Genomic DNA, 72,089 nt, shown 5'->3' on the forward strand with positions numbered 1-72,089 from the left:
TATTCTCTACCCCTTGTCTCGAGGTTAAAGGCAGCACCAATTTTTCTCTCTAGCTTTTCTCACTTTTGCTTCCCCTATTTTTGCTTTATTTTATTATAAATTTCTACGTTGCAAACTGTTGAAAATAATCATTTGTCTTAGATGCGTTTCATTATGTGTTGAGTAAATCCATGGATGGGTGTCGGAAATTAATAATACCCTACTCATAATTATTTGGAAAAGCTTCACTTATAATCTCTAATTTTTCATCAATTTCGCATCAAACTTTAAAAAGTGTCAATACTATAGTGATTTATTGTACACATGAAATTAGAATGTGCGTATAACCACCCTTACTTATTTTATATAAACTTGCATAAAAAACACCAAGACCAAAGTAAACAAATTCCTAATCAGTACCTTTTTCTCTTACGTTGAGTTTCATGGTGATTTATTGCAGAAGTCATCGCAAGGGCAAGGGGGTGGGTGGGCTGCATACCAAGTCTGAGTGACACTTTTCTCATAAAAAAAAAAAAAAAAAAAAAAAAAAGGAGGTCTGACCGACACTTAGAAAAAGTGAAAATGCTATGGTGAACACCAAATTAATTATAGTCCAAGGGGAGAAGAAATAATTTTGAAATAATTTCGCCATCCATTTCCTCCAACTGTGTGCGTAGTAGTCCTGAATCTGGCACTTGCGATCCTTATATGCTTCGGCGTTAGGCACCAAGTCGGTGCCTATCTCATTGAAAAAGTCAGCCACTTCTTGGTCACTGCTAAGGAAGTTGTGGAGTACGCGTGCTTTCCTCAGCTCTTTGACGTCGGTGGCTTCATGGATGAGTGAATCTACGAAGACTATGTAAGAGGTGATGCCGAAGTCATTCTCGAAATCCAGACACATTTCATAAGCTATCAAGTTCATGAATATGGGGCCCATTGAGTCATCCATAATAATTGGAGGAAGGCAAAGGTATCCGGGGCAACAACATCGTCTAGTAAAACTTACGTTTCTCAAGTAACTATTGTTTCCACGTTTCAATTGGATTCCTGCTGCTTTAAGCTCCTTCACATTGCCATACGATTGCCAAGCCTGGTCCTGTCGACGTATCTTTAATTTCTACATGGCCATCTACATGCCTGTCCAAATGATCGCAACGGACCCAAAAGTCTTGTTCTCAGAAGGTCGAGAAGATGGGTCTAGTCTCTTTCTCCTTGTTTTTGTGGCTCTGTTTGCAGATAATAATTATCGTTGTGAAAGAAAATTTCAACCAATTTACACAACTCACCTTGCTTCCCACTCAACCTCATCAATAACTTGAGTAGAAGATAGGAGACTTGGTTCCCCAACAAGAATAAATCCTATTGAGTGAAGGTATATTCAACTCTTTAAACTTGTTATTTGCAGCACATAATATTATTGTAGTATTGCGCAGCCGTCCATGAACAACATCCAAACGAGAGCCTCATCATCGTACTTGTTCGTCACCTCCTCCTCGAAGCATTCCCTCAGATCCCTTAGATTCTTGATTTTCTTCTCAACCTCCTCGTATAAAAGATTTATACTCTTCTCGCAACCTTGGGCGAACTTTCTCGCCAATCTAAGCTTGTACTTCTCTCGAAGCTGGTACTTTGGGTTGTTAGAAATAATTAAATAACAATTATTTCTTTAACCTAACATGCGCAGCGGAAAACGAATAAGACAGGATTCAGGCATACCTCTAGCCATATTTGCTCAAGCGTCTCCACGATCCATCTGAAGAACAAGAAAGATTATTTGAGGGATCTTCTAACCTATGCCTATTACTTGATGGCTGTACTGATGGTGTACACAGGCACTCTATTTATAGGCTAGGTTAGGGACCCTCAAATGGTAAACACCGTATTGTTTCCTTCCATCAAGGAAACAATATCGTTAATTGATTTTTTTAAAAATCAATTAACCGATTCCATATTTACTGTAATCTAAATTAATAGAAATAACCATAATACCGATTCCATATTTACGGTAATCTAAATTAATAGAAATATCCATAATACCGTATATGTTTATTAAAAAATAATAAACATAGTAAACACCGTAAATGTGATATAAAGGCCACAACCAAAAAAGGAATATAATATATATTACATTCTCCCACTTGGACTTTATAATACATGACCATATGGTACTAGGTTCTTTAGTTTTGGCCAATCCTTTTATGGAATCCTCCCACTCAGATAAGAAATGTTTCACACGAATCATGGCGGTAAAACCATTATAAAATTAGGTCGTCCCTTCCATGTATCACGATGTAAAACACTTCTTACATGAGTACCTTATGGATAATCAAGCTTTATGAATAAACTTCCTATAAGTCATTTGGGTCCAACTTTATTTATCCTCATGGATAAAATAACAAATGTGCACAAAAAATCTTTATTATAATAACTTTATGTCTATAGACCAAAAAGAGACAAACCAAGCGAAAATGAATTAATGAGTCTCATATATTCCGCATGACTTTATTCTTTCTTTACCGGTAAACTTTAAATCATTGGATCCGCAATCATTAATTCAGTACTTATATGCTCAATAGACCATTTATGTCTCTTAATGTTATCTCTCGTACTGAGATACATGATGTCGATTTACTTCTGCTTCTACTCTTTATTCTTATAAAAGAAGATTATAGTAGAATTACCGCAGAGTATCTTTATGGTCTAACTGTAAAATCGACAAGATTGAGACTTTCAACAAATGTCTCAACCATCATGCTTGTGTACTAAATTCATAGCACGCTAGACTTTTAGCTTTCTTGGTAGACGTAGCAACTATAGTCTGCATACTGCATCTCTAGGATATATCCTTCAATAAAAAGATATATACCCTAAAGTAGACTTTCTACTATCTACACAATCAACAAAACTCAAATCTGAACAACTAACCACCTTCAAATGGAAAGTGTATCCTTAGGTTAAGTTGTACTTCTTGGTTCCTTGCATATACCGCAAGACTTTATTTGCAGCACTTTATTGACTCAATATACTTATTGTTAGTCATATGGTTATGTATAATGCAGACACTTAAAACTTTTCATCTGCCCTTATTCCAATACCTTTTGGGACATTAATCTGTATTTAATTAGTCCCTCTTAATTGCTACTGAAGGTGCAAATCCTTCATTCTAAATTTTCTCAAAACTTTTTCAATGTAGGCCTTCCGAGACAATGTTAATATTCTTTATGTCTCTGTGAATCTCTATGTCAAAAGACATAAGAGGTTTCACCCAAATCCTTCATTTCAAAGTTTTGTGAACTTTATGTAGCAAACCTAAATCACCACTTGCAAATATAGGACTAGAAAGATTACTGTACTCCCACTGACCTTAAGGTATATATACTAATTAACAATGTTTTCTATAAACAATAACCTTGTAAAAAGTATCTTACCATTGAGAGATCTATCACAGCCCATAAATAGAATTCTTTAATTTGCAAGCTTTCTGACTGTTATTTATAAAACCTTTTGATTGTTTCATGTAAACCTCGTCCTTAAGATCCCTATTCAGAAAAGTTGTTTTCGCATCCACTTGATGTAGCTCTGGATCAAAAATAAGCTACTAATGCTATGATCATCTTGATGAACCATCCTTAGACACTGGAGAGAATGTTTCACGATAATCAATGCCTTCCTTATGAGTAAAACCATTGGCTACGAGTCTAGCTCGACCTTTCAGCCATGGACTTAACTCTCACTTCATGGCACTGAATCTCAATGAGGAGTTTTCTCCATTCATAGCATGTGAAAACAAATTTGGATCATCTTTATGTCCAATGTCAACATCAGACTCTGGGAGATATACAACATGATCACTAAGAATTGTTGATCTACTTATTCTATAGGATTTTCTTAATTCTACTTCCTCTGCATTTTGCAATGGGAGAATAGATTTTGAACCTGTTCTGTATGAGTTGGTTGTTCTAGAAGTGATTGTGGCTCAGGATAATCAATCTGATTTTCCCTGACTACAATCAATCATCCTCTATGAGGAGGAGATTTGGCCAACTCTAGTGCTTCCTCAAATTCCAATTTATGTGAATGAGCACTCCCACTAGGTTCTGCATCCTCTAGAAATTTTACAATCAACAACTCTAGGATTATATGAAGGATAATAAAACATTAAAACCCTTTAAAGTTTACTAGATAGCTTATAAAAGATTCGTTGGTTGTCCTTGAATCTAATTTCCTTATGCGAGGATTATAAATCCTCTCTTTAGCAAGGCAACCCCATATGTGTAAATAATGTAAACTAAGCTTCCATCTATTTCATACTTTAAAAGGTGTCATAAGGACAACCTTAGATGAAATCCTGTTTAACATATACACAACGGTCTTCAAAGCTTTACTCTATAAGGGTAATAGCAGATTAGTATTACTAATCATTTCCCCTACCTTAATACTCTATGCCTATATTAGATCTTATGATCTTCATATTGTTTTTTCTTCTTCTTCCTTATAGATATTGAAAGCATTCAATACCCCAGCTTTAATATTTAGAAGATAGAGATACATAAACTTTATATGGTCATCACTAAAAGAGATAAAAAATATCTCTGACCATTTAGGCAATGAGTATGGAAAGGTTAACATATTTCAATGTACATGATCTCAAGAATTTTAAAAGGCTCTCTTTGACACCTCTAATGGTCTTGTTGGTATGCTTTCCCTTATGCAGTCCACACAAGAACCAAAGTCAGTAAATTACCGACTTTTATTTTCTGTATGGAGATGTATTTCAATCTCCAAAACCATAACAAGAGCATTTTTAAATTCTCAAAGACTCTACTTTACGTCAACATCAGTATGCAGAAATAAACAAATAATTTTGTTTCAAAATTGGGATGTAGGTCAATTTTAAATAGACTTTAAATAAACCCCAACCAATATTCCACCAAAAATAAGAAAAATTTCAAGTTTAAAATAAAATTGAAATTTTTAATAAGCCAAACTAGAAAATAGATTTCAAAAGGATTATGGAATATAAATCATTTTTTAGGTCAAAATTATAACTGAATTTTAAAATTAACCTATAGATCCCAACAAGCTCAAATTATAAACACGTGTTATCCATTTTAAAAAGATCTGCATTTGTGTTGACAATGTGGATTGTTAAACCATAATCAATCCACAACATATTTGAATGAGTCACTACAAGAGATTCACGACATACTGGATATATGAGATTATCTTTATTTTAAGTCATTTCTTTTACTTCATGCAATCTTTCTTTATATTCCCTTAATTTTCCTTATTGCATGAGAAATAGGTATCTTGATTGCCATAATACTTTATTGGCACTTTATTCTCATGCTTTAAGTGTTGGACATGATTGCATTTATTGGTCCTTCCCTTGACATGAGTAATCATGTGAACACTTTATGAATTCTCTCATATCCTTGAACACACATGGTTAGAAGTTTATTTACTAACCATTTATCTTTACGTGTGTTACAAGATAAAATTCTACATTTAGAAGAGAGAATTCAAAAATTGAAATAGACCAATAATGACTTAAAAATCTCAATCTTTAGGGACTTAAGCTAAGCTATAATATCCTTCATTCCCATAATGAGATTATAAACACTTTAGAAACTGTAAAAGGTTTGTCTTTAAAGCTTTTTCTATTAGGGTGCTGGCCAAGTTTTGTTTGAACTTACTACATGTTCCTAAACAACCTTTATAAAACTTTGGCTCTAAAACATTTAGGAATAAATCCCTGATGACTTTAGTGACATGAGATTTCATGAACATCTAACTTAAGTGATTAAATCACTCCCACCGTTCATGCTTAATAATCTCACGTGGCGTACTTAATTCCGCGGGAGTAGGTGGTTTGTCCACACGGAGCACCAAATTTTTAACACCCCAAATGAAAAAGCATATTAATATTTTTCAGTCAGAAAAAATATTACCTTAAAGTATTGGAATATAAAACTACCAAGGTAGAGTAATATGAATAGCTGCAATAACCCAAAAATAAAATAAATACTTTAATGCTATGAATTAACTTTATTTTAAATTAGCCAATGCCAATTTAAATAGTAAATTTCAACCTACCTGTGGGCAAAGGTTGCATCGCGCATGAAATTTACTCTTTATTAATAAGACTAAGGCAAATTTAAATATTAAAAAATAAAATTCTCCGTACCTGTGGGCAACCGAGAGAAATTTTACTTTCAATACCAAATTTGTTATCTTATTCTAATTAAGTCATAAAAATAAAAACTTCCCTGTGGGGATAAGTAATTAAATTTATGAATTAATTACAAGACGATGTTAATTTTTCTATATGAAGTTCACGTGTACGATCTTTATGCAATTATTATAAAAATCGAGATGCTGTGGCTCTCCCAAAATCATAATAATCACTCTGCAGTTTATGAACATCTAATAAAATTCTTTATGATGTTCTTATATGTAATCCTGATGTAATTATCATTAAAAATCGGGATGCTGTGGTTCCCCAAAATCATAATGATAATTACGTGTGTGTAATCTTGATGCAATTGTCATTCAAAATTGGGATGCTGTGGCTCTCCCAAAATTATCATGATAATTGCTACTTCATTAACATCTAACAATTTTATAGATGCCCCCTTAATAGCCCCAGGAATATAACAAACCAATACTTAAATGGGGTAAACAGCATTTTCTAAGGTGCAACCAGATGAGCTCCCAGGAAAGTGAGGGGGGTCACACCGGACACACTTAAATCCCAAGACTTTCCTTGCCAGAACTTTTCCCGACATTGTATTCTTAGATATTACTGTAAACACACCAGTATATATGGTATTGTTAATTATTATTAGGTCTAGGCATCAAGCAATTTATATTTAAACAATATAAATTCAACAATTAAAAATATATTCCTCAATTCATGTATTAAATAAACAATAATTTTAATACACAGTACTGTAAATAATAAAGGGAATAAAACCTTAATGTGAAAGCATAAAACTAGGCTTAGCTCAATGGTTTGAAGCTTGTCACTTTATGGACATGAAGGTCCCAAGTTCGAACCCCATATGAGCCAAATCTTTTATTTTATTTAAATGCTACTGTAATGGGCTACTATATTGGGTTGGGCTTCTGGGTCACAAGACTCCAAATGGGCTACTGTATTGGGCAATTAGGTCAACCCACTTAATCGGGTCAGGCCTCTAGGTCTATGTATAGTGCTGGCCCAAACTAGGTCAGCCCACTTAAATGGCCCAAAACTGTATGGGTTTTAAAAAACCCCACCCGAAAATATATCCAACCCAGAAACTTTAATGGGTCGAAACCCTACCCAGTCACCAACCAACCCGACCCGTAATGTTCCAGATGGGTTGAAAACCCTAAAAATGGAACCCTAGCCGCCACCCCTTTATAAAAATACCCATATCAAGATTACAACAACTCAAAATTAGGCAATATATCACAATACACAGAATAGTGATAAAAACAAGTTATATCAAATATATGGGTTTTTCACAAACAGTACGTGAACAACAAATATTCACAAAATAATCGCTAATGCGTTTCTATCATGTCACAAAAGACGAAATATTGCTCAAACAATATTGACAAACAGAAGTGAACAATACCAAATAGAATATACTTGATTCAATATTGATAACAAATAAAAAAATACTTGATTCAATATTGATAACGCATAGTAAAATTATATGCTAAGCAAAATAGCACAGAGGCTGGCTCTGATACCACATGTTAGAAATAATTAAATAACAATTATTTCTTTAACCTAACATGCGCAGCGGAAAACGAATAAGACAGGATTCAGGCATACCTCTAGCCATATTTGCTCAAGCGTCTCCACGATCCATCTGAAGAACAAGAAAGATTATTTGAGGGATCTTCTAACCTATGCCTATTGCTTGATGGCTGTACTGATGGTGTACACAAGCACTCTATTTATAGGCTAGGTTAGGGACCCTCAAATGGTAAACACCGTATTGTTTCCTTCCATCAAGGAAACAATATCGTTAATTGATTTTTTTTTAAAATCAATTAACCGATTCCATATTTACGGTAATCTAAATTAATAGAAATAACCATAATACCGATTCCATATTTACGGTAATCTAAATTAATAGAAATATCCATAATACCGTATATGTTTATTAAAAAATAATAAACACCGTAAACACCGTAAATGTGATATAAAGGCCACAACCAAAAAAGGAATATAATATATATTACATGGGTTGCCATGATTAGGAGTGAGTAATACCTACCCCAACTCGAAGAAACCGCCCCACCCCCCTAACAGCAAAACCACACCCTTAGTGCAGGCCACGGGCCTTTATTTGGGCCCCCAGCACAATGCGGTGCGGGCTGCGGGGGGGCTCTTGAAAACTTTCGGGTCCCCGCCCCGCCCTGCACCAGCACCGCATAATTAAAAAAAAAAAAAAACATAAAATTCTCTGGCTCAGCGTGCTAACCTAACCCTAGCAAACTTAAAACTAAGTCCTCTACTCCTCTCCACTCTCCGCACAACGCCGCACCACACATTCATCCATGCGCGTCTCTAATCACGTTTTAGGGACAAACATGAGACTGAAGGATCTTCATCTTAAGCTCAAGGTTTTTTTTTCCCCTCTTCTTTTAAGAACGAATAGCCTTTTATCTTGAAGTTCTTGGTCAATCGGATAATTTAAACTGAAGGGTTTATGAGTTCTTGTTGATTCCTCTTTATGTTTGATAGAAAAATTCACATGCCAAATGAAAGAAATATGGAGAAGGAAAATGTTAAGATCAGAATAATGGATATAACTATATATACAGGAGCAACAAAGACTGATTTTTCTTAATGTTTGTGATTCAAGAATGATAGAATTTTACATAAAGAAGTAATTTATGTCAAGAATTTGGTCTTTACAAGTAACTCATTTACTGGGTTGTGTAGGGATTAAGGCAAAAAAGCTTTCTGATAGGAAATGGCGGGAGCAAGAAAAGAAAGCATAAGATTTCAATGCCTCAATGGATTTAACCTCTATACTTGCGGATTCCCATCCCGTGCATCCCAGCCCCACATGGATGTAGGGAGATTTTAGGGGGGTGCTGATTCCCTTTGAGGAACCCACACCCCTACGGGGCGGGTCAAAAAAGAGGCATCCCCGCCGCCCCGGCTCATGCTCAGCCCTAGTCATGATGGATAGGACCGAGTGATGCCACTATTGGCTCAAAGTATTTAACGAAATGCTTGCGATCTCGCAACAAGAATATAACTTTTTGTATGTTTGTCTTTTCCACTACTCCCGTTTAGTCTACTTCCTCCATTAAAATTCTAAACCTTTCCTCCATGGTAATGGCAGGCCGGTCGTGGCTGCTTCTTCCTTCACTAGCATCTACTTTCTTTCTTTCTTTTTATTGATACACTAGCATCTACTCTTGCAACCTTCTTCGAGTCAAGCTTGCCAATGGAAACAATATGCTCCATTCTCGTCGTAGCAAGTTTGCACCCAACAAGGCAATTAAACTGGTGATATTGTTGCAAAAGTTATTGAATAGATCGAGGGAATCGCCATCGAAGGATAATTTACAAAAGAAAGGTATTTCTCTTGACCCTTTATGTTTGTTTTGCAAGAAAGAATTGGAAACGGCAAAGCACATTTTATGGGATTGTCCTTCGGCGGTTGATGTTTGGGGGGCAGGGGGAAGAATGATTCAAAAGAGCTATGTTGCTGGCTATTCTTTTGCAGAAGTTATGGAGTATCTCTTTGATAGGTTCAGTGGGGATGAGGTTGAAGTTCATGCAGAGATTGCTAGACGTATTTGGTTTAGGAGGAATTCGGTGGTTCATGATGGGGATTTTATCCACCCAAATGAAATAATAAAGATTTCAGCAACTTTTATTAACGAATATCGGGATTCTCTGAAAAGAAAGGGACATTCTGTATCGCTACTGAATACTCGGGCAGAAACATCTATAGTAAGATGGATCCCTCCTCCTTCCAGTTTTTTTAAAATTAACTGTGATGTGGCTTTAGACAACAAAAATGGCAGGATGGGTATTGGTTTGTTAATAAGAGATTCCAAGGGTATGGTTCATGCAGCTACTAGTCAGGTGGTGGATTTTATTTTTGATCCGGTTGTTGGGGAGTCCATAGCGGCTTTGAAAGCAGTTGAATTTTGTAAGGACAGAGGGCTGGACAGAATCATGTTGGAAGGAGATTCCCTTCAAGTGGTACATTCTATCAATAAACCAGGATTAAATTGGGGAAAGTATGGACACATTGTGGCTGATATTCACGAAGTACTCCGGTTTTTTCGGGATTGGAAGGTTTGTCATACGCCAAGAGTTGCGAACTCAGCGGCACATACGCTTGCAAAAGAGGGAATTCAGTTTGTCGCAGATCGAGTTTGGCTTGATTGTTACCCGAATAGTATTAGAGAAATTGTAATTTCAGAATTCCCTACTCTGATCCATTAAGAGTTTTATGCTCTTATTGTTTACCCGTTTTATGAATGAAATCAGTACGAATGTTTATCAAAAAAAAAGATCGAGGGAATCGTAGCTATCAAATTCGATGGACACTTGAAATAGCATATTTAATACCTTTCATAACCAACAAATTCAACTTAATTGACACCTTAAATAGCATATTAATCCATCCTAAAATTGAAAGATGTAAATCCTTCAATTAAATGTACATGCATTAAACTTTTAAATATAAAATATATTTCATAATTATTTGAAATACCCAAACGATGTAATTTTATTTATTTATTTTAGATAAATCTAACGGTCTCCCAATATTTCAAATAATTTTGAAAATTAGTAAAACAAAATCTTTTGTGCATTTTTGTGAAAACAACTCGCTTCAACAAATTTGTCTTTTAAACTTGAATTCACCTAGTGCAAATATATATATATATATATATATATATATATATATATATATATATATATATATATTAAAACTATGTCAAGGCGATCAATGAGCAAATCTTGAATGGACAAATCTAGCAATTAGACTAGTCATGCATATCACACACGTTTATTTATTGATTCTGCAAGTGTTTCACTTGGCCTGCATTTCTATGGCTAATGGCCCTGTACAGTGCAATATTCCAGCTTTATGAGAGCTCTAGAGTCTAGGCATGGTCAATACCATAAGAATTAAGCTGGCCACGCTTTCACTCTCACATAGGTAAGTTCATCTAAGGTGATCCTATTTCATCTCGACAATTTTATCGAAGAACTTTAATGATCTCTTCAAAGCTAAAGGAACGTACATGCCATAATTCATAAGAGTCGAACACTTTTTGGGAGGTTAACTTGTGCACGACGGTTCTTTATCATCAATCACATCATAAGTCTTGAAAACACAATTCTATCCTTCGAAAAAATTTCTAACTCAATCATGTGAAGGATCATTCATCTTTATGTCTCTTACATAGATCTAGAATGTGATATATAGGGGGGACCCACACTACAAAAAAACATGCAATTAACCACGTGGCTACAGTAACCGTCACTGTAGCCACGTGGCCAATTAGCCACGCGTATTAATTACACGTGGCTAATTGGCCAGGTGTAATTAATACGCGTAGCTAAAATATTTATATATTTTTTTTTATAATTTTTTATATTTATATTCGTAATTGGCCACGTGTATTAATTACACGTGGCCAATTAGCCACGTGTATTAATATGCGTGGCCAAGTAGCCATGTGTAATTAATACACGTGGCTAATTGGCCACGTGTAATAAATACACGTGGCTAAAATATTTATATTTTTTTTTATAATTTTTTATATTTATATTTGTAATTGGCCACGTGTATTTAATACACGTGGCCAACTGTTTTTTAAAATTTGTACTATATATAAATATATTTAAATTATAAATCAAAATTGGTGCAGGTAGGCGCGCGGGACAACTCCCGCGCACCCACTTGCCGTCACTTTGAGTATATAAATTAGGCTCTCTCTCTCCCTCAGTGTTCTCTCTCTCTCTCCCTCTCGATCACTCTTTCTCGCTCTCGCTCTCTCGCTCGCTCTCTCTCTCACCTTTCTCTCTCTCTCTCTCAGTGTTCTCTCTCTCTCTCCCTCCCTCGCTCTCTCTCTCTCTCTCTCAGTGTTCGTTCTCTGTTCTCTCTCTCTCTCAGTGTTCTCTCTGTTCTCTCTCTCTCTCTCTCTTAGTGTTCTCTCTCTCTCCCTCTTGCTCGCTCGCTCTCAGTGTTCTCTCTCTCTCTCTCCCTCTTGCTCGCTCTCTCTCTTCGTCAGACGCGCACCACCGGCCAGCTCTCTGTCAGGCGCGCACCACCGGCCAGCTCCCTGACCACCGCGTGGCCGGCCTTCCCGACGTCGACGTCTCTCTCTCTCTCCGTCAGTACCCTCTCACTCTCTTTCTCTAATACCTCACTCTCTGTCTGTCTCTCTCACTCTCTGTATCTCCGTCCAACTCTTGTCTCTCACTCTCAGTGACGAGATAAAACATTTTATCTATACGTTAACGTATACGTACACTCCAATATATTAGGAAGGAAAAAAACAAAAACAAAAAAAAAAAAAAAAAAAAAAGAAGAAGAAGAAAAGATAATATAATTGTTGGCAACGTGCATTAATTAAGTATACGTGTCCAAAAAAAATTATATTTAAAAAAAAATAAAAAATAAAAAAAAATACATTTAGCCACATGTATTTTAATACACGTGGCCAAATACACGCGGCCAACTGTGTAATTAGTGTCACCCGGATTCACCGCGTGTATTTACGTGGCCACTTGCACGTGGCCAACAGTTCGCCACGTGTACAGTGACCGTACACGTGGCGAATTGCAAGTGGCAAAAAACAAGTTTTTTTGTGGTGTGGCCAATATATAACTTTGCTTTACTTTCCTTTTTTTTTTAATCAGAATTTTGGTTGGGATTGTATTAATTGAAATCAAATTTTGTAACAAAATTGAACTTCACTCTGATTCACCTTTCTAGAATAAACTCAAATATAATTAACTTTAGGTTCATGACATGAAGACATATATCAACGCTCAAAGAGAAAACAAGCTAGGGGTAACCCCATTTAATTAATGTGTCCCATGACTTTCTCTTACGTATGACATCACAAGGCGTAATATTAACTATTAAGCTTGACGTATGACAATTAATGTTTATAATGATTGTAATTTGAACAAGTACCGGCTCATTTTTTTTTTGGCATGGAAAGTAATACAAAAATATCAGTAAAGTAGTCAGTTGGCGGAGTGGTATATGGTATAGGGTATTTTAGAATTTTTCATTTTTGTCTCTACATTAGGGTTTTGCTATAAATATGTTATGCTGTAACCCTAAATCATATTATTGAATATAGCCGCACTCCTGTGGATGTAGACAAATTGCCGAACCACGTAAATTTTGTCTTATTTTTTCTCTTTTCGATTCTTTATTTTTCATGATCCTTGTGCACGGTAACAGCAATGATTTTATAGTTAATTGACTTGTCCCTACATATTTTACAAGATGCATGGAGTTGCTTGAGAGATTAGTGTTGGTATATATTGCAGTTCAAAGATGCCTGTGGGGCTGCATGTTTTGATAATGACCTGACCTCTAACCTCTTCTCTTCACCTTTTTGCTTTTAATTGCTTGCATATTAATTAATGGCTCTTCTTTTTCTTGGAATCCATTTTTCACTTTGCTGCACTTTTTATTGGCTGTAACTTCACCCGCCAGGAACAGAACTGATCATCTCTAACTGTTTTGAATCGATTAGTTATAATTAACCATTTTAGATATGTTCAAGAAAAGTAACAAACTTGGTTTACTTTTACCATTTTACTTATGTTCGTCTCCAATCTAGTTCGTGTTTCCCCTCTTGGCCGGGATGTCTATAGAGTGAAGCTGCAACGGGAGCACCTTAATTATACGGTCCGAGACCGATACAATATTGTAACCTCCTCTCCTGTCCGAATTTTAGTGAAATTCAAGCAGTTTAATTTTAGAGAATTCCAATCGAAACTTAATTAAGTTATTCCCTAAATTATTTGATCAAACTTCAATCCATGTTGTAAAATCTGTAGAGAGAATATACGTAACTTCATGGAAAATAAATAATAATAATAATAAGAATAAGGGAATTGATACCAAACTTGCTTTAATTTCTAAGTAAAGGTACTTGTGCATTAAATGTAAAATTCGTAAGCTCACAATATTAATTAATTGCTTTAATAAAGGGTGAAAGAATCTCTTCGCCTGGTCAAACTCCCTATGTATAAAAAAAAATTACTCAAGAAAAAAACATTTAATATTCTAATCAAAGTGTAGATTTGATTTCAAGCTTGTACATTTCATTTTCACATCAACTTAAGTTATTAGTGACGTGTCAATAACGTGACGAATCCACACACACGAGTCTTTTGTTTTTCGGGACCTTGGTCAAAAACTATTAAAATAATGTTTTACTTATAATTTATTTTATTCTATTCTAACTTATTTTGTTATAGTTTCCATAAACCTTTAATAAATAATTAAAGCAGGTTTAATCCCGTTGTTTCACTCACAAATTAAGTGCTTTACTTTTTCTTTCTAGAATGTCAAAAATATTTTTATGGGAACTTGGGTACGTAAGGAATGATCCATTTGAACCTTCTCCTAATCCCTCCTAACTAGGCTAACCATTTAAGCTCTTAAGTCTAAACTAATATACTACACTTGGCCAACCTGACCCAAAGACAGAAGACAAGCTAGGATCTTCACCAAGGCTCAGCTCAAGAAAGAAGTTAATCGATGAGGGTCAATCTGGTTGAATGGTGTCAACTTTTCAACACCCTATTCTGATAGCCAATCTAACCCTTGTCAAACACATATTTCTGTTATCGACTAATAGCGTGACCAATCGTTGCTTAATTCAAAAGTCTAAATTTGAAAAAAAATAAAAAATAAAAAATAAAAAAAATTAATTAATTAATAATTTAATTTATATTGTATTTGGCAGAAAACAGACCAGTTGCTTCTGTTTTAGGGCTCATAGCACAGTGTGTACTCGTTCAACATACTTTTCTTTTCCTTGTCTGATAAAAGATGCGGCCGACTACGTATACTGCCAGATTAGGATAAAGATACGTATAAAAAGCAAAGACTTCCATGAAATTACGTTGTATTTGATACCAACCTTGCTCGATGGATAAAGACATAAATTAATTATCAATAGTTTATTCAGAATAGTGTACGTATTGTGTTTGATGAAAGCCATTAAAAGCAAGTTCATTTCTCTACACTTTTCCACATATCTAGTAGATTGGATTCCAAGCTTGCTATTTTATAGTCATAAGATATAGTTGTTTCATTGAAGTGTCAATATTTAATTCCCAGCTTAATTTCTCAAGCTAAAGTTTCCAATCTGGTGGCAGCAATATCACCATTTAATTGCTTTGTTGGGTGCAAACTTACTACAACCGGAATGGAGAAGCTGCAGTCGAAGAAGGTTGTCGGAAGAGAAGCGGGTGAAGGAAGCAGCAGCCAAAGGATTAACATGTTTATGGAGGCAGGAGCCCAAATGAAGGCGGTGGAAGCCCTTGGAATTGACCGTCCACCAGCAAAAATACAGAAGGTTATATTCTTGCTGCGAGAAGATGAGAAGTGTTTTGTTAAGTATTTTGAGCCAAGAGTGGCATCACTCGGTCCTATCCATCATGGCAACCCAAAGTACCAGCTTGGAGAGAAGTACAAGGTTAGATTGGCTTATGAGTTCGTCGATTGCAACAAGAATAAAAGTAATAATTTAAATGAGGGCATAAATTATTTATACGAGAAGGTTAAGGAGGAAATCAAGGAACTGAGGCAATGCTTCGAGGAGGAGGTGACGAAGAAGTATGATGATGAAGAGCTCGCCTGGATATTGTTCGTTGACGGCTGTGCAATACTACAGTACATATTTTGTGATGCAAATAGCAAGTTCAAAGAGTTTAATATAAAAACCGACAGCGTAGCCTTCGCTCAACAGGATTTGTTCTTGCTGGAGAACCAAGTTCCCTATCGTCTCCTCAAGTTGTTGATGAGCTTGAGCGAGAAGAAAGAAGAGTTGAGTAGATCGATTGAAAGTTTCATTCAAAAAGATATTCATCAGCAAACAGAGCGGCAACCAAAAAAAGAAGTAGGGTGTCTTTTGCAGCCGAAGTCAAAAGAGAGTCATGAACTATCAATTGAAGGAGAGCCAACCCATCTTCTCGACCTTCTGAGGACAAGACTCTTGGGTGATCGCCTCACATTCTCTGAAAAGACATGTAGATGGCCGTGTAGAAAGATACGTGTAGAGGGCCCAGATTTGCAATCGTATCGCAACGTGCAGGAGCTTAAAGCAGCAGGAATCCAATTGAAACGCGGCAAAAATAGTTACTTGAGAAACATAAGTTTTACCAGAAAATTCGGTTTCTTCCCCGGATACCTTTGGCTTCCTCCAATTACAGTGGACGACTCAACGGGCCCCAAGTTCATGAACTTGATAGCTTACGAAATGTGCCTGGATTTCGAGAATGACTTCGGCATCACCTCTTATATATCCTTCCTAGATTCGCTCATCGATGAACCCAACGACGTCAAAGAGCGAAGGAAAGCACGCGTACTCTACAACCTCCTCGGCAGCGACCAAGAAGTGGCTGACCTCTTCAACAGGATAGGCACGGACTTGGTGCCGAACGATGAAGCATATAAGGAAGTCAAGTTGCAGATTCAGGGCTACTACGATAACAATTGGATGACATGGATGGCTCAATTATTTCACAATCATTTCAGCAGCCCCTGGGCTATCATTGCTTTGTTTGGCATATTATTCGGACTTGGTCTAAGTACCATTCAGACTTGGTACGCAGTCAACTCTCCCCCTGGCCCCTGCGACGACTTCTGCAAGAAATTACCGTGCAACTCAACATGAGGGAGAAGGTAATAAGAATTTGTTTGCTGTTCATTCCAAGTGCATCTACCATCTGGTTTGCTTAAGAATTCCTGCAAATAGTCCTTATTTGTTTGGTTTCGATTTGGTGTTTTTATGCAAGTTTGGGTGATTCTACGTGCTAATTTCGTGTAATGCGTTTGAAATGAAAATAATTATGAGTCGGGTTTTGTGTGAGATGAGTGATAGTGTTAACGATGGCTATTTTATGATTTGATTCTCTCTGTTCCTCCCTTTGTCTTTGATTGTTTTTTATGAATCATAATTCATAAGCGGAGTGTGTAGACTTGTTTCTGTCAGCTACTCATATCTCCTTATCTCTTGCTCTGCTTTCTTCTTGATCTCGCACTATTTTGTTCTGTATTTTTCTCTCATATTTCATCTCAGCCATACATGTGGCCTTTTACAACACCCATTCAATTCATTGAATCTACCAAACACAAAACTAAACGCAACTAACACATCTAAACTAGTTTATATTATTCGTGTTACCAAACAAAGCAATACAACTGATTGTTTCAAACAGTCTGCAACATTATTACATCCCAATTAACAGACTGAATAATTATTTCTTGATTCAACTTACCATGCTAGAAGTATTGAAAGCAAGAAAGCCAAGAAACAGAGAGTGAAGGTGGGCTTCCAAGAGAAAAGGAAAAAAAACAAATGAAGACAATGAAGAAGACGAGATGTATCTTCAATGATGGTAAAAGCATTGTCTGATTATTCCAATTTTGTGACTAAATTAATCCAGCAGGTAGCGAAATGGATAACTGGATTTTTATCGTATCAAACAAAATGAGTAGCCAAAAAACAAATGAATACGTGAACACAAACATAAACAACGCTAGCTTGCATGTATCGGTACACCAGAAAGTAACCAGACAACTCAGATAATTGAGCTCCCTTCCCACAAGGAATCACCGCTCTAAGAATTGCAGGTATAATAAGTGTAAGCATAGCAACTAATTCGTAATGATTTATCATAGAGAAAATTATTAGCAATGGTAAATAAACATTAAGGAGCAGCTATATCAAAACAATTGGCATACAACACATTGATATCCAATTCCCATTCAGCTTAACTTCTGTCCTGTATCAAGTTGTTGATCATCCTTACCAAAGGAACAGTTCCCTTTCCCATAATCTCTATTCTAGATGTATTAGAAGCATGAGAGAACAGTGAAAGCCCAAAAAATATAAGCTCAGGAAGAAACAGTCGAGATGACAAGAATCCATGCCAATAGCGTGGTTCTAGATCAAAAAATGCATCAAAGAACCTCCTTGTACCTGGTAAATCAAGCTTCAGAAGAATATCCATACCAAAACAGAAGAACTCCCTTTGTCTCCTCCTCTCTATGGGCCACAAATCTTTCCAAACTTCTGAAGATAATTCATTTCCCGAAAGGCCTCTATCAGAAGAACCAAGGTATCGGACAATGGAATTTGCAACAACTGGAGCTGCTGCTAGAGTCCTTGCTACCATATAACCAGTTGACGGGTGCACCATCCCAGCAGTACCACCAATTCCAACTACTCTTTGGGGGAGCACTGGAAGGGGCCCACCCATTGGAATGACACAATGCTCGTCCTCTTCAATGCTTTTCACTTTTATACCCAGGTGCCTTAATCTAGCCACCATTCTTTCTTGGATATCTTCCATACGTAGTCCAGGCCGAGCTACTAGGGATGTTTCTTCAAGAAATATCCTGTTGGTGGAAAAGGGCATTGCATATAGGAAAGTGGGGATCTTACTGTTTCTCTCTTTCAGCTTTATATCATTGTTCAGATGTGAATCTCTCCAGTCCATAAAAACCATTTTATCTACATCAAATGGATGCTCTTCAACCTCGGCCAAAATCCCATAAGCCACTTGGTACCCAGGATTATAGGGCTTATCATACTGGACAAGGCATCTCGAAAAGCCAGTGGCATCAAGAACCACCGCAGCCTGAACTGTGACACCATCATTGCATATCAACAAAGACTTAGACTCCTCATGGATAACCTTAATAACTTTAGCTTGATGAAACTTGACACCATTTGATATGCATTTTTGCAGCATTTTCGACTTCAGCTGCTTCCTATTAACCCTCCCATAAGGTCTATCGAGGTTCTTCTTTGATTGATCATCAGTGAAGACAACAGCACCAGACCAAGTAGTGTCAAGACAATCAAGCAAGTCCATGGCCTCAAATTCATCCACCCAAACACCATAATTATTTGGCCAAATCAGTTTCGGAGACGGGTCAATTGCACAAACTGAAAGCCCTGCCTCCGAGACTTGCTGCGCAACAGCTAGCCCTGCAGGACCGCCTCCCACAACTGCTAGGTCCACCACAAGGCCCTTCGATGAGTCATACATAGGAAGCTCAAAGTCAAGACTCTCCTTCTTAGTTTCCGGAACAAGCTCCAAAAGAGCACTACTACTAGCCTTTACAAAACCATTCCTACCCCATTTCAGATGAGACTTCTTGGTACCAAATCTAAAGTCCTGGTTTTGAAGTTTTGAAGAGCTTGAATTACTAACCTTTTCAGAAAACCCATTAAGTGGATGCAAAAATCCAAGCTTGTTATGTGTTTTGAGTAAAGTATCCATGAAATTCCAATATGGGTTTCAGATATCCCTCCAAAATATTAACTTTGTCACCACAAAATCCTGGAAAGACAATCTGTTTCCAGGGAGTATCTCAAATTCGAATTCTCAACTCCCAAACCAGGGTTTTGAAATTACAGATATGAACGAGCCTATAGTAAGAACCAATACCAGCAAATAACTGCAAGAACTCAAGCAATAAAGAACAGAAAACAACCAGAAGCTGAAATGGGTCTTAAAAACTTCACAAGATTTTATGGATTGCTATACAAAGCACAAGAAGTTTTCGGAAGAATTGCAAGAATTGAAGCTATTCACTGAAGTAATAGTGAGTCCAGAGTGATGGCTTACCTCGAAGTAGAGAGAGAGAGAGAGAGAAGCATTTTGAAAGCCCAACTTTCAGAATGAGCAAGAGATTTGGTAATGCTAAAGCATGTGTGGCCTGTCCTCCACGACAAACTTTGGTGGGTCTACTCGTATAACAGGCCGACCCGTCTCTAATAAAAATTGGGGATTTTTAAACCTACCACGTGTTACGGTTCTCCTTAACCTATTTATAATAGTGATATTTTAGAAACAATTATATAATTATAACTCTCAATTTATTCCCTCGGTTTTAAATGGGAGCTTTGAAATAAAAAACTTAAAGAGTTAAAAGTTAAATTTAAAAATTGAGGAAATAAATTGAAATAGCACAATTATTGAAAGAGTATTTTTGTATTTTATCTTAATGTTATGAAGGAATTTTTTTTAATAAAAAGTACTTAATTTTGGGTGAATTCAAGATAAATCAGGCCTCCTCATTTTAAATTGGTTTTTAACTGGTTTGATAAAAGCCTAGCCTTACCCTGAATTGAGACTCGGTGCAAACCTTTTATCAAATCGTTCATTTAAATAATAATAATAAAAGATAGCTTTGCGATTGAAAGTGTGATTGTTAGGATGATCGAATCATCCCCTTGGTTTAAGGAAGTAGTTTGAAAACCCACAAACTTCCTATTGGGTGGCCAAATCATCTCGTGATCAATGAGTTAGTTAAGTGGCATCTAAATCACTTTTTGAGAGTTCGGTCACCTCCAAATTATCCCAACAGTCATATATTGCATTGCAAGTCATCATTTTTTTTTTTAAACATTTATTTGTTGTCACCATTTCAATTGTCTATTTAAAATAAATTGTTCAAATCTAATAGATTTTGTTTAGGTGCCATAAAATAACCATAATAGATTTGAAAAAGTGGCTATTAGTAACGACTATAGAGAAAAAAAGGTTTTGCCCTCTCTCTTCTTAAGACAACCCAACTTTTTCCCTTATTGCCTCCCTTCTCCTTTCTCCTTCTCCCTTACTCCCCTCCTCCTCCTTCTCCCTTCCCTTTTCGCCTCTTTTGAAGCTTCACCAATTTCTTTGGAGGTCTTATCCATCGCCCATGGTGAATTATCATGGATCAACACCTTCTTTGGCTTTTCCCCACTGTGGAAGGTCCGATTTTAGCCTCCACATGATGCTCTCAACCCCGAATCTGCCACTTTCTTGAAGTTTTTGGATTTGATTTTTTCAAATCAAATTTGTCTACTTTAGGAAGCTTCACCACCACATGTGTCTCGCTACCGTGATCTGGGCTTCCTCCGAACATCAATCGCAAGCACTTGGTCTTCATGCGCAGCGACCGTTGATCCGCCAGATGTCAGTGTGTCGTTCTTTTATTTTTGTGCTTTTGCTGTTTTTATGTTGTTTTATGTTGTGGTTTGAGTTACTGTTTCCCAGCTCTTTTGAAATCTTTAGATCTTATATCATAACTGGACACTTCACTGTTGATTTTAGATCAGAACTGCACTCTCTTAGTTCCTTTCCTGTAGTTAATGTGAAGAGAGACAATTTCTGTTGTCCATATTTTATCAAAAGTAGTTGTATTTCTAGTTAGGGAATCAACATAATTAGAGGAAACTCTACTTCCTGCCTTTGACACTGTTTCTAGGGAGTCTTTATACTCCAAATTTTTTGACCTATGGGTCTCATATTTATATGAATGGTTTTTTTGTTAAAAAAGAAAAAGAAATATATATATATATATATATATATATATATATATATATATATATATATATATATATATATATTAAATTAAGTTTTTCATTAAAAAATAATAATAATTTACTCCTAAAATTTAAGAATATATGCTCATGCGTGCGATCAAAGTGCCACTACGCACCATGACACTGCCTTAACAACTTCCACCGTAGATATATCCCTATCTATTAATCAACCAATCAAACGTGTCCACTCGCTCTGACCTCAACACAATCCAACGCACCGCCCCCTATCCCGACGCTCACATCCTAAACCTCCACTCCTTCAGAAACGAAACCGCGAGAAAGTGGAAGAAAAGAGAGAGATGTCAGCCTCATCGGAAGATTTCTCGGTGCTGGTGCTGGCTTCGGATCTGGGCATAGATGCCCGGCCCTTCTTGTCTCACCGAGAAGGAGACAAAGACGAAGAAGAGGAGCAAGAGAACTGGCACGACTGCTCTCAGTACCTCTCTCCCGACGAAGACTTCTCCGATCTCGATTTCCTCCAATTCTTTCGCCTCCAAGGCTCCGACAAGCAAGGCAACCGCGTTTTCCGTATTGTGGGAAAGTACTTTCCCGGTAAACAAACTGACCAGGATCTCTCTCGTTTGTTGGGTCGTCTTTTCGTTACAAGGGTTTAGTTTAATTTGTCGCTTAAATTTTGTTCTATATGTTGATTAATGTGATTTTTTTTTTTTGTTCAGTAGTTGGAATTCATGTCTATTATTCTGAGCAATTTGAGTTATTTTGGCATCTGGGTATAGTTGGCTTTGAAATGATATATGTAATTACTTCCCACTTCTCATTGACGTTTGAGGTGTAATTGGAGTTTGACTGATATTCTGCAATTTAAGCTATTTCATTTCCTTTTGTGGTGTAATTTGACTTGAAGTGAAGTGATATTTTGAGCAATTGGCGTCTGGGTTTTGTTTTCATGTTGTTTAATGGAAGATATTTATGTTTGGTTAAGTTCTGATTAATTAGTCTTTTATTTGAATTATTGGTATGTGAAATGGGGTTTTTGTGGCTTTTGTGGAAGCTGAGTGATTTTGTTTTGAAAACCCTTTTCTTTTGTTTCATTTGTGATTTTTATTCTCTGCTCCCTATTCCCAATATTGAATGGATAGGTTCAATGTTGAACTTTTCTAAAGGTATGGTCGTAGCATATGATATGGAGATGGATGAACATTATGAGCTTAAGGGAAAATATTAACAGCAGAGGACATGAGAGAGCACCTAATTTTCTCTTGATAACATTGAGAACTTTCTTGACATGGTTTGATCTGTAAACGGCATAAGCTGGTACCTGAAGTTGTAGTTGTCTTTACGGGGTTTACCCAAGCTCCATTTAGTTTTACTCGTTCATGTAAAGGATTATCTTTCTTTTTTCTTTCTTTGATTCTTTCTTTGTTTCTTTTTTTTTTTTTAAACAATATTAAGAATACAATTTAAGTCAACTAATAAATTCCAAACAACTTGGAGCTGCTGCACGGATTATTTTCATTCTAAAAAACTATCTAGAGCCTTGTTTGATGTTTCCTAGATAAATCATAAGCCATGAAATCTTTCTTCAAGGCCTCTTGCATTTTTCTTTTCTTTTATTTTTCTTCCTTTTTTGTTTTTTTGGTCCCTCTGCTTCCATGTAATTTCTTGTAGCTTCTTCAACTTGAGCCCAATTCCCCCTCCTCACTGTTGCAGTCTATGTTTTATGACCTTTTTTTGGTCCCACTTCTCATGGATGCATTTATTCTTATTCAATAATTTCTTTTGCCCATTCTTATTTGTCTCACTGTTCTCATTTCATCAGTGCTTATCTGAATTTTGCATGTCGTGTTTTGAACACTCAACATTCTATGGCATGGTTGGCCTTATGGTCATAGTATGCTGATATTTCTATAATTTGGTCAATTATCCATTATCATAAAACAGTGTGGCTGCAAGTTTCCTCTTTATGTATTCCTGTCTAATCATATGAGCTCCAAGCTCTTCAAAATTTTTATTGTGTTTGATACATTCAAGTTGGGAAAAGTCACACTTCTGGATATCTTTTGGTTGTCACTGATTTCAGTTATCTCATGTCTACTAACTTATTTCTACGTAGCTCCAGTTTTTACACCTTTAATTTTAGCACTTTGTTAATAAAGACCAACACTATGGGACAGTATATTATATGTTTCTGCTGTTGTGCACATCGGTTTATTGAAAAGAAAATAGAATAATTCGTTGTGCTTAAAATCAATTGTATTTTGAATGATGTATGTGAGAATCTCCTGTTTCTATAAGAATTTTATGAACTCAAAAATCTCTCATTTGGATAGTTTTGTTTCCTTCTACTCTAAGGTAACCTTATTTTAAATGAATTTTTAAAATTATTTTTACACCCTTATTAGATACCTCTTTATTTATGATATGCAGCTCCAGTTGTGAGTGGGGAGCGGCTGAAGAGGTATATTTTCCACAAAATATGCAGTGAATTGCCAGGAGGGCCATTCTGCATTGCTTACATGCATAGTACTGTGCAAAAGGAGGACAATTCGCCAGGAATTACTATCTTGAGGTGGATTTATGAAGAACTTCCCTCGGATATCAAGGAAAGGCTTAAAATTTTGTACTTTATTCATCCTGGACTCCGCTCAAGGCTTGCCTTTGCCACTCTCGGCCGACTTTTCCTAAGTGGAGGGTGAGTGCTTTTGTTTTATCTAGGGATAACAAAATTACTTACAAAAAGCAATAGCATAAAATTAGAAAATGCAATTTTGGAATACAACCTTTTTTTTTTTTTTTTTTTTCATGAATTAAATGCAACTTTGTTTTACAAGTTGCAAGAAGCAACCTTTGCCACTCTCGGCTGACTTTTCCAAAGTGGAGGGTGAGTGCTTTTGTTTTATCTAGGGATAACAAAATTACTTATAAAAAGCAATAGCATAAAATTAGAAAATGCAATTTTGGAATACAACCTTTTTTCTTTTTCTTTTTTCATGAATTAAATACAACTTTGTTTTACAAGTTGCAAGAAGCAATTTGACCTAATTATTCAAAGAGTCCTGCGTTATAGTTAAATTTTTACTGGGGCATGTTTTAAATGATTACAAATATGGACTTCTGATGGTCATTGGAGTTAAGCATGCAATATGCTTGTTGATATGTGACCATTCTAGAATTACAAGTCACCCAGGCATCAGCGTTTCCATGGTCTTATTCAGTAACCAAGTTTTATGGAGTTAAAAGTTCTCATGTTAGAGATTGTGAACAAAGCATGCTCTAATACAGACATGTTCTAACAAAGCATGCAATATGTCCTTGCGAAGGTCTCTGAAATTAATGCATTATTCGCATGCAAATAATTTTGCTTGTTAATGTCTTTATTTTTATTATACACATGAAAAAACTACTAGATGATAATGCCAATTACTTAAGGAGAAAATGACAGCCTAGCCAGTTGGGTGAGCTGCAATTGTTGACAATGGAATATGGAAAGGAAGTAATTCTGGGGATCATGTCTAGGCCATTAGAATTCATTCTGGTGGCTACCTGAGCTAGTTTTAAAGTTGATTTGAGATGCACTTTAAGCCTTAATACTATAATTTTAGCATATAGTCAACATGTGAATTGTTTTCTGATTGGTAGTTAGCATGTGAGTTCTAACACTAGTGTTTACGGCCTTTGAATTTCTAGTCCAAAATTATTATGAAATGAAATTAGAAATGCATGGTTTCCAGTGTCCTTTCCCAAATAGATACGAGTCTTAACTTACCAGTTAGTGATTTGATGACGATTTTCTCAGTTGAATTTTGTTTTCACAATGTGGTTTTGAGGGCATTTTTTCTTCGAAACTTCTCTCTCTTCTTTGTAGCTTATATTGGAAAATCAAATATGTGAGCCGCCTGCAATACCTTTGGGACGACATAAAGAAGGGAGAGGTCGAGATTCCGGAATTTGTGAAGAACCATGACGATGTTCTGGAGCATAGACCACTCACAGACTATGGCATTGAACCAGACCCTTTACACTTGAATGAAGTGCCTTCCACGGCCTACTCATTTGGGAGGTATGAAGAGAGATGGGGGTCAAGGGAATATATGTCATAGTTTAGCTGCTGCTATAAAGAGTAGACAGCAAATCCCAAGAAATTGAGGTCGGGGTGAGTTGCTACTTATTTTGTGTGTACAAGCTCTCTGTACAGAATGATCCCCTTCTTGTACTGTGTGTCACACCCCAATCCCAATTTAAGGACTAGGCAGTAACCTTATGTTCTCAAATCCGCAAGATAAGATTTAATACTAAAGTAGGCCAATAGTGTTAAAAAAAATTATTACATGAATTAGCGTAGTTTTATAAGAAACTTTATAAGTTCAAATAACTAAACTCTTATTTAGGAAAAATATAAGTAACATAATTTTTTTTTTTTTTTTTTTGTGCCGATATGACACTTATTCTATTATAGTCGTCTTAACTGATCACCTCGACCATTGACATCATGCTCAACGCTATCTGAAAGAGGGGAGAAAAAGGAGGAAGTTTGGGAAACTTGGTATTGAATTTTGAGAATTAGAATTGAATTCTAATTCTATTTACAAATATCGATGTAAAAAATTGTGTTTGGATGCTGAATTTTGAGATTGAAAAATATTATATTTTAATGGTAAAAAATGATTGGAAGTTTAAAAAGTTGTGTATAATGATTGGAATTTTGAAAAGTTGTGTAAAATAATAATTTAAATAATAATAATTTATTATATATTGATTATTTAATTAAAAAATAAATAAATAATTTTTTTTTAAAAAAAAATAAAATTAAAATTTTAAAAAAAAAAATGATGCAGGGGTGGCCGCACGCCACCCCTGGACACCTCCGCGGGTGGCGCGCGGCCACCCCCAGTGGCCGGGGGAGGCCGCGCGGCCACCCCCGCTGTTCGGGGGTGACCGCGCGGCCACACCCGCTGTGGTTGGCAGCCACCCCTTGTGTTTTTAATTAAGTTTTTTTTATTTTTATTTTATTTAAATTTGTATTATTTTATTATTTATATGTGGGACCCACGCGCTTTTTGGAAGACAGTTTGTCCTGCGCGTGGGGCCCAGCCAGTACTCAAATTATCAGCTTAAAATTCAAACAAAATTCGGGTATTCGGGCGGGTGGGCGGGTTTTAGGAAAAATCCGAGTGGAATATTTATTCCACTCGGTTGCCAAACACATCATTAATAAATACACATCCAAAAAAAAAAAAAAAAAAAAAACTAAAAGAAACATATATTTATAAAACCATTTGAGAAAACTTTTTTTTTTTTTTTTTTTTTAACTAAATGTTCGTTTGGTTTAGCAATTCAAAACGTGCGGTTTGAAAAATAGCGATTTCAAATTGTAATTAATGAAAATGTGATTTTTAAAAACGTTGTTAAGCGTTTGGTTAAGTTTGTAAAAGAGTGTTTATGTTAATTGAGTTTTTAAAATCGTGCATTTTTAGAATTACATTCTCTCATTTGTTATTTCAAAACGTAAATTTTTTAAAACATATACCATCGAAATATTTTTTGCAATTTTGTTTGAAAACGCATGTATGGCTTGCAACCAAACACGCTCAAATGGTTGAAAAATCTGACTTTCAAAATTTTTCTTTTTCTTAATCTTCTCACCTGATCTGATGGCCTATATTAGACACACCAACATTTCAAGCAATTAGGGTTGTGCAGGAATCGATCAAAACGCACTGACCCAGCCAAACTGACTTGCCCCGCCCTGCGGTCAGGCTAACCAGGGTGTTTTGAGTCAGATTGCGTTTCTGTTTTATTAAAACCGTGCGGTGCGGAGCGGTTTACGGGTTTGAATTTTGAAAAATCCCGAGGACCCACCCCACCCGCTCCGCACCGCATGAATATTTAAAGAAAAAAATAAAAATAAAAAAACCCTAACTTTATCATGAACTTAACCTAGCACCGCCCTCCCCCCCCCCCCCCCCCCCCCCACCCACCCACCCACCCACCCACCCACCCACCATTTTTTTTTCTAGTCTTCCAAGGAGTTCAATCGCCCTAACCCTAGCGCTACATAGTCTTATTCTCTTTTGTCTTCTTATCTTGATTTCTCTTCTCTAGTTCTCTTTGTTAAACCTAGCGCCGCACGATGCCACGATGTCCATAATCAAGATGCAAGGAGAAAATCCCCCCGCGCTTCATCTTCTTTGTTTTCCACTAGGTAAGCAACAGACTTGGGCATTTTCGGTGAGTTGCGAAGCTTAGGGGTGGGCATGATGGTGATTAAGTTAAGTTTATAAAAAAAATTGTTCGTTTTTATTTAGTTTAATGTTTGGATGCTATGAAAATCGTCAATTTGTTTATTATTTCTTTATGATTTGTCTGATATCTAAGAAAATTTGGCTTTGGTTTTTCATGATTTTAGATCTAGATATTGAACCCGCCTCATCCTATACAACCCGCACCCCCCGCCTCGCATCACCCCGCACCGCACAGACTCTCCCTTATTTGTGCGGCTCACGGGTGCAAAAAAGGCAACCCACAGGGATGCGGGGCAGGGGCAAAAAGGGCAGAAATCCGCCCCGCCCCGCTCCGCCCACACCCATACAAGCAATAACAATAACCCAACACATTTTTTATACGTTTCATTTCATACAAGAACAATATACCCAACACATATTTTAAAGGGAGGATTTTTCCACCTCTACTGTGAATTCTGAGGCCATAGAAACTGAAATCTGAGAGAAGCTGAGACGATGGCGATGCAGCCGATGCCGATGGGTAGATGAGGAAGCTGAAGAAGCCTTGAAACAAAGCAGTCAAAGATTTTGGTTATGGTACCATTGTTACTGAAAAGGGATGGGAATGTTGCAAGAGGGGGAAGAAACTAAGAGGGAGATGAAAATGAATTGGGGGGATGGCAACGGCAACGATGGCAGTGGTAGTGGGTAGATGAGGAAGACAATGAAGGCCTGAAACAATGAATCGAATATTTTGGTTAAGGCATTATTGTTACTGAAAATGAGTGGAGTTTCGTACAATGAAGCTGCCTATTGCAGGGTGCAATGGGTAACCTAATGTGAGGGATACCCTAGGCCCTATTTGTTCATATTAGTGCTTGAACAACCCGAGCAGGGGGGCCCGAATTATGATAGTTCCAAGTGCTTTTTTTAACGGACAATCTCATTGCACCTATCTCATCCCTAAAAGAGGGAGCCCAAAATGGACAGGATTTTGCAACTGAAAATTTTTTCTTGGTATTTGGTAAAGACAAATTTCTAACTTTTCACATAATCCTAACCACGTGGCATGTTATACGCCATTCGATGCAATAAATCACGTAAATAGAAGGTATCGCAATTCCCTACAATACCTAGGAATCCTGGTCGATAAACTTGCATATTTTGGACTTGTGAATGCCAAGGAAATCGTGTAATTCTACTAATTAATTACGATGATAATTTACTCTGAAATATTTCTCTGGTTTTCAATTACATACCTTCCTAAAGATGTTCATATATATATATATGGAAACTATCATGTCAAGAACTTCTATTTAAAGTTCCAACCCCTACTTGGGCGTACATGCATTTGTGTGTCTCTAGAGACGGAGAGAATCATGGGCTGCGGCAAGTCGAAGAGCAAGGATTCAGGTAATTGCCTATTTTTATGTTTTCTTCAAGAGCAATTTGATCTTCTTCTTCTTCTTCTCCTTCTGTTTCTCATCTCCTCACACCAGTTTTATCAGTTGTGCACCAAAAGAATGTCCTCACAAGTTGCAGCACGACGCGTAGTAAAGGCGGCAAGAACGGTGCGCCGGAGAAAGAGATGCCTTGTGCAATTCCGGCAAGAGAGGAGTACGACACAAAGAAACCAATTCCGGGAAAAGAAAAGCTTATCACAGTGAAGAAATCTGGTTTAGATGGTGATGAAACTTATTATTCAGCAGAGGAAGAACCTGAAGCAGAGGGAAAGTGAAACAAAACATTATTTTACCATATTAATGCATTTGATTATGTAAAATTCGAATGTTGTTAGGTAACGTAGATGTGATCAGAGACAGAATAGAAAATTGATCTTGTTTGAGCTGGAATCCTTTGGCTAGGCTGTGTTGAATTGGATTTGTGTTCAATGAGGATAATCCCTACCATCTATTTTCAGCAAATAAATGCAACCGTACCAAATATGGTAGTAGAACTGTAGAAGAGGTTACCAGCACATTCTTCTATGATACACAAGAGCACCATTTAAAACATTTCCAAAAATAAAATTAGGAGGAACTCTCAGCATTATAATCCACAAACAAAATGCCGTTTTCTTTTTTTCTTTTTAATGGGCACAGTATTCTATTATAGGCACAAATCAAAATTTTTTGCTTTTTATTTTTTATTTTTTAAACTACAAAATCAATTCATACGATTTGCAATAAGTTTTATAGGATTTAAAAAGTGATTTAAAACTTTATGTGATAAGCATAACTCCTTATTCTAAAATTCCATTTAAATTTTGATCGAAAATTGTCAAAATGCCACATAAGCAATAATAAAAATAATACGATTATATTGAAAAATATAAAAGGAAAGAAAAATATAAATATTAAAAAAAAAAATTATTTGGTTAGATCACCTCAAATTGGCTAAAAGAAATTGTGATCGGTTCAACGACGGTTTCGATCAATAATTTAAACCGAAATTTGGGATGGGTACTTATTTCTCATTTATGCTTACCACATAGAATTTTAAATTACTTCTTAAACCATTAAAAACTAATTACAAATTAGTCCAATAACATTGACTAATTTTACATTCTTTTTTTTTTTTTCTTTTTTTTGCCAAACAATAGGAAGGAGATTATGCACTTAAATCCTCCTTATTTCATTAATAATTTATATTAAATTTTACAGATTTAATATGTTAGTAAATCGTAAATATGTTAGTATATTATTTAAATCTTTAAAGGAAAAAACAAAATCTCATCTCCATTTACAATTGAAATAGACAATATTTCTCACACAAATAACAAATATGACAACAAATGGAGATGACTAGGCCACGCTTGTAAGGGTTCAATAAATAATATAAATTGACAATGTGACTTTCGCCCGCACTTTCCCGAGTAAACAAACAAACCCTTCCCTTCAGCTGTGTCACTCCTAATTCCTAAACCCCAACAAATTCAAAGCTCATCAAAATGCTGAGAGCTCTCACTCTCAGGCGCTCACTCACCTCCCTCAACCCTCACCCTCACCCTCACCACCACCTCAAAACCCTAATCCCAACCACTACCATCCCCAAACACCCTATCAACCACACCTCCGCGCGCCCATTCTCCACAGCCAACGCCAACGCCAGCGACGCAGAGCTCCGCAAGTACGTGGGGTACGCTGCGCTGGTCCTCTTCTGCGGCGCGGCCACCTACTACTCCTTCCCTTTCCCGGAGAATGCCAAGCACAAGAAGGCCCAGATCTTCCGCTACGCCCCTCTGCCCGAAGACCTCCACACCGTCTCCAACTGGAGCGGCACGCACGAGGTCCAGACCCGGGTCTTCCACCAGCCCGAGAACCTCCAGCAGCTGGAGAACGTGGTCAAGGAGGCCCATGACAAGAAGGCCCGGATTCGCCCGGTCGGGTCGGGCCTCTCGCCCAACGGGATCGGGCTCTCGAGGGCCGGGATGGTGAATTTGGCGCTGATGGATAGGGTTTTGGAGGTGGATAAGGAGACGAAGACGGTGAGGGTTGAGGCCGGAATAAGGGTTCAGCAATTGGTGGATGGGATCAAAGACTACGGCCTTACGTTGCAGAATTTCGCCTCCATCAGGGAGCAGCAGATCGGTGGCATTGTGCAGGTGGGCTTGCCTTGCCTTGTCTTTCTTTTCTTTTCCGTTCTTTCTTTCTTTTCTGGGCATTGGTCCCAATGGTCTAATGGAAGTTTCAGGAAAGAAAATGGGGTCTACTATTAGAAAAGCTGGAATATTGGTGTGGCATTGTGTTATAGTCTTCAGCCATGGAGACACATATTGATGGGATGTTGAACCAAATCGTGTTTAGAAAGAGTGGTCGCTCGAGTGAGGAGCATTACCTATATTGTAGAGCATGTGAGAGATGGGAGAGTGAGGAAAGGAGCTAGGGAAGAACTGAGAAGCCTGTAACTTAACAGTAAGATAAACTGTTGATATGTAGTATACATAATCAATCCTGGTTCTTATTGTTTATTAGTATACCTGCTTAACTTCGTAATGTATTATAGGCTATAGCTGATACAGACTGGGTTTATCTTCTTTAGTGTGTTTTTTTTTTAACATTTACTCGTCTTTAGGTTGGTGCACATGGTACTGGTGCAAGACTTCCTCCCATTGATGAGCAGGTCATCAGCATGAAACTGGTAACTCCTGCCAAGGGAACAATAGAGGTTTCAAAAGAGAAAAATCCTGAGCTGTTTTATTTAGCTCGCTGCGGTCTTGGGGCCCTTGGTGTGGTAGCTGAAGTTACCATCCAATGTGTTGAGAGACAGGAGCTTGTGGAGCACACAACTGTCTCAAACATGAAAGAAATCAAGAAAAACCACAAGTAATTATTGTTCCCTTTATTGCATAAATTATTTCTTTCACTCAGAACATCATATGGATATTGCTAGTAATTGGCAACTAAATGATTGAAACCTAGCATTACTCGTAGTACATATGTATCTGGATAATTAGGATGATCAAGTGATATTATGTGGAGCTTGTGCAGCTGTGCTGGAGAAATGCTCCAATTCAATTGGTTCAAAATTACATTATTGTGATGGCTTGTAATATGAGATTTTTGAAGTTTATCTAGGGGTTAGTTGTGCGCTACATGTGCTTGTATGGCTGTGGTGCTAAACAACCCCCTACTTGTGGTGTGGTTCACACGCAATATGCTTCCTTATTTTATCATTCTTTACAGAATACCCCCTCCCCCCCCCCTCTCTTTCTCTCTCTCTCTCTCCCTCCCCCTCCCCCCTCTCTCTCTCTCTCTCTCTCCCTCCCCCCCCTCTCTCTCTCTCTCTCTCTCTCCCCCTCTCTCTCTCTCTCTCTCCCCCTCCCCCTCTCTCTCTCTCAACCCCCTACTTGTGGTGTGGTTCACACGCAATATGCTTCCTTATTTTATCATTCTTTACAGAATACTCTCTCTCTCTCTCTCTCTCTCTCTCTCTCTCTCACACACACACACACGCACACATATTTTGTTTGTGGGTGTAGCATAATTTATAAGGATGGGGAGGATGTATTTTTTTTTTCTTTTGGATGAGTGTGAAAATTACAATAACCAAACAGAGTAAACAACTCCATCTACCCAACTTGTGAAGGATGTATTTGTTTCTATACAACTAATATTCCCATTTCTTTCCTTTTGCAGGAAATCGCTATCTGATAATAAGCATGTGAAGTATCTATATATTCCATATACTGACACTGTTGTGGTCGTGACATGCAATCCTGTTTCAAAATGGAAAGGTCCCCCAAAGTTCAAACCCAAATATAGTACGGATGAAGCCATACAACATGTCCGTGATCTCTACAGGGAGTCACTCCAGAAATACAGGTACATCTGGTGTTTGCTTTTGTTAAATGTATAATAAGGCAATCTTATTCTAATTTGTTGAATATGAAGCACAAGTAATGGTAACTAGTTCTCTCGTTTTCTTTTGATATGATCTTTTCTCCTTGCTGAGATTTCATAAAGTGTTTAGTGAAGGGCCTAGAGAAAGTAATTGAGCATATGTGTTCGAAGAGTGCTAAAGTTATCTGTCATAATGAGAAGAAACTCAGAATTATTGGAATTTCTTGTATGAATGCATATTGAGTCCTCTTCGTTTGCATTTATTCTACTACAATGGTTCACAAGCTACTTACTTTGAAGCAGTGCGTGACTATGATATGGGTTTAGGATGTAAACTAAAATACAATCAATCTGTAACTTTTCATCTGGCTTACCTGGTAAGGTTATTAAGTATTTAAGAACTAATGTCAATTTGACGAAATACTCTTTAGTGATATGTTATGGAGACTAACACCTTGGGGATTCTTTCAGTTATATTATAATATTTCATATTGGAACTTCAATCAATCCAAAAGCTTAAATCTATGGGTTTGGACCTAATTATGTTACAATAACTACTCCTGCTTGTGACATTATCCAATGTGGGGACTAATACATGTATATTCAACAATCTCCCCCTCAGGTATGAGTACATTATCATAATGCTATGCTACCCCTCGAATGGAAGCTTTATCATTCTTAGGAGTCATATGTAGGATTACTTGTACAAGCTATGTGGGTTTTATGCCATGGACTGGTGTCCCTACTATAATTGTGAAAATGACCTTTTTTTGGTAAGTCATTGTGAAAAGGACTTATCATCTATACATGCATATTGTTTGCGCTCTAGTTGTGAAAGAGACCACTATCATCCACTATACCTTGCACCATCATTGGCTGCAGTTGTTATGAAAATTAACACCTTGGAGAGTCTTTACATGACATATTGAAATGCTATTCAACTCAAAAGTTTAAGCCTATATTTTTGGGTCCAATTATGTTTTATTAACCACTCACTCTTGTGATATCTATCCAAGGTGGGACTTTAACCTTTTTATACTCACGTGTATATTCAACATACTGTAATAAGATTGTTATGCAGTTCCTGAAAGCTTGGTGTGGAAAATAATGAAATAAAATTTTTGTTCAAGTTCGGCTTGTTTAAAATGATTTACTTGAACTGTCCTATATTGTTTTTCTTCTCGTCTTTTCTCAATTGTATTTACAGGTTTGTGTTGGTATTGTGTTGACTGTTTCAATCAATTAATTGTTTACATTAGTTACTTGCAGAAAAGACAACCATGAAGCAGACGTAAATGAGCTATCATTTACAGAGCTGAGAGATAAACTACTTGCCCTGGATCCTCTCAACAAAGACCATGTCATAAAGGTCAATCAAGCTGAGGCTGAGTTCTGGAGGAAGTCAGAGGGATTCAGAGTGGGATGGAGTGATGAAATATTGGGCTTTGATTGTGGTGGCCAACAGTGGGTTTCTGAGACATGTTTTCCTGCGGGAACGCTAGCCAAGCCAAGCATGAAAGACCTTGAATTCATAGAAGAGCTGAAGCAGCTCATAGAGAAGGAAGAGATACCTGCACCTGCTCCAATAGAGCAGCGCTGGACAGCTCGCAGCAAGAGTGCCATGAGTCCTGCTTCAAGCTTAGAAGAGGATGATATATTCTCATGGGTAATTTCAATTGCATCTTTCTTTTTTCCCCATTTATCAAAGGGTATTTTTTTGGAGAGAGGGGAGTATGGACTCAATCAAATGCAAATGAGAGCTCTCCTTTTCTCTTTCTAACAAAATTTACTGCTTATCAAATAACCTAAAAATTATTGGCCTTAGGTCGTCCAAATTTAACGACTAAAATGTTGGGGCCTTGAGATCAGTTTCATCCCGTTTTATCAAATAGTGTGAAATTATTTATAAAACTAAATATTCAACCATACTTTTGATTGTGTATCAGGTTGGTATAATCATGTACCTTCCTACAATGGATGCCCGGCAGAGAAAGGAAATAACAGAAGAGTTCTTTCACTACCGGCGTCGGACCCAGTCACAGTTGTGGGATCAGTATTCTGCTTATGAACATTGGGCTAAGATTGAGGTACGAATTCAATCTTGAAAAATATGCTGTAATTCACTTAATAAACTTTAAATCATGAGAAGTTATCCCTCATGGTATCTTGGAATGCATTGAGATTTTTGTTTCTGGCTTAAATTTATTTCTAACTTCTTGATTTTCCACATTCCCACTAAATTCATTTTAGCTCTTCCCATATCTTAGTGAAATTCTAATAAATCAATTTCTGTTTTTATTTTAAAAGGGTAAAAGTTAAATTGGAAGTTTATATAAGTCCTTTATCTTGCTCAGAAATATGTCTAGAGTACCCAAAAAAGGAAAAAGCGTTAAGAGTAGAATGTACCTACTCAGCATGTATCAAACATAATGCCTTTGAGTAGATCATCAATTTGATTTTTCCCCGGATTGCACTGATTTAACCTTGGCAAACTGACTGGCAAAGAAGTGTTACATTACAAGTATTTGCTTTTGTTATTCATATATCTTCACATAATTCAGGTTCCAAAGGACAAAGAAGAGCTTGCAGCTCTCCAAGCAAGGCTACGGAAGCGTTTTCCAGTAGATGCATACAACAAAGCACGAAGGGAGTTGGACCCTAACAGGATCCTTTCTAATAACAAGCTGGAGAAGCTGTTCCCATGATCATGATACCATTTGAGAGGCATCCTTCATTGGTTAGTTCTTCATCTATAAAACTTTGGGAGAACTTCATTTATAACCCTTAATCTTTCATTACTTTTGAAAAAAGGTACCCAAACTTTAAAGTGTCAATTTAGGGTATCCATCTTTCAATTTTTATTTTTATTTTTTTTTTTCAAATTCAACTATCCGTTAGCATTTTTTCGTTAAATCCTGTCAAAATTCTCAAAATACTCTAGAAAATATAATAATAATAATAATTTTAAAAGATAAAACATGGGTATTTTGAGAATTTTGATAGGATTTAACGGAAAATTCTAACGGATGGTTAAAATTGAAAAAAATTGAAAGATGGATACCCTAAATTGACACTTTTTAAAGTTTGAGTACTTTTTTTAAAAAAAGTGACGAAAGATTATGAGTTATAATTGAAGTTTTCCCTAAAACTTTTTATTAGTTCAGATGCATTTGCTTTAGTCTTTCAGTCTGTCTGTTCATAGCTGTGAGGATTTGTAGTGCCTGTGCATCAATTGAGGGGAACTTGGAGATATAAGGCACAATGCTATTGATTTCATATACTCAAAGGGAACTTTGAGATTTTTTTTTTTTTTTTTGGATTTTAAGGGCACTTTTTTCTTTTGGGTAGGGCACATTAACTAAATTGAAAGATGTGGTACATTGAGGGAGGTACGTGTAGTTTTCCCATTAGATTTTTTAAGGGCACTTTTTTCTTTTGGGGAGTAAAAGGGGGGACATTGCACCCCAATAATAGATTGGTAGGTCACATTAACTAAATTGAAAGATGTGGTATATTGAGGGAGGTGCGTGTAGTTTTCCCATTAGATTTTAATTTTTTCTCTGAGTAATATTGTTAATAACGCAAAGCGCAATTAAGTACACATGAAGTATACAAGAAAGACAACTAAGAAGAAAAAGAAAACAAAACGAGGAAATCATTAAAACTAATCACTAAAAGTGTGAGGAACGCAGTCATCCAAGAGTACAAAGAATAAAAGAAAAAGGAAATGAGCTCATCAATTTAGTTCCAAAGTGTTACAAATGTCTCAATATTACCTTTACTATGGTTTACCATTATTACGTGAGTGTCAATTGTGAATGTGGTGATTTTATTTTTGAAATACATGTCTTTATAACACTAGCATTTGTTTTCTCAATTCATATATTTACAAATATTGCAGGGTCTGAAGGATTGAGACGGGCTTGCAGCTCTCCAAGGCTAAGGAAAGCGTTTTCTAGTGGATGCGTACAATAAAACATGAAGAGGGTTGGACCATAACAATTAACAGGATCCTTTCTAATAGCAGGCTGGAGAAGCTGTTCCAATTGTTGGACACCATTTGAGAAGCATCCTTTGTTGGTCAGTTATGCATCTATAATTGTTTTTTTATTTAATTCAATGCATCTCTCGTCTTTCTGTTCATCTGTTCACTGCTGCGATGATCTTTAGCGAACATGTAGTGCCTATACATAAAGTTAAAGGGAACTTTGAGATATAAGGACTTAGACTATTCAACTTAAACTCAGCATATAAGCTAGCAAGTGATATTTCTTGCATTAATGCTTTTTAGTTTTATTTTTACTGTTGTATTTTAAAAAAAAATTCAAATGACGTGATACCACGGCGGAGAAAAGCAATTGCAAAGTCACAACTAATCATCAACGTTGAGTAATGATTCCCGGCAAGGTGTGGTTGTGCCGAAATGGGCTTTTTCCACGAAGCGAAAGTACATGGATTTCTTTCTCACGCTAAGTATTTGTTGGCAATTTGAGGGGCTTGCCTAAGCAGATTTGAGTGGGATTTCGATCTTCCTAACATTGTTCAGATAAATTGGTGTTGCTGAGTATAATTAGAGAATTGGCTTAAAACGCATAACAATGTTATCTTTATACCACCACCCAAACGGATCCCTTTAGAGCCTATGCACATTAGCAACGCATCACAATGGTACGCACTTTTGGGGCTTGGTCTATTTCTCACGGTTTAGGACAATAACAATTTAAAAACGTTACTTATTAATGCATGCAGTGGAGATATACAAAATTCCAAAATAATAATAATAATAAAAAAGAAAAAAAGAAAGAAAAGGGTGTGAAGAAAATAGAGAAATTAAATTTGCTTTCACAAAGAACATCAATTAGCAGAAGTAAGATAATATATTATATATCGTTCACAACTGACATGTTCCAATTAATATATTACCTGGCACAGAGAATAGCTTAAAAAAAAAAAAAAAAAAAAAAGAAAAAAAGAAAAAAAAAAAGATCAATGCTGGTAAATTGATATAGCAGTTTTGTTTATTCCGAAATCCTTGTTTACAAGAGGAAGATCGATTAGAAACATTCTTCGCAGAGCCAACAGCAGCACAGAGCGAAGAGGCTGTACAAATAAGAAGTAAAGAAGATTAGTCCCATGGGCCATGGGAGAGGAAACAAAATGAAAAACTAGGTGGGGCTGCATGCTTTCAACTAACTATTAAAGGAATGGATGGGATCCCATATAATAGGGTTGTCTTATTGCACAGCAATATGACAACCTCATGTGAGAGCCTGTCCAGACTCTACCTAATTGGACATGTGCTTAGACAATCCGAGTAAGCGGGGTCCGGGCAAGTTAGCCCCATTTGAGAGCCTCTTCGGGCCTCATCTATTTAGATAGGTGTTCTGACAATTCGAGTAAGTGGGGTTCGAACAAGCTCTCACATGGCCGGGTTGCCCTATTGTAGTACATAGGAGTTAGGACAACTTTATTGCATAAGATCTGAATTCTAGCTTCCAACAATAACTTGATGCTTTCATAATTAAACAGAAATTTATTGATAATCCATATATTAATGGAAAGAAAATCCAGGAATGATCTCCTTGTAGCTTACAAGGCAAGTTAGAGCACTTCGGTTTACTGTACACTCACTTCCCCTTCCTTTCTGCCATGGTGCTACTAGAAACTCTTTCATGATCTATCAATTAGAAAAGCCAATTTCTTCCTCATTTTAATTGTTTGAGAGTGTTTTGTGTGGCTAGATTGCTAAACAAGTCGTATGACTTACCATCCCTCTATGAAGCCCCTGTCTCCTCTCTTCTTGGTGCGATTGCAGCACTGCTTCCCTGTGGGGGGATTCCCAGTTGGGTATCCTTTTCATAAAAATCAGGATAAAAGTAAGTAAGTTCTCTTGTATCCCATCCCATGATGAGAGAGAGAGAGAGAGAGAGAGAGAGAGAGAGAGAGAGTGTTAGGATGAACCTGCCGGTAGAGGCTGGTTTTCATTTGTCGAGTTCTTGGGCATTTTGCAAGAGAATCAACAGCGCTAGATAGTGTTGTGCCTTTCAGTCACTGCTCCAATGGTAACATCAGTGTCATTGTATATATATACAAATCTGCTTGCACCCCAATGTGAAAATGGGAAATGGAAATTCATCGAGCTTAAAACTGCCGGCCATAGCTTTTCTCAAACTTTGTGAATTAGTCTACTTTAGAACTGGATTCTATTTTTAAGAGAGAAAGCATATTACAGTGGAAGCAAGCATGAGTTTTCCTTTTCCTTTTCCACCTCATAGGACTTGAAAGCAAACACAAAAAGCTTTAACGCAAAAGAGTTTCTAGATCCACCAGACTTATTATACATATATGGCTTTTGATTTGGATTCTTTTCTTCGTGAAGAAGAGAATAATTTTTATAGCTGTGGGAAGCTTGAAAAGCAATAAATAAAAGAAGCTTGTGAGAATAATGAGAATGTTCCACCAATAAGTTTGCTACTTTCTCCACAGAATATATGCTTTACTTTTAATTTGTCAAACAAAGGCACGTAACGATCGAACGCGTTACTGCTTATAATTGTTGAGTATATACGTGTAAACAAAAAGTAATTAAGTCTCACATTAAAAATATATGATAAGAATGAATCGTCAATGTCACGACTAGACTTTTAGATTGAGTGTATGATGTCTTTGTCAATTCTATGTATTTTTATTTTTATTTTTAAAAAAAGAGAATGTTTAGCTTTAACAACTATAAAAAATTTCTGGTTCTGTTCTTGCATAGCATCATCTAGTTTTTTTTTTTTTTTTTTTTAATTAATAAGACGGGAAAGGGTGATCAGTGTAATTATTCCCCTTGGGTGTAACCATCGGGGTTCCCACTCGTTGTCGCTGTAGAATCTTCGGTTTGAGCCATAGCTACTGCCTTGGAAGGCGAGTCCGTCACCACAACTCTACCAAAGTGTAAGTTAGTAAAGCCCCTTCTTAGTAGTATCTGGTTCGCGGATTACTACCGCAAGCGGGTTCGAACCCATGACCACTAGGAAGAAAGGAAGTGGGGAGTTGAACCCTATTCCTTGCTGCTTTACCAACTCAACTACCACCTTGGTTGTAGCATCATCTAGTTAGTTGCCCCTCAATGTTGTTGCTCCATACTCAATTAATAAGAGCATTTCAAGTTTCACCAACTCCCTGGTTTGGCCCTATAGCAAAACATTTTTTGCCATTCTGAAGAAACTTTGAACTCTAGTCTCTATAAAGAAAAGAATACCCATCTTAAGATATAAATTGCTTAAATGTCTACCCCCATTTTTTTTTTGATACATTTGGTATCTTCAACTTTTTTGACAACTGGACAGCCATCAAGATCGTGAGGAGCGTCGATTGCCGTACTCACAACATAGCTTACTGAACCGCTACCGTCAATTCTAGTGACAACTTTTTCAAATATATGTTCTCGTTGCTAGATCTTGCTTTAGATAGTGAAAAAGGATCCTCTTGGCAGTTTATTTTGTGCCCTACCTTTTTCGATAGGCCTTTTCTTGTTTAATTTCTTGGTTTTCATGTACATGAAGTGGGAGCACTAATGGCTTTTTTTTTAAAAAAAAAAAAAGAAAAAGAAAAAATCACTCAAATTCAAAAAGATTTTAGAATCGCTATTAGACCTGCCCATAAACTTGCTAGATGGGCCGACTTTAGTGATCAAAGTAAAAGCATTCTCATTATCACTCTGCCTTTTGATATTGATGTATCTATTAATGAGATCAACCCTCCTTAATTAGATAGTCTCTCCCACCCCCTCTTATGCTTCTTTGTTTTCTCTTTTTATTTTGATGTTTGTGTTTTTACTGTCTGTCTATTTGACCCAAAAAAAAAAAAAAAAAAAAAAAAAAATCTAGGATGACTAGTCTAGTCTTGCTATTGATAAGTTGTGAGTCAAAACTCAAAAGTAAGCCTTTGCTTGATCCAATTTTTATTCCATATATAGGTGGTTAACTACATTTATTTTTCTTTAACAACTTTCATTTTTGTAATGTCTCCTTATTTTAATTGCAATAATTTTGCAATATCCTCCCAATTTATTATTGTCATTGCAATGTCCTCTTCTCGCGACTAAAAATCACAAAAATATATATTGTCCATAAGATAAAATAAGCGTTAAAAAATAGTAAGTCATTTATTTATTTGATCTTGTGAAATATATAATTTTTCATTTAAAATCATAAAATGAGGACATTACAAAAAAATAATTATATTTAGAAGGAGGGCTTTTCCTTGTCCTATTTCGAATATGTTTGTTAAGATGTCAAATCTGAATTTTTCATTTCGTACATGATTTAATTCATATGCCCTTTTGACATCGGTGGACTTCCTACACATAGGCAAGGTTCTCTTGGTTTTCAATATTTTTAAAAATAGTCTTTTTTATTAAATTATATATATATATATATATACCCCTAGCTTCAACGTCGTTGTCGTGCAAAATGTATTTTTAGATGCTTCTTATTATTATTATTTTATTTGTTTTATTCTGGTGGAAATAATTGCATTGGCACTGAACTGCGAGAGGGGCAACATAATGAAATTATCGTTTTTGAAATGATTGTGGTAAGGGCTAAATGTTTTGGAGAAGCATTAGAAGAACATGCATGATGTAAAATGGTTGACCATTCGTTGTATTTTGACACTAATTTCTCGACAAGAGATTTGTTTAAGGCAAGGAGTCTATATATACTTTTCAAATATCACATTCTCAATCATGATGTTTCCAACTTGTCCAACGATATGGACCATACATTTGTTTCATAACTTTTAAATTAACAAACTATTTCCCAACTTTAAAGCATACTTACTGGATTCCTCTATATATCTACCTTATGATTTGTGAACCAATAAGTGAACACTCTTTTGTTTTTTTCTTTCGACAAAATGAATGATTCAAAAGTGGGAAAAGATCGATTAATTTCCAATATATATATTTATTATTTTGGGTTCTCTTAAAAATTGAAGGAGGTTAGATTCATGTATGTTGGTGCAAGCACCATATATATATATATATATATATATAAGGGACTTCAAGCCGCCATATAGGGAGGGATCGTGCTCCTCTTACAAAATAAGGGAGATGTCGTCAGAAGGCTCGCTGATCTGGAGATTTGAGGCACTCTAACACCCAAATCAGTAAAAGCCCTCATTGGGAGAGAGTAAAATTGGTAAAGCTAAATAAAATAGAGTAAGAGTGTGTGTGTGGGTTTGATAATGCATAGTTAATGAGAGGATGCCTCTGGTAGCTAGTGTGGTGGTGCACGGGGTAAGTGAGTGTGATAGCCTGAGAGAGCGTTTTCTTGGACTCGTTGCTTACTTGATGGAGAGGACTCACCCTCTATATATAGGCCGGTGCTTAAGGCTCAGAAGGCCTCTAATTAACCTTCTTGTTGATGGAATATAGGGTTGTTTTTGGGTGATTTCCGCGTGGGGGGGAGGGGAGGGCTCTTACCTAACCTGGCTGGAGAGGTGATCCACTATGAAGTGTCCCATTGAGACGAAGGTGCATTATATTGTTAGTCTCGGACCTGGTGTTGGCTTGGTCCTAGCATGGTCTTGGCTTTGCTAGCAAGTACAATTTTTTTTAGGCCTCCAAAATATTCTGTCACTTTTAAGTATGGAATCATGATGCATAACTTCGCTTGAACAACATGTAATTGAACTTGTGAACTGCTTCATCACTTCGATCGAATGAACTGCGATCAAACTTGCAACTAAACCTCTTGGGTTTTAGTACGTAGACATAATGCATTGGTTAATTCGATCGAACGAGTTATGACCGAGCTTGATATAGAAGTCTTCTAAACTTCAACTCAAGCCTTTTCTTGAACCGCACTTTGAGACCAACTCAACCCTAAAACAACACTGAATTTGCCAATACAAACAAACAAACTTTCCCTTTGACAATTTCGTAACAAAACTTTACTCAATTACAACTCAAAGAAAAAATTCAATGAAATACAAGATAATCCTATTAAACCACTAAATTAGGACTACTTTCTAATTCACTGATGAAATAAACTTGTCTTCTTGAAACTGACACAAAGCCATTAATTAAACAGATAGAGAATAGGTAGACGAAAAACAATTCTGACAGACACATAATGAACAATAAATCAACTGTGAAAAGTACATGAATATCTCACTATCACCAAAAAAAAATAAAAAAAAATATCCAACTACTCCACATATTTAATTACTCCCCCTTTGTCACAAAATGACAAAGGGAAGGTCATAATTAAGGCACAATGGGCGAACCAAAAGTTATACTCCTAAATGCAAAGGCTTAGACCAATGCAATTGAAAGAGTACCATAGACCTAATTAAAGGCTGAACCACGTAAAAAATCTAAGGTGAAAACAATGCAATAGGCCTAAAAGCTAAGGAATATATATATGATTTTAGATACAAAGATAATGATCTAGAGATGCCTAAAATGCATAAATTAAATGAGTGCATCAACCAACTCAAGTAAAGCACACAAAAATTTATGAATGGAAACACAAAACAATAATTCTCTGTAAATCAAATATCGTTTGATACTCAACCAAAACCTGTTGAATGCAAAAATACTAAAATTTGACACTCAATGTAAAACATGTTTAAAATGCTTGAGGAAGGCGAAAGATTTTGGATCCAATACCATTATGGTTCATAAACTATAAATAATGCTTGCGTGACGGGTGTGATCAATTAATTCTCAACAAGTGAGTTTAAAACTTTGATTTTGTGAGGAGGTTAAGCATCAACAATAGGAAATTGAAACCAAAAGTGTAGGATAAGGACACATGAAGAACCAAAATACTAGGGCCTAAGGACACTCATACATGCACTCCCAATATCACTAAGCACAAAATTGTAATTCGAGTCCATTTACAATATTCGTCTTTTACCTCAATGTGTAAACATTAATGGATTTTTTTTCTAAGGACATCTGCATGGATCCCAATTTGTGATCATCTAATGTTCACCTTTTGCTATATCTAGGAACGAGGTATGACATTTAATGCAAGTCATAAGGTCAATTTGGTCATAACAAAATGTACTAACCCCACTAACTATTGCCCACCAAATGCTTACACATGTGGCCAAACTTAAACTCATTGCAATAAATTGTGCATAAAAATTGCAAGCATCATCTACACTTTAATCCTCATTTATGCACCATTGTAAAAGTTAATCCAATATGAAAAGAAATTCCTCTTGCACAATATACACGCACAATAAAACCACTAAGCTAAAAAAAATGTTATGCACTCAAGTAGCCCCCCCCCCCCCCCCCCCCCCCACTTAAAAGATGAAAATATAAAAACATGAAAAACAAACCAAAATAAAACACAAGCAATGCAATACAATAAATATTCAAAAATACAAATGAACAACATGATAATGCACAATGCAAGATGACATGCTCTAGGATGATGTATGTGGCTCCAAATGCAATCCTAGGGATGTGAAAGGACCATCTAAGGCTTAACACAAACACCAAAAACTTCCCTAAGATACTCAAACCTAGGAACGTCTAGAGGTTTGGTAAACAAGTTAGCTAATTGGTTGTCAATGGTGACAAACTCGAGACAAATTTTGATTCCACAAGGTCATGAATGAAGGGGTGTCTTATGTCTATGTGCTTAGTTCTTGTATGTTTGAACTGAATTCTTGGAGATATTAATCGCAATAGTATTATCACAGTAAACTAACATGGCGGCTTTGATCAATTTCATAATCCCCCAACAATTGCTTCATCCAAAGTAGTTGAGTACATGCAACAACTTCTAGCAGCAATGTATTCAACCTCTACAGTAGACAAGAAGATAGAATTCTATTTTTTTTTTCTTATCCAAGCTACCAAATTCACACCCATATATAGAAACAACCACATGAATGCTTCATCAGCATTAGCAACCCAATCTGCATATAAATAACCGACAAGATCAACATTTGTTTCCTTGGAGTACCAAATATCATACCAATGTCCCATTAAAATACCAAACAATTCATTTAACTGCTACTAAACGAGATTCCTTGGGATTAGCCTAAAATCTAGCACATACTCCACCATTGAAAGCAATATTTGGTCTACTATTAGTGTTATACATAAGGCTACTAGTCATGGTCCCATAAAGTGTCTCATAAACACTCTTTTCTCAAGGATCCATATTAAGTTTGATACTTGTGCTTATAACTTATAAGGGTCCTTCACAAGAATTTTACCATCCAATCGAATCCTCTTAACAAGGACCTTTGCTATAATACCCCGATACCATATTGGGAAGGGAGATGACTAGCTCATATAGAGTGCTGGTTTATAAAAATACTTATGGGTACTAAGTTTTACATTACTTAGCTACTAAGTGAAACTAAGCTTTATAAGAGATTCTATTGAAGCTCTAAATTGACTCATCATTTTGGAGTGATAGCGTAAATGTGGCTATCACTTTTCTCTAGGTCATTACAAACATCCTTGTCAGGGCTACATCATTTGGTGCTTCAGTACCACATGACCTAGTGTTATTAGGTGGCTCTGGTACTATTTGTAATGACCCAGAGAAAAGTGATAGCCACATTTACGCTATTACCCAAAAATGACTAGTCAATTTAGAGTTCTCCTAGAATCTCTTATAAAGCACAGTTTCACCTAATAAGTGGGCAATGTGAGACTTAGTACTCGTAACTATCTTTATAAACACTCACTCTATGTGGGCTACTCATCTTCTCAATATAGGACCAGGGTATTACAAACTCCTCCTCTTAAACTCCTAACGTCCTCGTCAAGGCCATGTCATACAACGCTCCAGTACCACATGGCGACGTTACTAGGTAGCTCTGATACCATTTGGAATGACCCATAGAAAAGCGTTAGCCAAATCTGCGCTATCTCCCCAAAATGACTAGTCAATTTGGAATTTTCCTAAAAAAGTTTATAAAGCTCAGTTTCACATAATAAGTAGGTAATGTGGGACTTAGCACTCATGACTATCTTTATAAACCACCTACTTTATGTGGGCTACTCATCTTCCCAATATGGGATTGGGGTATTACAATGTCAGTGGTTTAAAGGGGAGTTTGTAATATCTTGGTCCCATATTAAGAAGAAATAAGTAGCCCACATAAAGTGTGTGGTTTATAAAGATACTTATGGGTGCTAAGTCTTGCATTGTTTAGTTATTTTGTGAAACTGAGCTTTACAATTGATTATATGGAAGCTCCAAATTTACTAGTCCTTTTGAAGCGATAGCGCAAATGTAGCTAGCGATTTTTTCAAGATCATTACATCTGCACTATTACCCAAAAAGGACTAGCCAATTTTTGCAGAACATTTTCAACAAAAAAGAAATCAATTCCTTTTTTATTTTTTCCAAACTCAAGCTTACACTTTGAGTTTGAAAGTGGATGTTAGAATATTTTCAATATTATGATTTATTTAGTTTCTTTGTAGGTTTATTTTCTTCCTTATTTAATTTAGGGTTTCTTGTTCACCATTCATAGCTTCTCTATAAATATAAACAATTATAATACAAATTATATATACTTGAATACAGTCAAGATGCAGTCCTAAGGTTCATCAGCTCCTTCTCTCTCCACATCCGCTCTCTGTCTTTCATATGTCCCATATTATGGCACTTCGGCTTTAGGGGTTTAATTTTCTCCACTCAAAGAAATGGATCGAAATCTCTACCATAACTATCTGAATCATACATGCAATGGGTAGCCCCCTTTAAGGAGTTGTGGGACTTACTTACCATAGACACGTGAGCTCCGCATCCTAAACTGTCCCGGATAGGCGATCACCTTATAATTTCCATCTCTGTTAAGCGTTCTTTATCCCAAAGAAATAGCGCCTACTTTAATTAATTAATTACTATGCTTTGAGAACTATACTTCATTTATTTTCGTTGCTCCTTTTATTCTTGAGTGTCGCTAGGAGTACAACACTTTTTACTACAAATCCTTTTATAAATTGATGGAACGGTCCATAATTGATGAAATGATTAAACAAAATATCAAACTTGTCAATTTAATTAATTAATGGCTAACTTGCCAACCATACACTCTTAATTATTTCACCAATTATGAACTACAACATTAGTTTGTATGGAAATTGTAATATCCCAAGAATTATCCTTTCTTCTTTTTCAATAATTTTTTTTAACAAATGCTTGAAAATTCAAGAAGATGGTTGATGATGAAAATACAATAAAGGGCATCTTCAATGGGATTAATTACCTTATTGTCGCTTCGTGCCAAATCCATCTTACTCAACTAAGAAAGGAGTAGATAGTTGTCTATTTTCGAAACTGCATGCGTCCATTTATTTTTCCCTCCTTTCGTGGTCGGATGTCGTCATTGTCGAGCCCGGGCAAATGCGTACACGAAATGTCTGTCATACTTTGTTAGTATCTATCTATCACCTTTATTAATTTGACTCTTTTATGCATGGTTTACGGGACAAAGCAAGAAAAATGACAAGCCAAAATTTACGACTTCTCTCTAGAGGAAAAATTCCCCCAAAGCCTCCACAATTAATACAAACAATTAATGATGAGCCATCAATCAATCAGTAGTACTACTTGACCTGAACAAGACTTCATTTTCAAATGATTTTAGCAATCTAGCTATTTCCAATCTCAAATCTCACTCGTCTAACTTGGGATTAATTTGTATCAAATCGATCTATTGCCAAACTCTCTCTCTCTCTCTCGATAAAATGTAAACTATAGAATTTTTTTTAGGAAAATGTATTAGTTAGTCATAAATTCTTGCAAGATCTAGGCTTTTTTAAGATGGTACGTAGCTAGTGAAATTCTTATTGCTGGCAAAAAAGTGAGGTTCCATCAAATATCTAGCTCACATCTCAGTTCACGTATTGTGGTATATATATTTGTCCGATGGCGATTGACACGAAGGAATATTGCATGCCTAACATATATAGAATGCCACAATTCCGGCCCTGTATACTTATAAGTTCTTCTATCATAAAATAAGCCGATAAAAAAGACTAAATTTAATTATTTAATTAATATTTTAACCTTTTCATCACGAAAAATGTTCAAACTCATCAAGATTACATATAATTTGATACCATGTTAAATTACTTTCCATTTGTCCTGAAAGCTTAAGCTGATAGAAAATAATAAATTTAATCATTTAATTAATATTTTAGAACAAAACATAATTGAAATTTAGTTTGGAGGTTTAGAAAAGCAAGATTATTAAAAGAAAAAAAGACTATATTGGGAAGCTGTAGCTCTTATAAAAATTCAATTGGAGCTGCTGCCTACAATGACCTTTAATGGGGGTTATATATGGGCACCCAATCTTGCAAAACATGGACCAGTAATTACTATAGAAGGAGACGACATTAAAATGGTGGGATTGATCTGCCATTGAACAGTTAGTAATAATCCTACGCTGATAATTAAGGTGATCGATCATACTAATTTGCAGGAGGGCTAGGTAATAGCTATGTCCGTATATATATTTTGTTTTTCTTGTTGGGAGGGGGGTATGTATCTCGATCTAGACTAGGACGTCTGCTGATGGCTCAATTAATTAACGATTTTAATTAAGAAGAATAATAGTAGAAAGTAGTTATTGTTCAACAGAGCAGTAAATGATCAGTAATTAATATAGAAAGTCAAATTTAACCCATTTTATGATTTTTATCTAAGTCAGAATAAAAATTCCCTCTTACCCTCATGCATAAGACATAATGCCATTCTTATATATATGTAATGATAATTTTCAAGCACTCCACATTAATTAATTAATATAAGTAGTTGAACTATATACACACAACGCACAACAAAGTTTCCATAATATCATCACAATGCGAAAAAAGAAAGAAAAAGAAGAAGAGAGAAATTGGAAATATTTAAAAACATCTCCAACCCTAGAGAGCTGGAGGATGAAATACCCCATGACAAAAATTAATGTATATATATCAAATGTTAGTATTGCCATTGGCCTCTATATATAACTGCTAGATTCCTAGCTATTATATACAATTCTTTGAATCCCAACTAGTGTTGTTTTCAAAATAAATGGTCAAGATTTTATCACATCCAGCATTTATTAGTTTTAGGAACCCAGAAATATTTACGATATATATCCACATTTATTATTTTTACCACATTTTGAAATGATAAATAATGATATAGAAAAATTTCAACTATTTAATTTAAAAATAATGGTTGGGATTTGAAAAATTGTTCATGGTGCAATTCTCTAATAATTATGGAGGATTTTAATCCTGCACGCTAAAACTATTTGTTGATTGAATTGCCCATAATCTTCTTCAGAAAATTGAAATTTCTATATTCCTTTTTTTTTTTTCATAAAATTACTATATTTCTGACTAAACTATATTTGACGTGACGTATTTAAAGTAACTTTCCATATCAACTACTTCACAAAATAAAATAAAAGTTACTAAAAATACATCACGTAAGCCGGTGTGAAATAAGCTAGTGTGATAAATGGAAGTTAAAACAATTAACTATGATCCAAATGATATAACAAGTAACCAAGCATAATCAACTAATTAAGTGGAAGCCTGACTTAACTTTGTGCCTAGCATGTAGCGTTGAGAATAAGATGATCTTCATTTCACTTGAAATCGAAATGATTCATTTTATGGTCAAGATTAAATTTCACAGTATATGTTTTTATATAGTGAATATGTTACCATATTATTTAAAAATATTTAAGTCATGTACCAGAATGTATATCATTAAATATAGTAAAATGAAATCTTGATTATGAAAGGCTCCTTTCATTTTCAAGTGAAATGGAGAAAATCCTGATTATGTACCATTGTGCTTCAAATAGCTTTGGCCGGAAAAGAAGCTTGCAAAGGCATTTATCAACTAGAGCTCATAAAAAGTTAGTATGATAGATTTTACTTGGTGGAACTAATTATAACTCCTATATATTAAAAGATAAAATCAATGCAAGTGGACTTAGAGATACGACAGGATCACAATAAGAAACTAGTTCTCATATAATCACAATAAGTCTTCAAGATGCACTCAAGAATAATCAATTGAATAGATACAACCTCGATCACCAATCTTTAAAAAAAGTGTTATCTGGTTATTTATTTATGCCATGCATGCTAAAAAGAAAAGAACCTGAGCTCAAGACACATGAAGAACTTGCAGGTAGCTCGATGATCATGATAATGTTTTCATGCACTTGCAACAGCATGCATAACACCAAGTAATGAGCTAATATGATAAATACTTTTTTCTATAATTCTTATAGACCCATGATTATGTATATATATATATATATGATTCAAAAATTTACTTTCTTGGTTAGGACAAAAAAATCAAGAAGTTTACTTTACGCTGAAGCTCATAATTAAGATTTATGACTAACTAAAGGCTTAATTAATAAGATAAATGGCATCCTGACCTATTTAATGATGGCTTCTGCTTCAGGAGAGAATTACAAGTGCTGATTCATGCAATAAGCAACGATGAAACATCGCAGGAGTGGTGAATTGCATGCATTAACTTAAAAACATGCTAGATTAAATATATTTTCCACTCAGGTACGTTGTTTATATTCTCTAAAAGATCATGAAATTTCTTGTGGTGCATGTCTTAAAATCAGGTCTATATATCGATGGAATATGTGAGGACGATGTTCTCAGAGTGAAAAGCAAAGTTAATTGAACCAAAATTATGCAGAATTTGCTCTGTATCAGTATATGGTTTGTATCCTTTTATCTTTTAGATTAATGAAGCCAAATTAAGTCGAAGAAAGAAAGCAGCAGGAAGAACAACATACATATATAGGAAAATATATAGACAAGCTCAAGGATATATCAACATATCCACAGGTTTAGCAAAAGATGGATTAAAAAAAAAAAAAAACTAGGGTTTTAGGCGGAAGATTTTAGGAAATATAAGAGCCCAAAAAGGCGAGGGGGACAAAAAAGAGGATTGCATGGAGGAATCCTGAATTAGATAATAGAAATATATTGAAGCTGTCGTGCGTCGTCACAGTCAATGTTGCATTCATGCAAGCCAACCAATCAATTTGTCGATAGCCATACATTTAATTTAAAATAATCAGCCAAAACTATAGCCAATCAAAAGTTTCTCAAAAAGCCTATGGATGCTAGAAAAGAAATAGGAGAGAAGAGGGAGGAGACAGCTCATTTTCTTCATAGAATATAAAAGCACCCATATCCAAACAAAACCTTGAGAAAAAGAATGAAAAAAAACAGAAAAACCCCCCTAGCAAAAGAAACCAAAAGATTTTCCTGTGCATATAAAATATATAATTGGGCAACAAGAAGGTGGGTGGGGGACAAAGAAACAAAACGATCACAATAAATAGGCCATGATATTAGATGTAGAGCAATAAATACAAAGGAGTTGACAGGCCGGGTGTGAAAAGATTGACCTGCGTCTCTCCTCCGTCATGTATATCCATCGATCCTCAGTTGCAAAATCTCAGAATCCTCCTTGTCTCATCTCCCCATCTCCAATGAAACTGAACTTCATATTATGATCATTGAAAAGCCTACAAAACCCCAAAAAGTGCACCCTACAGAACATACAGAGAAAAAGAAAAGAAAAAAGAAAAACACATAATCCACTAGTTTTCATGAATTTCAGCTTCTCGATCTCTTTCACCATCCATGGATATATATTTTAATATATTAGAGTTATATAAATATTGTACTGATTCAGCTTAGAAGTCATGAGAGTGGTGGTACATTGTCGGATCACAGCCACCTTGTGATCCATGCCTGCTATCTTGATCGTCTCCATCCATTGATCTTGCTCCGCCCATTTGTCCCGAACCCGTAGCACCCAGATTGAGATAAACCAATCTCGAATCGAGATTAAGGTTTCCCATGTTGTTCCCGCTGCTGCCGCTGCTGTGATCATCGCTCATCGGCGGATATATAGTGGTGGAAGAAGGAGCGTTTGCATTGCCTTCTTCACGCGAAAGAACGAGCGCCGCCGATTGAACGAGCTCAAGGCAAAGCCTGAGCTTGTTGGGTTCGATATGCGTTAGCCCCGGGACGGCTCCTTTGAAGAGGAAATCCGATGTTAGGGTTCTGAGTACGTCGAGCGGAGTAACCCCGTCGACGGTTCGAACATTCGGGTCAGCATGGTGGTCGAGAAGGACTGCCACCATGTCCGGCGACACCATCTCCGCCGCGAGGTGAAGCGGGGTCTTCCCGGCCGGCCCAGCGGGGTAGTTAACATCGGCGGCCCCGAGCTCAAGCAAGGCTTTGACGACTTCTCGGCTACAATTTTCTACAGCGTAGTGTAAAGCTAATGCCTCGTCGAGATTTAGCCCTTCTCCCATGACCATAAGCTTGACGAGTTCCACATCGGACGAGTCGAGTGCTCTTCTCATCCGACGAATCTTTTGGTCTTCGAGATCGGCGGCTGCCCCCATGTCGTGCTGGTGGTGGTGGTGGTGGTGGTGCGGCATGAGGGAACGGCGAGCGAGTGAGGATTTGAGGCGGAGCTCTTCAATCTTTGCCACGACATCGAGGGGGAGGTGCTTGGCTAAGACTTCCGGAGGGAGGCCAGATTTTGCAACGAGATGGGAACATGTGGACCAGAGCTGGTGCATGTCTTGTTTTCTCGAAGCAAGGAGTACTTTCATTACATCTTCAATTGAGGCCTTCTCCACCATGCTTGCCAATTGTTTCTGTAACGAGAATAACGGTAAGGGAAATTTATGTAAAATATCAAATATGTAAATAAGGTAAGGTGTTTTGTTTGGTAAGTTTTTGCATAGATAAAAATTGATGGGATGTTTTTTGTGCTACAATTGCGTTTTTGTTGTGGCTTGTTCTCTTTTTCAATTTAAACCCAAATGGGGAAAGTGAATGTTTGGGAAAGATTTGGTGTGCTTACTGTGGAAGACAAGACTGGATATCATGATCTAAATTTAGAAACACTTGGGCATGGAGCATAAAGATATGAGGAACCCAATTCAAGAAACTTCAAAAATGGTACATGAAATCAAGATAAGCTTCTTATTTCACACGAACAACATTTTACCCGGAAAAGTGGGGGGGAGTTTTTCGATCTTTTCTTTTTCCCTCATGTATAACCGTAGAAGAAGAAGACAAGGTAGGAGGTGAGGAAGAACAAGAAACTTCATAGAAAAATTGAGAAGTTTTTCTGATTAGAATGTGATGAGAAAAGGACTAAATACGTGTGGGATCAAACCAACTGCTTCTAATGGAAAAGATTGAAGACATTATAAAAAACCCCAAAAAAAAAAAAAAAAAAAAAGTTGAAGATTATAGAATAGAACCCAGCCTTACCCACTTCATCAGAAGATAGTGGATTTCCTAAAATACTAATAAATAAATTATAAAAAGAAAAACCATTACAACCACACACACACAAAAAGAACAAAAAAAAAAAAAAAAAGAGAAAAGGAAAAAAAGAAAAAGAGAAAAGAACTCCCCACTTCCCAAAACCAAACCCAGAAATTCTCCAAATTCTCAAAACCCACAAAACATACGACTCCTCACACCAACACACTGACCAAGAGAGACAGAGAGAAGAGTACATCAACATAACTAGAGAGAAACCTGAGTGAGCAATGCTAGCTGTTCAACACCAAAGGATCTAGCGGCAGCAAGAGTGTCAAGAGCAAGATCAACGGCTGAGGTGCAATGCGTGTGCCAGCACCCTCTCTCCCCGCAATTAGGCCTGGGCTCATGTTTCTGAGGCACAATAGTGACTTGGCCACTGTACAAGAACTGCAGCAGCAACAAGAACACCTCGTAGCCGACCGAGTTAACCGGTATCACACCCGGCCTCGATCCCGGCGAGACCGCGGGGTTGATTCTGGAGCCGGCTGGGTCCAGCCCGGTCGGTGGGTCGGGCCCGCAAAAGAATTTCCTAAAGAAGAGGCTCCTTGCGGCGAGGATGCATCGGTGGGCGTGGACTAGACGCCCCTCTACGCTGAAGGTTACGTCGCTGAAGGCCTGACCGTTGATCAGAAGATTGAGGTAGTCCAAGGAAAGAGATCTTAGCGACTCATCCAGGGTCATGGTTAATTATTGATGCCTTTAGGGTTATCGCGCGCGTGAGAGAGAGAGACAGAGAGACAGAGAGAGATAGAGGGAAACAGAGAGGTTGCTAGGAGATGGTGCAAGAGAAGAAGAAGAGGAGGAGGAGGAGGAGGAGGATTTGGTTCATTGGTTCCTCTTCTTCTTGTTGATGATGGGTACTATTTGAGTGTGTTTTTTGTGAGATTCTTTGTGTCAAATGGAGTGGTGAGAGGGGGTGGTAGTGTTTTGTGTTGGTAGATATTTTGTGAGAGAGAGAGAGAGAGAGAGAGAGAGAGAGAGAGAGAGCAATATGGGTGGCTGTTCTGGGCGGCTGAAGTATTTAAAAAAGAAATCCGAAATAAAAGAATAATTATTGGCTCTTAAAAAAAAGAATTGAGGGGAGGGAAAATGGGAAATGAACTTTTTTGTTCAATAAAAAATTAGCCCGTGTTTTACTAATGATAATTAATTAATATACTAATTAATAACGACCAGAACATATTGAAAATGAAATTAAGTAGTTTAGAGAAAATAATTAAGGGGCAATATGATGTACTTTATGGCATAGAGATGTTGACTGCGAAGACTAGTATGTTATTCACCTTTCTCAAGGTTTCACAGTTTATATGGAGCTTTTGTTGGGGGAACCATGTCCTTATTAGAAACATTTTTAACCTGACTACGGCTTTTAAATTTCTGTTCTTGAGGCATTACTGTTTTAGGTAACAGTATCTTCTTCCAACTACAAACAAATATCTGAAAAAGGAAAACGAAAAAGGACCAACTTCCTTGTCAAGAACCAACAAAGACCAAAAACAAAATCTTAGAAGTTTGAAATATAAAGGAATGAAGGGATTATTTGCTTTATATTTTTAGAAAAATAAAATTTTTTTTTAAAAAAAAAAAAAATCATATAACAAGACTGCTAGACGTGTTTTCAAAAGGTTCAAAATTTTCTTGTTAAAAATAATTTAGTCTGCAAACAACATATAAAAGATACGGTTTGTTTTTGTTAAATAGTTACTTATCTCAAAAGCTTAAGAGTTCAAACTCTCCCTTAAATCTTAATTATCTTAATTAGTACGGCCCAATACACTTAAGGGTTCAAACTATGGCTGCAATTTTTGACACAACCCGCGAACCCGATACGAAATTGAAGGGTTAGGGTTAAGAGTCCTACCCGTTTAAATAAATAGGTCGGATTAAGATTAACATATATAGTCTTATACCTATGCTTCAATACAACCCAAACCAAACACGTGACATAATAGCAAACAATTTTTTACATAACCTGTGAACCCGACACGAACCCAATACAAAATTAAATGGGTTATGATTGGTGGGTTTGACCCGCTTAATTAAATGGGTTGGGTTAAGGTTGACCTATATAGTTTTATACTCATACTTCAACACGACTCAAACCCGATAGGAGAACACGAATCGCCACCCCTAGTTCAAAGTTCAAACTCTCTCTCTTAATTAGTAAGACCCCAATACATGGAATATTTAATTAAAATAGGAGGTGAATTATAAAGGGTTCGAACTCAAGTTCTTTTAAATAAATAAATAAATAAAAAGAATAATTGAAAATATTTTGTTTTCAATATTTCAAAGAAAAAGCCAAAAAATATTTCTAAAAATACAGCCAAATTGGCCCTTAAAATTATCTAATTAACTTTCAACATTAGAGTCCAATCTTTAACTACTTTTGTAGATATTTTTCTGGATATGGTGAGTGTTATAACTTAGTGGAGTCATAGTGGATTTTAGAAGTTCACTTCTATGAAATGGGCAAAGAGAAAAAAGCCTTTGTAATTAACATGTGCTTTCTTAATTGGAAAACTCCTCTTCGATCACTTTCTGGTGGTACCCTATATATACTGTAACTTGCGTACGTGTTATTGGACATGGATAAGTCCCATTCAACATACGGTTCTTCTGTTCATAAAGTTATTGCATTGTCAAATATTTAATTCTTCTGCATTAATTCCTTCTCTAATGGTATATATATATATATATTAGAATTTTGAAAAGACATAATTCTTTATGTCCAGATCAACATAAAGCTTTTTTTTTTCTCCTCTCTTTTGGTTATCTCCCGTGAGAAAAGATTCTTTGCAGCTAGCTTTCAGGGTATAACTGGCTGGGCTTGACTTCTCCCCACAAATTATTTACCTTTACCGATGTTGGAGGTTTTCAATACTTTTGGTCCTTGTTAACGTTAAGAAATCAATTAATTGTAACCAAACGTTTAATATATAGAGTATTATAGTGCTTACAAGTGCATTTATTTTCCCTTCCTATTCATTTTTTGGATACTCGTAAGAGAGAATCAAATTTAGGGACCAACCTAAACCTACTTGTTTAATTATTATTTATTTTTATTAAGTTGGCGAGACTATCAACCTGGCCTTCTCATTCATGACAAAATTATAAACAGAAAATGTGAAATAACAAAAAAAATATTAAAAAAAAAAAAAAAAGGGACAAAAGGGAAGGCATTGATCTAGTACCACCAGAAAGTTCGTTAGTGGTCGAGGAATTAAATAGAACCGGCCAGTACTATTTGAGATTAATATTAATTAACACCAATTTCAATAAGAAATATATGATCATTTGAAACAAGAATAATACTTTCACATATATACACACACGCATTGGGGTCTCACTGATTTTTGTTTATATTCATGATGAGATTATTTATTACTTTTAATTCATTTATAAAGGACATGAACAAACACTTTTTAATATTTGATTCGAACCGGTGGATCTGCCAAATAGATTTATTATTATTATTATTATTATTGTTGTTGTTATTATCATATTTGTTGGGAAAATTATCATTCTCAAAGCCCATGCAAACCTACGAATGGGCTTGTGGGTCCGGTCAGTCCATTAAGCCTATCAAAGAGTCACATTTCGTCAAGGGCCCAAAAAGAGCCGAGCAATCATAAATGTTTTCGGATAGTGGACACTTCGGATACTTCTCAGAGAATCTTATGAATATCTCTCGGTTGCCAGAACCGGGGATAAACACAATCGATAAGTCTCAGGACATCGCTGTCCCAGAAACACGTGAATAATACACACGGAATGCCCATGTTTAGATGGTCCCAAGAACGGATTTCTCAATACTACCACGAGGTGATATGGATGGAATATGCTAGAACCTTATTCTAGAATTATCACAGGAAATTATGGAAAAACTTATCCATAATCCCTAGAAAGGCGTAGAAGGTCTCTATCCCGAATTTTTCAGGATAACCTCTTATCCCACATGATATGGGTCCTAATTGAACTCTAATAAGAGTATACCTAGTATACCAAAATTACATGCCTATAAATAGGCCACTACCTCAGGTATCAAAACGATTTGAACTCTCTGAATTTGTGTGCTGTCATATTCCCTGAAATTTGTTTACAAGAATTTGACTTGAGTATCAGAATGAAACTCCGTCGGCACACCCGACAAGTTCATGTGTTTAATCGCTCCTGGTTTAATCTTTTTGTCTTGTAAGTGGCGGAAAGAGCGCATTCTGAAATGACATGTCATAGTATCGAAAACTGTACCATCAATATTAATTTGAATGATAAATGATAATAGTGCATATAAGGGAAACAAATAGAGTACCCTTTTTTTCTTACAGAAAATAATTAAAATATATTTCATATTTTTCGTCTGCATGTTATATAATAACCTTTAACTTCTTGCATATCTTAAATTATTAGAATGTTTCTCCAATATAGTAAAAACGAGAGTGAGATTAATAACTCATTTTTGGGTAATCTTTTTCCATTGGCCATAATATCATATCATCTTTCTAGTTTCAAATTTACATGATTGCAGTCCATAATTTCGATATGGCATTTTTTTTCCTTTTTTTATTCTGTATAGTTTGATGTTTGAAGGTAAAAAGAAAAATATTAGGAACATGTTTCAATTAGTGGGTATCAGATAATCGAATTGATTCAATTTTGTAAGTCCTATCAGAAATCTAAATCAACTTTTGCTCATACGAAAAATGGGAATTGAAAGAAATAGAGAACTACCTTTGTGTAATCCAATCATTGAATGAAAGAAAAAGAAAAGATTTTGATTTCATCTTACCAGTAGCTAGCATAACCTTGAAGCAAAATTCTGATATACCGCTGGCCAATACGTGTCCGATTAAGTGAGTAATTCTAAACCTTATACCCATATACCTCTTGTGTCGGTTTTTAAAATCATCATAGGATCAAAATTCAATAATAATCAATCACAAGCCTAACGATAATTTTAAAAGCTATATTATAATTAGATGGATATAACAAAAACATGAATATGACGTATAGAATTACTTGATTAGGTGGGGTCAAGAGCTCTCACGTAGCCAAAAGTGTATACATTTTTTTTTTTTTTCTAATAAAAGTGTATACACGAAGAATTTAATAGTAGCACAATTGAAAACATAGAACTCTTAGTGGAAATGTCATTGGAAATATGGAAATTATATATATGACAGAAATTTCTTACAAATCAGTTTGTAGGAAATTTTATACAACCCACATATAAGAGTGACATGTGTCATTTAAACATGTGAGGACAAATGAAACTCAGTTTATGGACAAAGTTAGCTCGTGAGATTTAAACTAGCAGAAAACGAATTAGTAAATATTTGATAAGTTTCTGTTACGTGAATGATTTATCAAACACATAACGAGATAAATTGTTAGATTTTGAGGAAATCTAAACTTTAAATTATGAGAAAACTTAGACCTTTTCAAACACCAGGCTTGAGATTAAGTTTTTGCTTTTTTATTCATTTAATGACATCATTTAAATAGAAGGAATACAAGAGATAAACTCCTACAATGAACAATAAAAACCTACTATTAAATGACTTATACACTATAGTGCTATGAATAATAAATAATTAAAAGACTGACTTAGATAGATAACTATAACTATCCTTATTTAATTAAACTAATCATACCTTAAGATAAGTTAGAGCCAAGATAACTTTTCATGAGATATTTTGTCTTGGTAAAGTCCTCTAGCATGCAAATTCTAATACCATATCAGGTTCCATATTAAGGGATGGCAGAAGGCTCTAGAGTCAAATACCATAATAATGCTATACATTAAAGAATGATGAATTTATAGAAAATTTTTTACAATTCACATACAAAAGTGACAAGTGTCTTTTAAACACATGGTTAAAAGAAATCATAAATTGTCTCAAAACTTAATATGGTTAAAAATAATAAATTTAATCATTTAATTAATATATATATATATTTTTTAATAAATGAGGTTCAATATATATATATATATATATATATATATATATATATGTTAAATTAAAATGTGAGGTGAATTACGGAGATAAGGTTAAAGTTTAAAATATTTGTTTTAATACTATATTAAATTATAATTAATTTCAAAAGATTAAATTGGTTAAAAATAATATATTTAATTAATATTTTAATAAATAAATTAAAAAAAAAAGGATAATTTCACAAATATTGAAGAGGAATGAATGAGGGTACAATATTGAACAGAAAACAGTAGATAGAGAGGCAGGGGGTGGGGGTTGAGTGGAGGTGGGAGCATCGGGAACCGTGTCGGCCGGGTCTCGGGGGTTCAAGATTCATATTATTGGGACTGGAGCCAAAACGAACGTGATAGGAGTTAAACTTACTAATTTTATTTTTTATTTTTTATATATTTTTTAAATCTTTTGGGGGGGGGGGGGGGGGTGGGACCCGTAGTGTGCACGTGAGACAAGACTTCACACGTGTAAAAAGAGGTACAGTTGAGTTTCAACTGTTTGTTATTTTGGTAGTGAGTATGACAAAGAGAGAAAGGAAAGAGAGCGAAAGAAGAAGGGCTGTTGTTTTCCCCTCAAAAAAAAAAAATTGAAAGAAAAGGAGAAAAAGAAAATCCGGTTGATTGACAGCACATCCTGACTGTCTTATGATTTCAAAGACCCCCGATTTGACGTTTGACTTGTCTTGTCACTCTCTCTTACTCCTTCCACTCAACCCCAGGAACCCACCCTTCTCTCTCTCTCTCTCTCTCTCTCTCTCTCTCTATCTGTCTCTGTCCCTGTGCAGTACGATGCATACTATACGTACAATTTGACATCTCACTCACCCGTTTTAGCCACTTGTATACGTGTACAATATGTTAAGAAGGTATTCATAACACGTTCTTCAATCTTCATCATTTCTTCCATGTTACAATTCAGCACCAAAGATATATACATGTTAGGGTTTGCTCATTAAAAAAGGCTACGGTGAACTTCATGCTTTTTGGTATGGTATGAGTTGACGAAACCTGATATATTGCTAAGAAAACCAATATATTAAGAGAACGCACCGGACTTGCTAATAGATATCACCTAAATATGTTCTTTTAGGGAGAATAATGCTAAAGTACAATAATTTTGTCTTAGGTTTATACATGGTGTAAGAACCTATTTATATGTTGAGTGATGAAGGCTTTCCTGCATTAGGGTTTTGTGCTCCTTTCTTGATTTAGGAGTGCTGCCAGAGTATGGCATGGACTCAAAATCCTCTACCTCCCACCAATTAAGATTCTTTCCTGACCTGTATCAAAGCAAAATTCTAGGCGATAAATCCGAAATTAATTTTTAGTCTCGAATTTCTAGGAATTGGGTGTGATCCTCGATTTTTTAGGATCACATATTGCCGCCCCTAATTAGCTATGTCGGTTCCTTGGTCAGTACCTTTCTGGGACCCCAGGGTATACAAATTCATACTCATGGGCTTATACCCGACGAACTATGGGCCCGCAATTGCTAGTGAGTCAATGTTGACTTAGAGGCTCGCAATCTTCGAAATGGGCCGGGCGTTTCCCAACATATAGTATGCCTCAAAGTTGGATGACACGATCGGGTGCAATTAGGTGCTTGATAAGGTAATTGGTGTAAGAGGGCATATGAGCCCCTCATTTGCTCGGATAGTCTGAATATTTGTTCGAAAAAGTGAAAAATTCACTTATCCTCTCAAATTAATTGCTCATATTGAAACTAATTGCATATGATTTCGATCCAAGTTGAATGAAGAAATTAAAGGAAAAAGGACGTGAAAACCTTTTAGAATAAAACTTGAAAGTGTTTTAATATCTTCTATAAGATTGAGTTTTGGGATCAAATATAATAGTTTCTACGGTGATACTCATTCTCATTATAAAATCACTTACTCCAAAAAGAATAACACTAATTTCTAATCCAGATTGTCGGCACCATATAAAAATGTTTTTCTATTAATTTAAATTAGATAATGAGCATTGTCAATATTCCTTCTGCATTTTTTATTAAGCAATTAATAAAAGTAAATGACAAGATAAATTCACAAGCATCATTCTGAAAGCTCATGATCTCAAAACAATATTTTAACTCCCAAAATGATTCAATTATATATTTATATGCATTACCATCTTTTTCTTCCTCCGGCCATCTTGTATATATCTCAATCATATTATAATTCGTGAATGGACTCTTTTACTTTCTTTTCTTCTTCTTTTTTTTTTTTTTTTTTTTTTTAACTGATAACTCTGGATTAATAATCTCAAATCATCAATCAAAAGAATATGAGATCACAAATTGGGGACCGAGAGTTTCCTACTTATAATATCATAAATTATTCAAGCAATTTCTTCCACCCAAATAATATCAATGACATGATTGACCGCATCTTTAGCAAGTCAATGAGTAGCTGAATTAGCATCTCTCTACACACGAATCAGCCGAGACGCTCGAAAGGACTGCTAATGGACTATTTTACAGTATCCTTGTTGGTGCATTATTTATTTATTCTATATGTAATTTCCGTGTCTGATAAGCATGGAGAAAGTGAAATTGGAGTGCATGTAACATTATCTAGTTTATTTTATATATATATAGGTGTAATTGACTGGTAATTAACAAAGACCATCCTTTTCATGAGCAAGCTCATGAATTAATTAATGTTGTAGCCATTGACAAAAATGTAAAACAAGAAAAAAGAGATAGAGACAGAAAAACTCGGAATTAATGAAATTTGTAGCTAGCTAGCACCGACGGCTTTGTGGTCAAACAAACCAAGCATCGATAAATTTCTGTTTGGAAAATTCTCTTAATGATGCCAATTCAGATGGGATATGCCGATATGGGATATATTACTTACCTTTTACTTTCTTTTCTTTTCTTTTCTTTTTATAAAAAAAAAATTCATTTAATCTTTCATCATTTTTATAATTATACCATTAATTAACTTTAAAAAGTATCAATTTAGTGTATTAATCTTTCAATTTATTTTTTAATTTCTATCATCCGTTAGAATTTTTCGTTAAATCATAACGGGGATGTATCAAAATTTCTAAAACACCATTTAAAAAAAAAAAAAAAATTATTGTGGTATTTTGAGAGTTTTAATAGGATTTAATAAAAATTCTTAACGGATGATTTAAATTGAAAAAAAAAAAAAATTTGAAAGATTAATATACGAAATTAACACTTTTGAAATCTTAAGGGTATGATTATGAAAGTGATAAAAGATAGGAGTGTTAATCAAGTGAAGTTTCCTTTTCTTTTCTTTTTTTCCTTATTTATTTATTTTTTTTTTTTTAAGGGGAGGGGGATTTGGAAAGAGGTAAACTGGTAAAGAATATTCAACTGTTGCTTGGAAAACATAAAAAATTAAAAACGACCAAGACAGAAAAGAGATAAAGAAACGAGAAGAAAGGCCTGAAAAAATCAATGGTGAATATATGTCTCCTAATAAACAAAGTAAAATTAATGCTTTTCAGCCTACTTCGTACTCCACTAATTGATCAGTGTAAAAAAACAGGACACTAATTTTATAATTTAAATTGATATCAGCTAGGACATGAAAACATTCTCACAGTTCGTCCATACCGGCCTCTTATTCGGACAGACGGACCCCATATTATCTGTCTCACATTTGCTGGAATCCGAATCTTTTCCGGAGCGGCCTTATGTTAATACACCTTCCTAATTAATTCCTAAAGTAAATTAAAATGGCCTACTTTTTAATTATAACCAATCTTTTGCTTCTAAGCCATGATTCTTGTGTCTTCAACACCCTGGAAATGTGTTGGAGAAGCGAAGCGGCCCCCCTTACCCAAAATGGATAATCGTAGCTGTACGTTCTTTATGGGTAGGCATCTCATGTTGCGGTGAGATTAGGGTGTAAAATTATTTAGGCATCACCAAAAGCAGATGTGATTTCGTCCTTTTTGTCTAATGAGGAGTCATTTCAATCCTTATTAGCTTCTTACTTTATGCATGTTTAACATATTGTAATCCACAATCAATCACCCAGTTTCATTTTTTAATTTCGTTAAAGTACGTGCAAATTTACGATTAAATGGCAGCTACGTACCTACCCTCGCTTTAATTTCGATCCTTCCACTCGCCTATGTGCACGTTGTGCTTCAATTCATTCATATATATATCATTTGTCGTGATTTTCTTACTAATATCATCAGCTTGGTCGATCTTCACCAAATTATGAAAATAATAAACGGCAGACTCTAATTCATTGCTCTTTTTCCTGATTTATTTTTTATTCTTGGTTTTTGTTAAGATGACATGTGTTTAGAAAGGCACCTACTCGCGTTTTCATGCCTCGTTCAACATCGATCGTACCATTTTGATTTTTAGGTGAGATGGTCAAAGATATAATCCAACAAATAACATGCATGTATATGAACAAAAGAGTACTAAAAGGATTTATAGGACACAAACCTCACAAGTGCACTCACAACATAATACATGTTTCTTTATAAAGGTGCATACGGATGTACGTATGTGTACGTACCACTGTGACCCGAACTCATTTCATAGATATAATTGGCTAGTTGGCCAAGAATGGGTTTTGGACTATTAATTTGCTTATCACAACCATTAATCTTCAGGTTTGTACTAAAGTTTCAAAATGTTAAAGCATCCTTAATTAGTGAGCTTTTCAAATTTTAGTTAAAAAATCTACTTTTATTATATCTATCACTTTTAACAAACTCCATACACCAAATTCTCTAAATATTTCTCTATTTCAATTAAATATTAATTTTTATGTGTTTTAAGCAACCGCTCCTAACAAATGAAGAGAGAGAAAGAGTGAAAAGTGAAGTGAAATGAGAGAGAAATGATAAATATTCAGTAGCTTATGAAATTTGTGAGCTAAATTTGGAGTGAAATTCTGATAAGAGACAAAATAAAGAAATTATAGAGAGTTTGTTGAAGTTTATTTTTTTGAGTTTTTTTTTTTTTTATCAAATTTTTGTTAAAATTTTGAAATGGAGAGCTCATTAGCTAGGGATGTTCTTACGTGCCTACGTAACTTGGTGTGGAAATTAACAAAGGAATAAAATTTTGGTAGGGTAATTCGAAAACTTTTTGACTTTCTTGTTTTAAGGTAGTAACATTTGATAAATCAACTCCTTGATTATTTTATTAGATTTCCGGTGTCTTTAATTAAATAGACACTTACATTAATATCTCTACCGTTTAAATCATAATTCAAATATATATTATCAATAATGATAATTTATAAGAGCACGTTTGAATGTTCGATTTTCTTTATTATATTTTACTATATTCAAAATTACGAATGTTGAAAAAAAATATTTAAAATTATGTTTAGATGGTTTAAATAATTTAAGACAATAAAAATAAAAAATAATCCAAACATATATTTCAAAAAAAAAAAAAAAAGTGTCACCTAAACATGCTATGCTCTTAGCCCTCTTTTCCCATAGACACGTAACACAGAAGGAGTAACTGTAGCTGAAAGAGTAGAACTTTCTGAAACTATCAAGATGTACGTACGTAGTACAGGAAGATTAAAAATTAAGCAGGTCATGATGAACTGTATTCAACTTGTGAAAAAGTGGCAACTTAATAATTAATATAAATTGATGAATTACACACAGTAGCACAACAGTGATTTTGGCACAAAAGCATGGGTAATTAACTACCTTTTTAAAGACATCTTCGTCAGGCGGTCAGTCAGGCTGATCAATTATAAATGAATGATTCACCAAATAACACAGCTTTCAGAAGGTTTCAGTTTTTGGGATTAAAAGTTAAAAATTTGTGTTAAAGACATATTAATTATCATCAAATCAGCCACTCAAAATACAGAGCAATTAATTAAAGATTAATCTATAAGAGACAAAATACACTGCATGCAAACAAATCAACAAAGGATGAGAAAGAACTTTCAATTATTGTACATAAAAACTATAATATTTTAATCGTTTGTAGTATTCGATCGATCATGTATAGTTGAACCCTTGTACTTTCACAATATAAATGAACGGGTCTCCACTAACTCACTAATTATTGAATCACCAAATTACCATGGAGCTTCAAGGGAACAATCACCTATATTATGGAAAGCTCAAATTGTGCCTTTTCTTAAGGGTCAACAATTATTTGGTTATGTACGTGGATGGTACTGTAGTTTCCCCCACATCAATGTAGATACTTGTAGGGTTCCGGTGATACCCCAGGGTAATTAAAAGATGGAGGAAATAAGAAATATCAAGCTTAATATTTTTTATTTTTTTTTTAAAGAAAAAAACTTAAGTTTCTTGTTTGGACGAGGAAGATCTTGTTTGAACGAGTTGCAACGTCATCGATCATCTCTAGTTCCATGTGTCATGCCAGATACCATGTATGCATTGTCATGTCATCAGCCATGTCCGCATCAAACCTCGTGTCATGCCAAATACCATGTCTGCATTGCCGTGTCATCAGCCATGTTTGCATCAAACCGCGTTCGATGCCTTGTCAGCTACCATGTGTCTGGTAAAATTGCATTGAATGCCACGTGTCACACATTGGAGATTTTTTTTTTTTTTTGGAATGGCTAAGAAACAATGTCGTCCTTACTCTTCCGACAGTGTCATAAGGGTTTGTGGTGTATAATGACGCTTTTCAAGAAGGGATTGAGATGCGTGCTTATACCGGATGAGCAAGTAGTGGCGTATGCCTTATGAAAACTGAAGAGTTAGATGAAAAAATAACCAAAACTCGCCACTAATAATATGCTATTAGTGGCAACAATAGGATTCCTATTAATAGTGGACCCTAATGTTAGACCATTAGCGTCGCCTCTTTAGTTGCCCCTAATGCTAATCCATTAGCGGTGACATTTTTTGTTTCAATTTTAATGGCTTTAGTGTTGACACAAAAATATTATCAATGGTGTCATTGGTTGCCACTATTATGTCGTCATTAATGGCGACCACAAATTGTCGCCTCTATGGATAATTAACGTCCGATTATTAGCATGGACATGTCGCCGCTAATAAATGGATTTTTGTAGTGATTAAAAGCACTCATGCTTAAGTAAAAAATTAACCTGTATTTCTTTGTTAATTAAAGATAAAAGACTTTAGAAGCCTTCTTAACTTAATTAGGTCTGGAAATGAATTAATTATATGTGGAAGTACTAATCGCATGCATGTAAAGTTTCAATGGTCTGTGACGATCCATGTCAACCCCATGCTGTAAAATACAGATCGAATTATGCAATTAATTTATATTATGTACGCTCGATGTCAGCATTGGCATCGATCTGATCTTGGATGGATATCAGTAGAGAATCTTAATTACAAGTAAGGGAGACTGGAATGAGACAATGAAAGTTCAACAACATCAAGTACGTCAATTGAGACAAAAAAAAAAAAAAAAAAAAATTAAAATAAACAAATAACACATTATTGCAGGACATGTTTTATTATCTAATTTTTTTTTCTACTGTTACTGAACAGCAAACGTTTTACTCTAAGAGCAAATGCCAACCATTTCAACTCTTCAGTCCAAATCCTTGTATATGCTGATGCTATTCCGAATGGACACTTAATTTAGTTGGAAGAAATAGAAAAAAACATTTTTTTTTTCTTGTTTTTTGAACAGATAGCATGTGTTACCATATATTGCTGAAAGAAGCCCAAAGGCAATACAGAGATCTAAAACTCCTTACACTGTAAGCCAGAAAAAGCTATGACTTAAAACAGCTGCCTAAATAATACACAAATATTACATGAACACCATTTGAGCAATTCTTTACATTTAAGCACACTCTAACACAGAAAAATGGCCGATCTAGCTACCCAAGCCAACAAATAATCCAGTAACATTAGAGTATTACAAAGATAGACCGTGGAAATAGACAACTAAAATATACAAAAAATAGAAAACACCCAAACAACATAGCCACCATCGGAAGAGTCCAAACCTATTTGAGCACTGAATAATGTTTAGAGGACAATATAGTAAATACCGATGTTAACTTTAGCTGAGATAACTTTATATAATTTAGGAATGAATATTAATGTTATTTAGTAGACTATTATACGACTTCATACAACTTGATGATGTGACAATTGAGCTGATTTTTCATGTCATCTCAGCAGTACTAGTGGGACAATCGTATATATAGCAGTCTTCTAAATAGCATATATATATATATATATATATATATAAACCTTCGTGTTGACTAGACTCTTGTGACCATGTCCATTTTGTTTGTATTGGGAGTCTGGCATTAGACATATATAGGCTAGGATTTCAGATATCCTAGGCACATGTAGCTCTGTATGTACGTTGAAAAACCTAGAACAGTAGAGCTTATGGTTCAAATTTTCTTCCAATTCATCCCAAGGTTGATGGACAGCTTAGCAAAATTGTCATAACATCCCCTTTAGTTCATTCTCTTTTTAGAGAGACGGATGGTAATGGGTAAGTTGTCCAACTAAATTCTGTCTATTGAATGGTTACAATGATAGGTTCCGGTTGACTTTTGACTAGGGACTCTTAGGTGGTGCCCATTTGGATTGAACCTCTCTCTCTCTCTCTAGATCGGTTAGTTGGTAAGTAGATATGATCATGTTATTGGGAAGTGGGTGAAAGGATGACAAGAGGGGTTTTTGTGGTGGGTGTAGGGTCAAAAATACCACAATGAATTTGCCGAATGTGGTGGTGGAATATTATTCGAGTCAGCTCAAAGCCTTCCCACCCATTAGCCAATCCCTCGATCGTCTAATGCACATTCCACCAATTAAGGTTGTTAGGTTTCTATCCCTCTCTCTCCTATAACTCTCATGGCCTCTTCAGCCCCTTTACGTTTTGGGGTAGACATTTTTCTCCCATCTCTTTTTCCAATGGAACAATTTTGACTTGGTGAGATGACAGACCCAAAGTTGATAAAACCCTTTGGGTTCTGACAATATATTTTGTTTACCACATGTATCGATATCGATCTGTCCACACGGTCTCGCCGAAAATCATTAGCGTTTGACGTGTATGATTAACCATCCCGTCAATATCGTCACAGCATGTAGGAATGCCACACATTACAAATATTGCTGACTTTCTTGTTCAATACCAAACAAGATACCCAAATTTAATGAAAAAGACTAAAAGTTGGATTTATCAAAGCTAATTAAGGCCTACTAGATCTAGATATATATGGTGGTTAAAGATATTTTAAACGTTGAATTCGGCTTGGATCAAATTCTTGTTGAAACTGGACTTATTAGAATTGAGATATGTGTCCGTTGTGTTATGTTATAGAACACGCGATTCCATCATAACGAGTGGAGCAGGACCCTTGCCAAGTCTGGGCCTCCCTTAATGTAAATATCTTTTTTAAAATGACAGTTTTTTTTTTTTTTTTTTTTTTTAAAATATAATTATTTCTTATATTTTTTTAGAAAATAAAAAAAAGATTCTTATTAAAAATCATATTATCTCTAATATAAAGTAACTGATAATTTAGTTTTAGAATGATCACCATATATATTTCACATTTTTATGAATTATTGTTTTGTTTCAAGTTAAGATATTTATTTTAGGATAAAGACATTACAATATAAGATGTCTACTATTCAGCCAAAAAAAAACAAAAAAAATATAAGATGTCTACTTGTTGAAAAAAAAAATCTATGCAAACGGAAATAATATAGAGAATACAAAATATGTAAAAGTATTCATTTGCAATATAATATTATATATAAGTTGTGCATGCGACGAGAATGAAGAAAAACAAGACAAAGTTGTTCTCATCAACAAATAGTGACATGAACCGTGGAGTGAATGGAAGGGCCACTTTTGAAATCCATGTGGAGGTATATATGCTCATTAATTATATCAATAAGCAAAAGTGATGTCCTGATTGAAGAAAACTATAATGAAGTGGAGTTTAGAAAGGGAAGAAGAGAGAGACACAAAGATTTACGTTGTTTGGTCTATGACTCACATACACAAGTTAAAGCCTTAAAGGTTACATTTTATTCTTTTTCATTAATAATGTTAAAATACAAAGACTCTCATTTATAAGAAAATTGGGATAAATAAGTATGGTAATTGATTACAACAAATATGCTTACAATCAATCCTATAAGGTAATTATCTTATGGGTAATTATCTATTATGGAAACATTTCTTATATTCTAACATTAATCGATCTGATCCCTAATTTGGCACATGTAAGGACAACCGATCGAGAATTCTATTTTTGAGATTTTTTTTTTTGTTTTTTGGGTATTCAATTTCCGCCGGTTAGGATATCTAATGAAGGGAAGAGTCATAATTTGACACTATCTTTATTTATGTGGGTAAAGTACTTGCTCACGGACATTTTAAAATGTAATTATTAATAATTAAATAAAAAGCACCTAAAAAAACCCTACGATTTACTTTTATTTTTCCTTTATATTTTGTACAATGCTATATATATAAGCTAAAAGCTCTAAAAGAGATCAAATCATAGAAAATTAAATAGAAACCCTTAAATCATCTCTAAAAATAAACCGATCATTGCTACTATGATGATATAGTAGAACATCTTTTATGTTTGATGAATCAGAATGAAGGTCCCATTTGATCGCCAAAATAGATCAACTTGTAGGTCCTACTGCGAATCGTCCTTCTTTGATTGCATATAATTAATAAAATCTCCGCCAGCATGTCATGTACGCGTATTTAGTACCTAAATCGATCTGTTTCAAAAATCATTCCTATATGATTGATCAGAGTACGTAGTAGAGCTATTTACAACTTTATTTCTAACTGTTCACGTTCTTTTGTCATGAATTTTTTGCTATATTCATCAAATTTGTTAGGCTAAAATTTAGGTCTTCATAGAACTGCCATATATATCATTTTTTTTCTTTTTCTTTTTAATAATGGTTGATGATCCAAAAGAACTGATAGATCCATTGAAATGAGGAATATGTAGGATTGCTCTTTCTTTTGTCGTTTGTATAAGTATGATAACAAGCTTTTTTCTTTTCTTCTTTTTAAGAATATATATGCAAGAATGTTATTAGCAAAAGAAGATAAAACTTGTGGTCAAAGAGTAGTGTTCAGTAGGAGTATTGGACTTTGACAAGGAGAAATAGCTTTGAGTGACCCTGCAGGCATTTAGGAGACCACCACCACTTGCATAAAAAAAAGCATAGGAGGGATCGTAGCAAAACCCACTTTCTTACGCCCCTTTGACCTCCACTAATTGGGCAACTATACCATCATGAGATGGGCAGAACATTCCTTTGAGTGGGAATTAAGATTGTGGCTTCCCTTCTCTCTCTCTCTCTCGGGCCCCTTTTTCTTTCTTGCTAGATTGATGGATTGTCTTCCTAGGCTCGCCTTATTCGCCGAACAATGTGGTGGTGTTAGATAGAAATCCCAACCTGCACTCTCTAAGGCTTGTTTGGTTGTTTACAAATTCTATGGAGACCATAAACTGAGATGGTTGCAGCATGTGGAGGGGTCCAAAAAGGTCCCACTAAACTAGGACCGGCATTGGGGCCATATTATACTCAACTTCCAGTTTTCCCAAACAGCCCTTTAAAGGTTTCTCAGCCAATACAACTAGTTAATTTGGTCATTACTAGGGTTCTTTTCTTCTTCTTTTTTTTTTTTTGATGAATAGGGTTCTTTTCTTCGAGATAAAGTGTGTGTGAAACTGTAGACTTTATATGAGAGTTCCCCGAACATGTTATATATGCAAATCTTTAATATCTTGTTTGCAAAGGCTGTCTCCAGTACATCTAAAAGCCATGCTTTAAAACCCTTGCATGCTTTTGAGCCAATGAGTTGTGTTCTTAGAATTTTTTATGAAATACGTACAGTACTGACTTTCAAAGCAGAAATAAGAACAGTGAGTTTAAGTTAAGGTGGCCGGACATGGATGATGACTATAATTAGTCTTCTAAAGCAAGAGCCTTTTAGTTATTAAGGTTAAATACAATTTTACCAAAATGCCCATTAGGTTTTTAAAAGTGATAATTAAATTTAGTTCACATGGTTTTTCACTTTCATCAAAATGATCCTTCCTTCTATCTATTGTAAAAAAAAAAACTAACAAAATTTGTTACGTGAGAAATATGTCTTGCCATATATATATATATATATATATATATCTGTAAAAAAATGAAAAGAAAAATAAAAAATAGTGTCGGAGGGAAAAATCTCCTCGTTTTGCAGGTGGTGATGAAATTCTCTAACAACCCACCCTTACCCTAGTAGAGATGGGTCGCAGGAAAACCCTACCCCACGGAGGTGGTCGAAGGGGTGGGGGAGTCAGAGATTTTTTCTTTCCCGTCATCCTTTAATTTTTAATTTTTAATTTTTTGCAAAAGATATACAGACTAATCATTTTTCTTAAAGGTAAAAATCAAATTTATCATCATTAATAATCTAAAAAATATTTAATTTAAAATTAGAAATCATTTTTATAAAATTTATACTAAACCCTAATTAGTGAACGTAAACACATGTATAGAAATCCCTAGCTACTTGAAGAAAGAAACCAATTAGATCCTTCCTAGTTTTCCGAACCATTTCCCACCCAATCAAATCTAAAGCATCT

The 72,089-nt window shown here is 35.5% G+C and overlaps 6 protein-coding genes across 6 annotated transcripts; 4 read left to right on the forward strand and 2 right to left on the reverse strand.

Moving 5' to 3' along the window:
* The first annotated feature begins 15,216 nt into the window (after positions 1-15,216).
* Positions 15,217-17,233, forward strand: LOC133873802 (UPF0481 protein At3g47200-like). The gene has a single exon (XM_062311573.1). The coding sequence runs from the start codon at positions 15,424-15,426 to the stop codon at positions 16,891-16,893; it is 1,470 nt and encodes a 489-aa protein (XP_062167557.1). The 5' UTR covers positions 15,217-15,423; the 3' UTR covers positions 16,894-17,233.
* A 637-nt stretch (positions 17,234-17,870) lies between these two features.
* Positions 17,871-19,941, reverse strand: LOC133873712 (lycopene beta cyclase, chloroplastic/chromoplastic). Its single transcript, XM_062311457.1, has one exon. It carries the CDS (start codon positions 19,508-19,510, stop codon positions 17,993-17,995), a length of 1,518 nt encoding a protein of 505 aa, XP_062167441.1. The 5' UTR covers positions 19,511-19,941; the 3' UTR covers positions 17,871-17,992.
* A 1,831-nt stretch (positions 19,942-21,772) lies between these two features.
* On the forward strand, positions 21,773-25,832 carry LOC133874267 (uncharacterized). The gene is made up of 3 exons (XM_062312147.1): positions 21,773-22,152; positions 23,989-24,253; positions 25,427-25,832. Exons 1-3 carry the CDS (start codon positions 21,900-21,902, stop codon positions 25,659-25,661), a joined length of 753 nt encoding a protein of 250 aa, XP_062168131.1. The 5' UTR covers positions 21,773-21,899; the 3' UTR covers positions 25,662-25,832.
* Positions 25,833-28,895: 3,063 nt separating this feature from the next.
* On the forward strand, positions 28,896-29,596 carry LOC133872436 (uncharacterized). Its single transcript, XM_062309941.1, has 2 exons — positions 28,896-29,195; positions 29,291-29,596. The coding sequence occupies exons 1-2, from the start codon at positions 28,997-28,999 to the stop codon at positions 29,518-29,520; spliced, it is 429 nt and encodes a 142-aa protein (XP_062165925.1). The 5' UTR covers positions 28,896-28,996; the 3' UTR covers positions 29,521-29,596.
* Positions 29,597-30,655: 1,059 nt separating this feature from the next.
* LOC133873012 (L-galactono-1,4-lactone dehydrogenase, mitochondrial) lies at positions 30,656-37,414 on the forward strand. The gene is made up of 7 exons (XM_062310716.1): positions 30,656-31,386; positions 31,857-32,107; positions 32,921-33,106; positions 34,394-34,790; positions 35,071-35,211; positions 35,686-35,861; positions 37,026-37,414. The coding sequence occupies exons 1-6, from the start codon at positions 30,733-30,735 to the stop codon at positions 35,827-35,829; spliced, it is 1,773 nt and encodes a 590-aa protein (XP_062166700.1). The 5' UTR covers positions 30,656-30,732; the 3' UTR covers positions 35,830-35,861; positions 37,026-37,414.
* A 13,891-nt stretch (positions 37,415-51,305) lies between these two features.
* LOC133872887 (BTB/POZ domain and ankyrin repeat-containing protein NOOT2-like) lies at positions 51,306-54,487 on the reverse strand. The gene is made up of 3 exons (XM_062310528.1): positions 53,730-54,487; positions 51,879-52,831; positions 51,306-51,682 (listed from the first exon to the last, which is right to left on the reverse strand). Exons 1-3 carry the CDS (start codon positions 54,192-54,194, stop codon positions 51,613-51,615), a joined length of 1,488 nt encoding a protein of 495 aa, XP_062166512.1. The 5' UTR covers positions 54,195-54,487; the 3' UTR covers positions 51,306-51,612.
* Positions 54,488-72,089: the final 17,602 nt, after the last annotated feature.

Source organism: Alnus glutinosa, chromosome 7, assembly GCF_958979055.1.
Source record: "Alnus glutinosa chromosome 7, dhAlnGlut1.1, whole genome shotgun sequence".
Classification (NCBI taxonomy): domain Eukaryota; kingdom Viridiplantae; phylum Streptophyta; class Magnoliopsida; order Fagales; family Betulaceae; genus Alnus; species Alnus glutinosa.

Excerpts from the sequence above, each read along its gene's own strand:
- LOC133873802 (XM_062311573.1), top strand. The coding sequence starts at position 15,424 with ATGGAGAAGCTGCAGTCGAAGAAGGTTGTCGGAAGAGAAGCGGGTGAA.
- LOC133873712 (XM_062311457.1), bottom strand. The coding sequence starts at position 19,510 with ATGGATACTTTACTCAAAACACATAACAAGCTTGGATTTTTGCATCCA.
- LOC133874267 (XM_062312147.1), top strand. The coding sequence starts at position 21,900 with ATGTCAGCCTCATCGGAAGATTTCTCGGTGCTGGTGCTGGCTTCGGAT. Across the intron at positions 22,153-23,988 it reads TGTGGGAAAGTACTTTCCCG|CTCCAGTTGTGAGTGGGGAG; the intron begins GTAAACAAACTG and ends TATGATATGCAG. Across the intron at positions 24,254-25,426 it reads CGACTTTTCCTAAGTGGAGG|CTTATATTGGAAAATCAAAT; the intron begins GTGAGTGCTTTT and ends TCTTCTTTGTAG.
- LOC133872436 (XM_062309941.1), top strand. The coding sequence starts at position 28,997 with ATGATAATTTACTCTGAAATATTTCTCTGGTTTTCAATTACATACCTT. Across the intron at positions 29,196-29,290 it reads GTCGAAGAGCAAGGATTCAG|TTGTGCACCAAAAGAATGTC; the intron begins GTAATTGCCTAT and ends CAGTTTTATCAG.
- LOC133873012 (XM_062310716.1), top strand. The coding sequence starts at position 30,733 with ATGCTGAGAGCTCTCACTCTCAGGCGCTCACTCACCTCCCTCAACCCT. Across the intron at positions 32,108-32,920 it reads GAAATCAAGAAAAACCACAA|GAAATCGCTATCTGATAATA; the intron begins GTAATTATTGTT and ends TTCCTTTTGCAG. Across the intron at positions 33,107-34,393 it reads GAGTCACTCCAGAAATACAG|AAAAGACAACCATGAAGCAG; the intron begins GTACATCTGGTG and ends AGTTACTTGCAG.
- LOC133872887 (XM_062310528.1), bottom strand. The coding sequence starts at position 54,194 with ATGACCCTGGATGAGTCGCTAAGATCTCTTTCCTTGGACTACCTCAAT. Across the intron at positions 52,832-53,729 it reads AGCTAGCATTGCTCACTCAG|AAACAATTGGCAAGCATGGT; the intron begins GTTTCTCTCTAG and ends TTCTCGTTACAG. Across the intron at positions 51,683-51,878 it reads GGTGGCTGTGATCCGACAAT|GCTTTTCAATGATCATAATA; the intron begins GTACCACCACTC and ends GGGGTTTTGTAG.